Below are 72,089 nucleotides of genomic sequence, written 5' to 3'. Positions count from 1 at the left end.
CCAAAAACTTGAGAGAATTGAGGAGGGAATTGATAACAAAATCACAGTTTATATGACAGCAAGGATATCTAATTTAATCAAGAAAATTTTGGCAGTATAACAGCAAGGAAATTGGTGCAAGTTGCGATTGCAGAATTCTCGTCGAAAAATTTCAGCGAGTTATGACGAAAATTTGCAGCAACGTAAAATCATTTTTAGAGATGAATTTCGTAATAAATCAATCTTAGATGGAAGCCAAGATGATCTATGAAGTGTATAAGAAATTTCATTCAAAAAAGATTGCAAATAGATGGGTTAAGGCAACAATATGCGGTTGAAATTTTCTGCAGCATAGATTTTTAGGTATAGCAGATTGGACGTAAAAGATCAGTGGTTTATATTGAGAATTTTTTGATGAAACTAAAGGGAAATCCACTATTAGGAAGTGTCAAAGCTATCATAAAAATTTCGTAGAGATTTGGATAGAAACAACGTAGTGTCAAGATAAAAAAACAGTGCTATGCGGCTGAAATTTTACAGTGCAGATTTTCAAGTATAGCAGATTAGATGTAAAATATCAATGGTTTATATTGAGAATTTTTGACAAAACCAAAGGAAAATATGCTGTTAGGAAGTGTCAAAGATGTCATAAAAATTTCGTAGAGCTTTGGATAGAAAAAACACAGTAGCAAGATCAAACAGACGGTGCTATACGGTTGGAATTCTGCATTGTATCTTTCATCGTAGAGATGAAAACTTTATGACGAAAAGTTTATGCAGAAATATAGGAATAGTTTTTTTGGGATTTTCAAATAAGGATAACTAAATTGCAGCAGCAGTAAGGTAGAAAACCAGAACCTGTTGCAATTCACGGGGAGATCAAAGGATGATCCATGGTGGTGGCGATGATGGCGGAATTTGGCAACGATCTCTTGAGCAATTGTGGGAATTGCTTTAGGTAGTTGTGGAGGGTTGATGGATGGCTGTGGAAGGGCAGCGAGACGCCAAGAACACTGCTCTGATACCAGGTGTTAGAACCCTTGCAGATTCTAAACTTGGGGTTGATCTTTTTAGGGGATCGGCCTCTTTGGAACTCTATAGGGGTTGCTCCCTCCAAGTTGCTACTTAAAGGCTGCAGAAAAGATTCATCTATTGCTTATCAAAAGAGGAGGAATACATGACTATTTATAGGGCTTCTAAACCCTAACTCTAATAGGACTCCTACTCAAGACTCCTACTCCTAACCAACTCCTAATAGGACTCCTACTCAATACTCCTATTCCTTTACAACTCCTTATTCTTCTCTAAGAAACAACCTCCTAACCCTAGCCGGCCTCTTCACCTCTTTAATAAGGGTCGGCTTAGGTAGGTTTTACATGAATGTCTCTCTCAATTAGGACTCTCCAAGCTAGAGTCCTAACATGAAACCAATTGATAGTATTTATGATTTGATCTGCATTTTGAGTGATGCAGGATGCTTCAATCAGGGAGAGACAATTAAAGCAGGAAGAATCATGTTGGGCTGGAGGAAAATATGTCAGAAGATTAGACGTGGGGCCGGAGGATCAGTTAACGTATCGATAGAAGGCTTCGGGCCATGGATTCAGGCATCAGGCCAAGAAGAGCGGATATTGCGCCAAGGATATCGGAGTTGCGAAGATCAATTGGCCGATTAGGCAATTGGCCGCAAGATCGGACTATGCGCCGAAGAATCGGACGAAGCGTCCAATGACATGCCGGACAACATGATTCATGCATAGTAATAATTGTTTAGATCGAAGTGTGTTTTTGTGTATGCAGGATTAACTACGATAGCAAGACATAAAGCAAAATGAAGTCCCGGAGTCAACAATGCGATTTCGTGGGAGTTCGAGAGTTCGTCGGAAGTTCGGATGTTCGTCGAAAGTTCTACTGGAACCAACCGAGAAGTCCTAGAGCTTGCCAAAGAAGTTCATCGGAACTCGCCAAGAAGATTATCATGAAGTCCAGGAGCTTGCCGGGAGACCGCCGGAACATTGCCGAGAGATCGTTGTAAGTTCCCCGGAAGATCGGAGGAAGCTCGCCGGAAGAAACCGAACTTGTCTTGCTTAGATTATGTCTTAAGAATCGTAGTTAGCACATAATTGGAGTTGGGATTGGGAGGTAATCCCATCAACTCTGTTAGGGTTCAATTGGGCCCGAAGTTGGGCTGGTTTGGGCTAGATTCAAGGCCCGACAAGGGTGCTGAAACACTGGCCGGCGGTGGCACCGCTAGGGCCAGCGGTGGTATCGCCTAGGAAATAGCACCCCATGTATTCTGAGTAGTGATATCGCCTAGGCTGGGTGGTGGTACCATCGGCAATAATGCTACCAACGGTGGTACCACCCCTATCAGGCGGTGGTACTGCCTAATAGTAGATCCTGCGATGATAGTACCGCCCAGGAACGACGGTGGTACCGCCAATACCCAGGAAACTTGGGATGAGACCTTTTTAGGCTCCGAGTTTGAATCAACTTGAAGCCTATAAATACCCATCTCATCCCTGGTTAACACACATAAGCATAGAGAGTTTAAAAGTGAGAAAACGCTGTAGAAATCTCTTGAGAAATCCCCTCCTCTAGCTTAAACTTAGAATTCTGTTTAGAGAGGAGTGTGTGCTTATAATAGTTGTCTCCTAAACTTGTGAAAATGAGAAGAGGAATGTAAAAAGGAAGTTGATCTTCGCCTATTAAAGGAAGATCGATAGTGGATGCCGATAGCCTCAACGAAAGAGGAATCGGTGGAGTGGATGTAGGTCACGATAACCGAACCACTATAAAAATTTGGTTTGCTTTTCTTTTGTGCAACTTACCTTACTGCAAACCTCCTTACTTGCTTACTGCTTTCAACATGTTTATGAATACGCTTTTAAGTTGAGCAAGTTTCCGAAATCGGTTTTATGGTACGAAACGAAAGAAATTTTCAGAACCGACGTAATTTTACCGCTGCACTAATTCATCCCCCCCCCCCCCCCCCCTCTTAGTGCTGACTCGTTCCTAACAAATCTCTTGAGCATTAGTCAATTATGTGATAAAGGATACATCATTAGATTTGAATCCAATGCTTGCATCATTGAAAAACCATACAAAAATACATCCATGATTGCCCTAAAACAAAATAATATATATACTATTGACATTGATGATCTTTATAATGAAATGTGTTTTTCGATTTTGAATGACGATGCTTGGCTTTAGCATAGGAGATTAGGTCATGATAGCATGAAACTAATCTCTCAAATCTCATCTAAAGAATTTGTAAGAGGTATTCCTAACTTCGTTAAAGACAATGTGTGTAATGCATGTCAATTAGGAAAACAAATAAAAGGTAGTTTCAAACTAAAGAATCAAATAAGCACCTCTAGACCATTGCAATTGATTCATATGAATTTATTTGGACCAATTAATACATCAAGCCTAGGAGTTAACAAATACGCTTTTGTCATTGTAGACGATTATAGTAGATACACTTGGACATACTTCTCGTCACACAAAAGTGATTGCTTTAGGTATTTTTCTAAGTTTTGTAAACTTGTTCAAAATGAAAAAAGCTTTATGATTTCATCAATTCGAAGTGATCACGGTGGCAAATTTCAAAACCGTGAATTCCAAAATTTTTGTGAATCTAATGGATACAACCATAATTTATCTACTCCAAGAAATCCTCAACAAAATGGAGTAGTAGAAAGAAAAAAAAAAACTTACAAGAAATGACAAGAACCATGTTAAACGAACATAGCCTACCCAAATATTTTTGGGTTGAAGTCGTTAATATGACATGCTATGTCATGAATAGGGTTCTAGTAAGACCATCACTTTCCAAAACTCCATATGAATTATGGAATAACAAAAAATCTAATATTTCATATTTTAAAGTTTTCAGTTGTAAATGTTTTTATCTTGAATGAAAAAGATGTCTTAGGAAAGTTTGATGCAAAATATGATGAAGGAATTTTTCTTGGCTATTCTTCTATTTCTAAAGCATTTCATATTTTTAACAAAAGAACTTTGGTTATAGAAGAGTCTATTCATATTTTATTTAATGAAATTTTTGATCTTAAGAAAAATGAGCTTGATGATGATCTTAATTTTGATGCTTTGAATTTAAATGAACCGTCTCCTTCAACTAGCAATTTGGATGTATCTTATTCCGAAACATCCTTACCCAAGGAATGGAAGTACGTAGATGCTCATCTTAAGGAGCTAATAATAGGAGACACATCAAAAGGGGTTCAAACTCGTTCTTCTCTTAAAAATTTTTGTGTCGCTGCTTTTCTTTCTCAAATTGAACCTAAATGCATTAACGAGGCCTTGAAAGATGATTCATGGGTTATCGCAATGCAAGAAGAGTTGAATCAATTTGAGAGGAATGAGGTGCGGAAACTTGTTCCTAGGCCAAATGACTATTTAGCTATTAGTACTAAATGAGTCTTTAGAAACAAGCAAGATGAATTTGGTATCTTGGTTCGAAATAAGTATAGATTAGTGGCCAAGGGTTTCAACCAAGAAGAAGGTATCGATTATAAAGAAACCTTCGCTCTTGTGACACAATTAGAAGTCATAAGGATGCTCCTTACCTATGCTAGTAGTAATAATTTTAAGTTATTTCAAATGGATGTCAAAAGTATTTTTCTTAATGGCTTTATTTCCGAAGAAGTATATGTTGAACAACCTTTCGGATTTGAGAATGATAATTTCCCTAATCATGTGTTTAAATTAACTAAAGCTCTCTATGGATTGAAACAAGCCCCAAGGGCTTGGTATGAGAGACTTAGCTCATTTCTGATTCAAAATAATTTTTAAGACAAAGTCGATACCATATTATTTATTAAAAATTTTGAAAATAATTTTTTTACTGTTTAAATTTATGTTAATAATATTTTTTTTGGTTCTACGAATGAATCTTTGTGTGAATCATTTGCCAAAAGTATGAGCCAAGAGTTTGAAATGAGTTTAATGGGCGAACTAACCTTCTTTTTAGGATTATAAATCAAACAACTTAATGATAACATTTTTGACTTGCTAAAATGGTTTAAAATAGATAGTTCAAAGGCTATCAATACACTTATGAGTACCTCCACTAAGTTAGACATTGACGAAAGTGGAGAAAACTTTGATAAAAAAACTTATAGGGGTATGATAAGTAGTTTACTATACCCCACCGCAACTAGACCAGACATCATGTTTAACGTAGGACTTTGTGCTAGGTTTCAATCTAATCCTAAGCTATCTTATCTTAAAGCAGTTAAAAAAATTCTTAGATATGTTAAAGAAATCACTAATCTAGGATTATGGTATCCAAAATCTGAGAACTTTGAACTAATTACATCCACTTCTAGCTTCCTCCACCGATGAGGTCACCGACGTCCACTAGAGGCCTTCCTTCAATAGGCAAAGGCCAACCACCCTTTTACAGTTTCACTCCTTTTGATGGGTTTAGGAGACAACCCTTATAGAATTTTCTCTCCTCTCTTGAAAGATCAGAACTTGGAAGAAAAGAGGGAGAATAACTTTTGGCCTTTACAACACTTTTGAGCTCTAAAAATCACAGAATAAGATCAGAATTTCGGTGTCTTTGGGTTACCCTTTCATTGCTGAAAGGGTGGGGTATTTATACCCCCTAACCCAATTTGAATTTCGAGCTCAAAACTATCATCTTCCGGAATTCCGGGGTCTGGCGGTTGCACCGCTTAATAGAGCTCGAAGACTGAGCCTCTAGGCGGTGCCACCTCCTGTCAGGGGCGGTTGCACCTCCTGCCAGAGCTCGGAGACCGAGCTCAAGCGGTTGCACCTTTGTTAGAGGCGTTGCAACCGCCCAGCCAGAGCTCGAAGACTGAGCCCTGGGCGGTGCCACCTCTGGCCAAGAAATCTGGGTCCGAATGGGCTGATCCATTCGGCCCAATTTGGGTATGTCAAGGGCCCAATTGTCCCAAGATTAAGTTAATGGGATCACCTCCCATTTCTAACTTAATCATCGTGCTAACTATGAATTTCTTAAGACATTTACTACAGCTTGCTCCGGTGCGTCAATCGCTTCTTCCGGCGAACTTCCGACGAACCTCCGGCGATGCTCCGGCGGACTTCCGATAAGCTCCTGGACTTCTCGGATTTGTTCCCACAGAACCTCCGATGACCGTCCGGACTTCCGTTGAACTCTCGAACTCCCAATGTGATCATAGTCTTAACTCCGGCGCAACTCCTACTACATGTCTTACTTTCATCGTAGTTAATCCTGCACATGTAAAACAAAACTTCAATCGAGACAATTAATCCTAAGCAATTAACCAAGTTGTCCGGTATGTCATTGGTCCCTTGACGCTTCATCGGATTCTTCGGCGCATCGTCCTCTCTTGCGGTCTATTGCCCAATCGGTCAGTTGACTCAGCAACTCCAATATCCTTGGCACAATACCCGCTCTTCTTGGCCCGATGCCTGAGTCCATGACCCGAAGCCTTCTGTCGATACGTCGACCGATCCACCGGCCCGACATCCAATCTTCTGACATGTTCCTCCAACACAACATGATTTTTCCTGCTTTAATTGTCTCATCCTGATCGGAGCATCCTGCGTCACTCAAAACGCAAATTAAAACATAAACACATATCAAGTGGTTTCATCATCAAAATACGAGATTCAACAATCTTCCCCTTTTTAATGATGACAACTACTTGATGATGGAGTTATCCTTAACTCCCGGAGTTTAAACAAACTCCCCCTATCAATATGCCATATTGATAGAACTTTGAATTCAAACTGAATTCAAGTCATTGCAATATTCATCATGAATACTTGCAATACGTCATCATGAACTTATGCATAACATCATACTTCTCCCCCTTTGTCATCAACAAAAAGGAGAAGTCCAACTATTCTTGTGTTTGGAATATAAGTTTAACTCATTGCATGAAAAACAGAATATCAAGTTTTATCATCATGCAGTTTTGAAGCTAGAAAATTTAGCAAGTGTTACATCATGCTTAGAACATTCAAGCTATCAAGTTTTAGATATGCAAGTTGTACAACATACAAGATAGCAAATTCAAAGATATGCAAGTTGGCATATTTGCTTTTCTTTACGATATGTAAGATAACACTTTTGCTTCTAGAAATATGCAAGTTAGCAGTCTTTGCTTCTCTTTTGAGATGAGCAATTTTTTGCTTCCTTTGCAAAGTTTGAGCTAGCAATTTTACTTCCGTTGCAAAGTGCAAGTTAGCATGTTTTGCATCTTGAGATAGGCAAGATAGCACATTTTTGCATTTTCTTGAGATTTCAAGTTAGCAATTCTCAGTGATGTTCAAGATAGCAATTTCTTCTCTTTTGAGAAGTGCAATTTTTGTTTTCTTCTTGAATTGTGTAAGCTAGCTATCTCCCCCTTTGTCATTGTCAAAAAGAAGGGAAGACCCTTTATGTCAATTTCTAAATCATGACAAAGGTGAGTAATCATTCTTATTTCAAAATTTCATAATTGAGATAAACCTTGAATTCAAATTAAGACAATTTTAATCATCATTTACATCATATGCAATACATCACATACATCATAAAAAACATAAGTATTGCATGCATCATTTTAGCAACAAATCATAGCATTTCATCACATGGCAAGATATCAGCAAGTAAAATTACGATGCAAGTTATTGATATCTTAACATGATTCAAACATTTCAAGTATTTAGCAATCAGAGCATTTCATCTATTTCTCATTCAAATATAGCACTCATAGTATCAATTCATATTTTTCTCCCCCTTTGTCATCAACAAAAAGGAGAACGATATAAGCAAGTTTTAAACGTAAGTGCAGTAATGATTCATGCCATAACTAGGTTTATGTCATTTTTCAACAATGAGTAATAGGATATCAATTATACAAACACCTTAAGAAAAACATGACATGGAGATAGCTTTCATTACTTTTTCCTCTTTATTTGTTATTATCTTTTTTGCATGAAGAAGGAAAGTCATTAGTGAGCTTACTTGAATGAAGTTAAAATTGATAGGATATTAAAGCACACTTCATTTTTACAAGGATCAAGATATGTGTGTGAATCAAATCCTTGCACGTAAAACTATCTCTAAAGATATAAGAATGAATCATCAAATCCATTTCTCGAAAGATATTTTTCACAAGATAAGTCTATGAGAGATGCATTTGCTAGTTGATTCCATATGTCAAAAATCAATGATATGAATCAAACTCGATATGACATATGTTTATTAAGTCTGAAAGAGAATAATATATCGAGAAAATCCAAAAATATCAATTGTTAGGATCAAGAAAAATGAAATTTAACACTTTCATGCATTCGGACATGGTTTTGCTATAGATTTTCAAACACAATCATGAAGATAAAACATGCTCATGATCATGAAAATTTTTGTATCCAAAACACATAATTTCCAACATATTATTAAGGCATGTAATAGTGTAGAGTTCTCATTATAGCAATTTAGTGAGTGAATTAAGGACGTCCAAAAAAATTATTTTAATACGTTCATGCATTCGGACACGTTTTTGCCATATGTTTTTCAAATACATTCATGAAAATAACATATGCTTATCATTATGTATAACTTAAAATTTCATGCATAAAATTATCAATCATAGTATCAAAATATTTAATATTACATCATTATGCATTTCTTCAAGCATGGTTTTATTTAATCAAAATCAAGAAATAACAATGGAAATCAACATGATACACATTATTACTTCTTAACCACATATAGCATGATATTAAACTTCTTAATATTTTCATTAAGACATTAAGCATGGTTTTAATCAAAATCAGAAATAATCAAAAATACACATTTTTTCTTCTTAAGAAAAACATACATATGATCATTAGATTTAAATCTAACATTTTATTTCATTAACATGAAACATGTAATTTTCATTATTATTTTCAAATTATGAGCATGATCATATTCTTGCATTTTCAAATATTTTTTTTAATATGCAATTTTTAAAAATATTTATTCTAAAAAAAGAAAATGCATCATGAAAAACATCAAATAATTTCAAAATAAATTAAGGGGGTTTCGATTACCTCATCGTTGAATGCCGTTAAGGCGTAGTTTGCCACCTCGCCTTTCTTGATTTTCTCCTCGTCTTCGGAGGAGCTCGATTCATCCTACTTTGTGTTCTTCTTCTTGCGTTCAAAGCAAGTAGTTTCATTCTTTTTGCTTTTTAATTTTTGTTTCATTTGTAGTTTAAGTTCACCATCACTTGAGCTTATGCTCGAGTGGTCTTCAAATGTTCTATGTCCAAAATCCTTTCTGTTCTTTGGAAGGTTATTTTGTTCATCCTGTTCATCATGTGTATTGTGCACCATTTCATATGTCATCAATGAACCGATAAGTTCTTCAAGTGGAAAAATATTTAAATCTTTTGTTTCTTGTATTGCCGTTATTTTAGGATCCCACCTTTTTGAAAGGGATATTAAGATCTTGCTTACGAGATCAAAATTCGAAAAAGATTTACCAAGAACTCTTAGATTATTGACGACATCCGTGAAACGGGTGTACATGTCGCTTATAGTCTCGCTTGGTTGCATTCGAAAAAGCTCAAAATCATGCAATAAAATGTTAACTTTCGAGTCTTTGACTCTACTAGTTCCCTCGTGCGTGATTTCAAGTGTTCGCCAAATATCAAAAGCCGTTTCACACATAGAAATCCGATTGAACTCATTTTTGTCCAAAGTGCAAAATAAGGTATTCATAGCCTTTGCGTTTAAAGAAAAATACTTCTTCTCCAAATCCGACCATTCGTTCATCGGTTTAGAGGGAAGTTGAAAACCGTTTTCAATAATATTCCATAAATCCAAATTCATAGAAATCAAGAAAACTCTCATTCAAGTTTTCCAGTAAGTGTAGTCCAATCCGTTAAACAACGGTGGACGAACAACCGATAAGCCCTCTTGAAAGCCATGAAGAGCCATTTCTCTCGGGTGTAAATCCAAAATGAGAAATACCAGGCTTTGATACTAATTGTTAGGATCAAGAGCACTAAGAGGGGGGGGGGGGGGGGTGAATTAGTGCAGCGGAAAAACTTTCAATGATTAAAACTGCGTTCGTACGATAAAAGCGATTTCGATAGAAAACCCGATTCGTAAATCACTTTAACTTGTGATCAAGCGAGATGCAGTTAAAGCGAATATATGAAGGTAGTTTGCAGTTATGATGGAAATCAGAATGTAAGGGCAAACTGAAATATGATGTTCATACGATAAAACTGATTTACGTCTAAACACTGATTCGAAAAATACTGAACTTTGAAACATGATCGTAAATGTGCAGAAGGCAGTAAGCTATTGAGGAGGTTTGCAGTAAAGATAATATGCTCAAAGTAAATGCACACCAGAGAGCACCGTAATTTTAGAGTGATTCGGTCAATCTTGACCTACATCCACTTTTGGCTTCCTCTACTGACGAGGTCACCGACGTCCACTAGAGGCCTTCCTTCAATAGGCGAAGGCCAACCACCCTTTTACAGTTTCACTCCTTTTGACGGGTTTAGGAGACAACCCTTACAGAATTTTCTCTCCTCTCTTGAAAGATCAGAACTTGGAAGAAAAGAGGGAGAAGAACTTTTGGCCTTTACAACACTTTTGAGCTCTAAAAATCACAGAATAAGATCAGGATTTCGGTCTCTTTGGGTTACCCTTTCATTGCTGAAAAGGTGGGGTATTTATATGTTGAATCTTGTATTTTGATGATGAAACCACTTGATATATGTTTATGATTTAATTTGTGTTTTGAGTGATGCAGGATGCTTCGATCAGGATGAGACAATTAAATCAGGAAAAATCATGTTGTACCGGAGGAACATGTCAGAAGATTGGACGTCGGGCCGGTGGATCGGTCGACGTATCGATAGAAGGCTTCGGGTCGTGGACTCGGGCATCAGGCCAAGAAGAGCGGGTATTGTGCCAAGGATATCGGAGTTGTAGAGTCAACTGGCCGATTGGGCAATAGGCCGCAGGAAAGGACGATGCGCCGAAGAATCAGACGAGCGTCGAGGGACCAATAACATGCCAAACAACTTGGTTAATTGCTTAGGATTAATTATCTCGATCGAAGTTTTGTTTTACATGTACAGGATTAACTATGATGGAAGTAAGACATGCAGCAGGAGTTGCGTAGGAGTCAAGACTATGATCACGTTGGGAGTTCGAGAGTTCGACGGAAGTCCGGACGGTCTTCGGAGGTTCTGCGGGAACAAATCCGAGAAGTCTAGGAGCTTGCCAAAAGAAGCTCGTCGAAACTCGCCAAGTGGATCATCGCAAGTCCAAGAGTTTGCCGGAAGTTTGTAGGAGCATCACCGAGGGTTCATCGGATGATCGACAGAAGCTCGCCGGAAGAAGCGATTGACGCACCGGAGCAAGTTGCAGTAAATGTCTTAAGAAATTCGTAGTTAGCACGATGATTAAGTTAGAAATGGGAGGTGATCCCATTAACTTAATCTTGGAGCAATTGGGCCCTTGACAGACCCAAATTGGGCCGAATGGATCAGCCCATTCGGACCCAGATTACTTGGCCAGAGGTGGCACCGCCTGGGTCGGCGGTGGCACCGCCCAGGGCTCAGTCTCTGAGCTCTGGCTGGGCGATGCAACCGCCTATGATAGAGGTGCACCGCCTCTGACAGAGGTGCAACTGCCTGAGCTCAGTCTCCGAGCTCTGGCAAGAGGTGCAACCGCCCCTCACAGGAAGTGGCATCGCCCAGAGGCTCAGTCTTCGAGCTCTGCCAAGCGGTGCAACCACCAAACCCCAAAATTTTAGGAATTGATAGTTTTGAGCTCGGAATTCAAACTGGGTTGGGGCCTATAAATACCCCACCCTTTCAGCAATGAAAGAGTAATAAAAAACCATCGAAATCCTGATCTTACTTTGTGATTTTTAGAGCTCAAAAGTGTTGTATGAGTTAAAAGTTCTTCTCCCTCTTTTCTTCCAAGTTCTGATCTTTCAAGAGAGGAGAGAAAATTTTGTAAGGGTTGTCTCCTAAGCCCGTCAAAAGGAGTGAAATTGTAAAAGGATGGTTGGCCTTCGCCTATTGAAGGAAGGCCTCTAGTGGATGTCGGTGACCTCGTCGGTGGAGGAAGCCAGAAGTGGATGTAGGTCAAGATTGACCGAACCACTCTAAAATTGCGGTGCTCTCTGGTTTACATTTACTTTGAGCATATTATCTTTACTGCAAACCTCCTCAATAGCTTACTGCCTTCTATGCATTTACGATCGTGTTTCAAAGTTCAGTATTTTCCGAATCGGTGTTTAGATGTAAATCAGTTTTATCGTACGAACATCATATTTCAGTTTGCGCTTACATTCTGATTTCTATCGTAACTGCAAACTGCCTTTGTAGATTCGCTTTAACTGCATCTCGCTTGATCACAAGTTAAAGTGATTTACGAATCAGGTTTTCTATCGAAATCACTTTTATCGTACGAATGCAGTTTTAATCGTCGAAAGTTTTCCGCTGCACTAATTCATCCCCCCCGCCCCCCTCTTAGTGCTCCCGATCCTAACAATTGGTATCAGAGCCCGGTTTTTCTCATTTCGGATTTACATCCGAGAGAAATGACTCTTCATGGCTTTCAAGAGGGCTTTTCGGTTGTTCATCCTTCGTTGTTTAACGAATTGTACTACACTTATTGGAAAACTCGAATGAGAGTTTTCATGATTTCTATGAATTTGGATTTATGGAATATTGTTGAAAACGATTTTCAACTTCCCTCTAAACCTATGAACGAATGGTCGGATTTGGAGAAGAAGTATTTTTCTTTAAACGCAAAGGCTATGAATGCCTTATTTTGCGCTTTGGACAAAAATGAGTTCAATCGGATTTCTATGTGCGAAACGACTTTTTTATATTTGGTGAACACTTGAAATCATGCACGAGGGAACTAGCAGAGTCAAAGACTCAAAAGTTAACATTTTATTGCATGATTTTGAGCTTTTTCGAATGCAACCAAGCGAGACTATAGGCGACATGTACACCCGTTTCACGGATGTCGTCAATAATCTAAGAGTTCTTGGTAAATCTTTTTCGAATTTTGATCTTGTAAGCAAGATCTTAAGATCCCTTCCAAAAAGGTGGGATCCTAAAATAACCGCAATATAAGAAACAAAAGATTTAAATATTTTTTCACTTGAAGAACTAATTGGTTCGTTGATGACATATGAAATGGTGCACAATGCACATGATGAACATGATGAACAAAATCACATTCCAAAGAACAGGAAGGATTTGGGACATAGAACATTTGAAGACCACTCGAGCATAAGCTCAAGTGATGGTGAACAAGAAATACTCACTAAGAAATTTAAAAAATTAATGAAATGAGATTTGAAGAACAAAAGGAACGGAGCTACTTGCTTTGAACGCAAGAATAAGAACACAAAGTGGGATGAATCGAGCTCCTCCGAAGACGAGGAGAAAATCAAGAAAGGCGAGGTGACAAACTACGCCTTAACGACATTCAACGATGAGGTAATCGAAACCCCCTTAATTTATTTTGAAATTACTTGATGTTTTCCATGTTGCATTTTCTTTTTTAGAATAATTATGTTTCTTGAAAATTACATATTAAAAAAAATTGAAAATGCAAGAATATGATCACGCTCATAATTTTAAAAATAATAATAAAAATTACATGTTTTATGTTAATGGAATAAAATGTTAGATTTAAATCTAATGATCATATGTATGTTTTGCTTAAGAAGAAAAAATGTGTATCTTGATTATTTTCGATTTTGATTAAAACCATACTTGATGTCTTAATGAAAATATTAAGAAGTTTAATATCATGCTATATGTGATTAAGAAGTAATAATGTGTATTACATTGATTTCCATTGTTATTTCTCTATTTTGAATAAATAAAATCATGTTTGATTTGAAGAAATACATAATGATGTAATATTAAATATTTTGATTGATAATTTTTTGCATGAGATTTTAAGCTATACATGATGATAAGCATGTGTTATTTTCATGAGTGTATTTGAAAAACTATGGCAAAAATATGCCCGAATGCATGAACTTGTTAAGATTATTTTTCGGACCTTCTTGATTCAATGATCAAATCACTTAATTGCCTGGATGATTTTACACTACTACATGCCTTAATAACATGTTGGAAATTATGTGTTTTGGATACAAAAATTTTCATGATCATTAGCATGTTTTATCTTCATGATTGAACTTGAAAATCTATAGCAAAACCTTGTCCGAATGCATGAAAGTATTAAATTTCATTTTCGAATTTTCTTGATCATAACAATTCATTTTTGAGAATCTATTGACCTTGATGGTTTTATGACGAAATTCATTTTTCGATCCTAAACATTGATGCATGTTTTTATTTAACATAAATGAAAAAGCATGCTAACATGAAATCAATCACTTAAAATGAAATACTTAAAAAAAAAAGGAGGAAAATATATTATCAATGAAATCATGAATCTACCTGTGTTATGAATTTTGTGAACCATAAAAGTGATTTTGATGATTTGAATTTGAAATGAGTTTTATCAAAATCATGATATTGATTTCTTGGAATAACATGAGATTACCTTTGATGATCATTTTGATTTATGGAATTTTAGATTCATGACTTGGTCTTACATTTGTTTATGATATGGTTGAAATCTTTGTACCTTTGAATTATTCCCTTCTCCTTTTAATTTTTGAATTTATGCATGTTATATGTCAAACATTTGAAACAATGTTTTGGTATCATGCATATCTAAGAAATGTTGATTTGATAAATTGAATGAGTTGAAAATGAATGATGATTTTTCTCTTGAATATAACTTGTGATATTTTTTATATAAATCATCATTTTGATTTCTCGACATTCGATACATGAGATTTTATTATGAATCAAAATTTCCCATTAATCGATCTCCTACTATTCTACTTGATATTTTCATTAGAGGAGATTTTCTAAATGAAACATGATTTTTCCTTGTGAGTTCTTGGATTTATTACTTGATTTTCTTTTAAAACAAGATCTCTTCTTTGTACTCCTATGATTTTTCTTGATATTTTATTTAAAGAATATATTTACTATATGAATCATGTCTTTTGGTATTCAAATGATTTATCCTTCATGACATGATTTCTTTGTATTTATGGCTTGCATGGCTTGAAATGTTTTGGAATGATGCATGCAACACTATGATTTTTCCCTTAGATAAAAAGGCATGTAATACTTTGATTTTTTTTTGAAATAATATGAAAATCAATAATTATCATTTTTTGATAGAATGATGATTTGGAATCATGCATGTAATGATGATGTTATATTTTATATACATGATGATTTGGCATTATGCATGCAATACTTATGTCTTTTATTATGATGTATGTGATGTATTACATATGATGTGAATCATGATTAAAATTGCCTTAATTTGAATTCAAGATTTATCTCAATTATAGAATTTTGAAATAAGAATGATTACTCACCTTTGTCATGATTTAGAAATTGACGCAAAGGGTCTTCCCTTCTTTTTGACATTGACAAAGGGGGAGAAATATCGCTAGCTCATCTTGCAAAATTTAAAAACATGCACTTTGCAAAGGAAGCAAATATTTGCTAGCTTACATATTGCAAGGAAAAGAACTTGATATCTTGAACATCACAAAAATTTGCTACCTTGCATGATGTAAAATTTGCTAGAATTGCTAGCTTGTGATCTAAAGAGAACCAAAAAGTTTGCTATCTCAAAAGAGGCAAAACTAGCTAGTTTGCACAATTCAAGACGAAAGCAAAAATTGCACTTCTCAAAAGAGAAGAAATTGCTATCTTGAACATGTTGAATCTCAGATTTTGATGATGAAACTAATTGATTGTGTTTAGATGTTTAACTGCATTTTGAGTGATGCAGGTCTACTCGATCAGGATTAGACAGTTAACACAGGAGGAATTGACGTTGCGCCGGAGGAGATCACGTTACGATATTGGATGGCAGAAGGCTTCGGACGCCGGGCATCAGGCCAAGAGCGGAATTGCGCCAAGGATATCAGGGTTACGGAGGTCAACCGCTGATTGGGCAACAAGCCGCAAGAGAGGATGATGCGTTGAAGAATCGGACAAAGCGCCAACCAATGACGTGCCGGGCAACAGAATGTCAATTTGCGTTGTAATTATTGTCTAGATCGGAGTAGAGTTTTGGCTTGTGCGTGCAGGTTTAACTACGATAACGATGAAGACATAAAGCAAAACAAAGTGTCGGAGTCAAGCGCGAAGGATTTGTTGCAAGTTCGAGTGTTCGACGGAAGTCTGAAGGTTTGTCGGGAATACTGCCGGAACTAGCCGAGAATGAGTAGGGAGCTTGCCGAAGGGTTTTTCGGAAGCTCGCCAAAAGGTTCGTTGGAAGTTCGCGGAGCTCGCCGAGAAAGATCGGAGCCTACCGACGAAGCTCGTTGGAACTCGCCAAGATCAAATCATGAAGTCTAGGAGCTTGCCGGGAGTCCACAGAATGGTTTCCGAGAGTTCGTCGGAAGACCGTCGGATGTTCGCCGGAAGCTCACCGGAAAAAGTCTTGACTTGCGGACTTTGTAATAGCTTAGGAAATGTTTTTAAATTCGTAGTTAGCACGTTAATTAGGGTTAGGATTAGGTGTTAATCCTATAACCCAAGTAGGGGCCAATTGGGCCCGAGTTCGGATTGGTTTGGGCCAAGTTTGGAGCCCAACCAGTGAGCTGAAATAGTGTAGGCGGTGGCACCGCCTAGAACCCGAGAGCCAGGCGGTGGCACCGCCCAGCACCCGAGAGCCAGGCGGTGGCACCGCCAGTCCACTGTCAGTGTCAATTGGGCCCGAGTTCGGACTGGTTTGGGCCAAGTTTGGAGCCCAACCAGTGAGCTGAAATAGTGTAGACGGTGGCACCGCTTAGCTGGGCGGTGGCACCGCCCAGCACCCGAGAGCCAGACGGTGGCACCACTTGGCTAGGCGGTGGCACCGCCAGTCCACTGTCAGTGTCAGACACTGACAGGCGGTGGCACCGCCACTGACAAGCGGTGGCACCACCAGCATCAGGAACCAAAGAGAATTCAAATTTTGGAGCCCAAATTTGAATCCTCTTGAGGCCTATAAATACCCCTCAATTCTCAGCTGAGATTACAACTTTTTGTGAAGCAATTGATTGAGAGAAAGGTCTTAGAAAAGTATTAGCAAGTCTTGCTTTCAATTTGTTAGAGTGTTCACCTCCTTCTTTCTTGCTGAAAATTTGTAAGAGTGTGAATCACTTGTAAAAAGTTGTAAGAGGGGTATTTGCCCTTCCCCTTCAAGAGATTTGCTAGTGGAAGGTGGGATCCTCATCGAAGAGGGCCTCGCAAGTGGATGTAGGTCATTTGACCGAACCACTTTAAAATCAGCGTGATCTCTGGTTTGCATTTTATTATCGCTATTTACATTACTGCAAACCTTCTTACGTGCTTTATTTCCTCATTACCTTTGCTGCACACCTTTACGAACACGCGTTCAAGTTAAGCTTTTCAAGTTCGGTTTTTATTGTATGAAAGATTTGTCGAAACCAACGTTTTAATCCGCTGCACTAATTCACCCCCCCCCCCCTCTTATTGTTGCTCCGATCCTAACAATTGGTATCAGAGCCCGATATTTCTCATTTCGGATTTACACCCGAGAGAAATGGCTCTTTATGGCTTTCAAGAGGGCTTATCGGTTGTTCGTCTACTGTTGTTTAATGGATTGGACTACACTTATTGGAAAACTCGAATGAGAGTTTTCTTGATTTCTATGAATTTGGATTTATGGAATATCGTTGAAAACTGTTTTCAACTTCCCTCTAAACCGATGAACGAATGGTCAGATTTGGAGAAGAAGCATTTTTCTTTAAACGCAAAGGCTATGAATGTCTTATTTTGCACTTTGGACAAAAATGAGTTCAATCGGATTTCAACGTGCGAAACAGCTTTTGATATTTGGCGAACACTTGAAATCACGCACGAGGGAACTAGTAGAGTCAAAGACTCGAAAGTTAACATTTTATTGCATGATTTTGAACTTTTTCGAATGCAACCAAGCGAGACTATAGGCGACATGTACACCCGTTTCACGGATGTCATCAATAATCTAAGAGTTCTTGGTAAATCTTTTTCGAATTTTGATCTCGTAAGCAAGATCTTAAGATCTCTTCCAAAAAGGTGGGATCCTAAAATAACCGCAATATAAGAAACAAAAGATTTAAATATTTTTTCACTTGAAGAACTAATTAGTTCGTTAATGATATATGAAATGGTGCACAATGCACATGATGAACATGATGAACGAAATCACCTTCCAAAGAATAGGAAGGATTTGGAACTCCGAACAAATGAATACCACTTGAGCGATGACTCAAGTGATGAGGACAATGATGAACTTGAACTTCGAACATTAAATCTTAATAAGTTTATTAAACATAAATCTAAAATAAACAATGAACTTGAACGGAGGAAGAGGCCAAAGAAGAGGATGGCAACCAAGGATGAATCAAGAACTTCCAAAGGTGAAATGGCGAATTGGGCTTTGACGGGCTTCGACTACAAGGTAAGTAACTCAACTCTCTTGAATTATTTTGAAATTACTTGAAGTCTTTCATGAGTGCTTAATTTAGAATAGGAAATAAAAAATTATTTTTCAAAAATTATATCATGTTTTTCTTTTTTACATCTTTGAAAATTTTAAAATTTGTCATGAAAAGTATATTGCTAAGGTTTCATACATGTTATGTTTTGAAATGTTGAATGATGTATGCAACATTAGGGATGATAATTATACGATATGTGATAGTGCTTAGGATTAATCCATGCATGTGTATCTTGATGATTCTACACTATTACATGCCTTAATAACATGTTAGAAATTATGTGTTTTGGATATAAAAATATCCATCATCATGAGTATTTTTAACTTCATGATTGAATTTAAAAATCTATAGCAAAACCATGTCTGAATGTATGAAAGTGTTAAATTTTATTTTCGTATTTTCTTGATCCTAACAATTCATTTTTGAGAATCTATTGATCTTGATGGTTTTATGATGAAATTCATTTTTCGATCCTAAACGTTGATGCATGTTTTTATTTAACATAAATGAAAAAGCATGCTAACATGAAATCAATCACTTAAAATGAAATACCTAAAAAAGAGAAAATATATTATTAATGAAATCATGAATCTACTTAAATTACGAATTTTGTGAACCATAAAAATGAGTTTTGGTGATTTGAATTTGAATGAGTTTTATCCAAAATCATGATCTTGATTCCGTGATATTTACAAATTAAGATTTATTATGAATCAAGATTTTTTCATTAATCGATCTCCTAAGATTTTCTTTTGATTAATTATGAGTAGGTTTTTTTCAAAAAGAAATCATGTCTTTTGGTATTCACATGTTCTAATCTTTCATGATATGATTTTTATGTAATTCCTTTTATTCATTAAATATTTATCGCATCACCCAATTATTTTCTTCTTGATATTCTTTATGTGGTGATATAAAATTATGCATGAAATACTCTTGATATTATTTTGATGCATACAAATGAAAAGTTATGATTATGAATGGTATGATGAAATTTGACAAGTTAATACCATCATGATTTGAAACATTTATGATTTGAAATTATGCATGCAATTGCTTTTTATTATGATGATATATTCAATATGAAAAATGGTATCAAACATGAAAATAGTGATAAATATTTTGAAAATAAATATTTGTATCATGTTAGATGATTTTACATTTTGTGCATGATGAGTTATAGTGATGATTGAAACAATGATTGAAATGATATGAATGATGATTTGGAATCATGCATATAATGATGAGTTTATATGTTTTGAAAATATATATGATGATTTGGTATTATGCATGCAATAATGATGCACGCAGTGATGAAATATTCATGATAAAATTATTATTTTGATATTCATAACTTGAATCTTCCTTTCTTTTTGCCAATGACAAAGGGAGAGAAAGAGTTGCTAATATGCTATCTTGAATTGATGTAAAGGGTCATCTCAAAGAGAAATTAGCTACCTTGCACAAGTCAAGAAAATGCAAAAACTTGCTTACTTTCTTGCACATCTAAAGAAAAGATACAAATGTAACACTTGCCAAATTGTTTGCTTGCTCATGTAAAACATGGTTCCTTGCTAGTTTGGTATTTTGCTAAGGAAGCAAAAATGACACTTCTCAAAAGAGAAGAAGGAGCTTGCTTTCTTGAACATCTTTAATTTGCTAGCTAGCATGATGTACAATTTGCTATCTTGAACATTACAAATAAATACTATCATGCACATTGCAAAGAAAAGCAAATATGCCAACTTGCACATCTTTAAATTTGCTAGCTTCTATGTAGTAAAACTTGCATATCGTAAAAGTTGCTAGCTTGTAGAGAAGCAAAGAATTGCTATCTTGAAAGAAGCAAAAAATGCAAAACTTAGAAAAATTGTAATATAATTGCTCATGCCGTGCTTTGTATCAAAAATAGGTTGACATCCTTAAAAGCATCGCATTAAATTTTTTAGTATCGCAATGTATCACATGTTTCGCAAATTGAAATTTTTGAGACTATTATCATATCATGTTTAACAATTGATGTCTTTCATGACATGATTTCTTTACATTTTTGTCTTGTATATATCATGTGATGATTGAAATATTGATTGATGCAAATTCATAATTTATGTAAAAGTCTAAATCATTGGTTCCTCTCCTTCTTTTCGGCAATGACATAGGGGGAGAAAGATTGCTAGCTCAAGGCAAATATTGGCTAGCTTGTACTCTTCCCTTCTTTTCGACAAAAACAAAGGGGAGAAAGCTTTTGCTAGTTAGAACATGCAAAGAAAAGCAAAGTGCAATCTTGCACAAGAAGCAAGTGTTGAATTGCCATGATTGAACTTAAGAATCTTGCTATGCTTTTATGCCTATATGTTGTGATGAAAATCTAGCTTCATGTTGCAAAAACTTGCATATCTTTTAAAATAGCTAGAGCTACTTCTCCTTTTTGTTGATGACATAGGGGGAGAAGTATATTGATGACTTCATGCATTGAATTGAATATTTTATATATATCTGCATGATGGTTTAAATATATTTCATAACATGTGATGAATGTTATTTGGATTTGGGATAATCCAAGTGTTCTATCAATGACATATTGATAGGGTGAGTTTGGTTAAACTCCGGGGAGTTAAGGTTAACTCCGTTAGTCATCAATTAGTTGTCATCATAAAAAAGGGGGAGATTATTGAATCTCGGATTTTGATGATGAAACTAATTGATTGTGTTTAGATGTTTAACTACATTTTGAGTGATGCAGGTCTACTCGATTAGGATTAGACAGTTAACGCAGGAGGAATTGACGTTGCGCCGGAGGAGATCACGTTAGGATATTGGATGGCAGAAGGCTTCGGACGTCGGGCATCAGGCCAAGAGCTGAATTGCGCCAAGGATACCGGGGTTGCGGAGGTCAACCGCCGATTGGGCAACAAGCCGCAAGAGAGGACGATGCGCTGAAAAATCGGATGAAGCGCCAACCAATGACGTGCCGGGCAACAGAATGTCAATTCGCGTTGTAATAATTGTCTAGATTGGAGTAGAGTTTTGGCTTGTATGTGCAGATTTAACTACGATAACGATGAAGACATAAAGCGAAACAAAGTGTCGGAGTCAAGCGCGAAGGATTTGTTGCGAGTTTGAGAGTTCGACGGAAGTCCGAAGGTTCGTCGGGAATGCTGTCGGAACTAGCCGAGAATGAGTAGGGAGCTTGCCGAAGGGTTTTTCGGAAGCTCGCCGGAAGGTTCGTTGGAAGTTCGCGGAGCTCGCCGAGAAAGATCGGAGCTTACCGAAGAAGCTTGTTGGAACTCACCAAGATCAAATCATGAAGTCTAGGAGCTTGCCGGGAGTCCGCAGAATGGTTTCCGAGAGTTCGTCGGAAGACCGTCGGAAGTTCGCCGAAAGCTCACCGGAAAAAGTCTTGACTTGTGGACTTTGTAATAGCTTAGAAAATGTCTTTAAATTCGTAGTTAGCATGTTAATTAGGGTTAGGATTAGATGTTAATCCTATAACCCAAGTATGGGCCAATTGGGCCCGAGTTCGGACTGGTTTGGGCCAAGTTTGGAGCCCAACCAGTGAGCTGAAATAGTGTAGACGGTGGCACCGCCTGGCTGGGCGGTGGCACCGCCCAGCACCCGAGAGCCAGACGGTGGCACCGCTTGGCTAGGCAGTGGCACCGCCAGTCCACTGTCAGTGTCAAACACTGACAAGCGGTGGCACCGCCACTGACAAGCGGTGGCACCGCCACTGACAAGCGGTGGCACTGCCAGCATTGGGAACCAAAGAGAATTCAAATTTTGGAGCCCAAATTTGAATCCTCTTGAGGCCTATAAATACCCCTCAATTCTCAGCTGGGATTACAACTTTTTGTGAAGCAATTGATTGAGAGAAAGGTCTTAGAAAAGTCTTAGCAAGTCTTGTTTTCAATTTGCTAGAGTGTTCACCTCCTTCTTTCTTGCTAAAAATTTGTAAAAGTGTGAACTGCTTGTAAAAAGTTGTAAGAGGGGTATTTGCCCTTCCCCTTCAAGAGATTTGCTAGTGGAAGGTGGGAGCCTCATCGAAGAGGGCCTCGCAAGTGGATGTAGGTCATTTGACCGAACCACTTTAAAATCAGCGTGATCTCTGGTTTGCATTTTATTATCTCTATTTACATTACTGCAAACCTTCTTATGTGCTTTATTTCCTCATTACCTTTGCTATACACCTTTAATAACACGTGTTCAAGTTAAGCTTTTCAAGTTCGGTTTTTATTATATGAAAGATTTGTCGAAACCAACATTTTAATCTGCTACACTAATTCACCCCCCCCCCCTCTTAGTGCCGCTCCGATCCTAACAGAACATCACCGATAATTGCTAGCTTGAAATCTCAAGAAAATTCAAAAATGTTCTATCTTACCTATCTCAAGATGCTAAACATGCTAAACTTGCACTTTGCAATGGAAACAAAATTGCGAGCTCAAACATTGCAAAGGAAGCAAAAATTTGCTAGCTTGCAAACTTGCGTATTTCAAGAAGCAAGAGTTGCATTCTTGAACATCTCTAATTTGCTAGCTTGCATGTTCTAAAATGTTATAACTGTTAGGATCGGAGCGGCACTAAGAGGGGGGGGGTGAATTAGTGCAGCGGATTAAAACTTCGATTTAAAAAAAATCTTTCGTACGATAGGAACGGAACTTGAAAAGTTTAACTTGAAAGCGTATTCTTAAAGTTGCGCAGCAAGGGTAATAAGGAACTAAAGCAGTAAGAAGATTTGCAGTAATGTAAATGATAATAATAAAATGCAAACTAGAGATTACGCCGATTTTAGAGTGGTTCGGTCAAATGACCTACTCCACTTGCGATGCCCCTCTTCGATGAGGCTCCCACCTTCCACTAGCAAATCTCTTAAAATGGAAGGGTAAACACCCCTCTTACAACCCTTTACAAGCAGTTCAACCTCTTACAAATTTTCAATAAGAAAGGAGGAGAACTCTCTAGCAAATTGAAAACAAGACTTGCTAAGACTTTCTAAGACTTTTCTCTCAATCAAAATGCTTCTCAAAAGTTGTTATCTCAGCTGAGATTTGAGGGGTATTTATAGTGCTAGTCATAAGTGCCCAGCAAGCCAATCATGTGAGTGATGGCACGTGTGACTTGATACAGAATCTTTTTGCTTATTATATTTTTGGCGTATATCACTTTATAACTATTGCATAAATGCATATGTATAGTGATGTCCTTGGATTTGTGCAATGGGAATCGGATCGTGATGAGATCACGATAATGAGATCGATTCACCTTTAAACACATATCCTAAATAATCCCGGTCATAGGTTACTCGAGAGGGACATCGTGATAACCGGATAGACTGGTGTGCTGTATACCCGTCCATATGATGGATGCAGCTGGTCTCATAGCTGCTCGTGTAGGGACACTAGGGATACAGTACAGGTGCTCATTGGAGAATGAGTTCACTGATTGATCCGCTTACGGAATGCTGGATGGTTGATGATGCCTTATTGTCAGACAACGATTCCGTAGTCCTAGTGGTGTATCTGGTTCTTAGACTTGAGACACCAAGGATGTCCTGTATGAGTGCTCCACTCTTTGATACCAGACTTATAGGTTTGGCTGTTCCCAGATCTAGTACAGCTGGTCATTGGGAGTGGTAGTCGACCTTACGAGGGCTATTGAGTGTCGATAGAGGATCATCCACTCTCGGTATCATGAGAGGAATATCCCATGTGTTCTTGCTCAGACAAATCCCTGGCCAGGGTCATTCGGGTTGAGAGAGAAAGAGTTCTCCGGGAGAATCCGATTAGAGCGAGACTCAAGTAGAAACCGTATGGGTCTGACAGCACCATGCTCGATATACGGTCTCTGGGATATTAGATGGATGAGGGACTATAGGTACATGGTAACTGAGGACAGACAGGTCCAATGGATTGGATTCCCCTGTATCGTCTGGGGACTACGGCGTAGTGGCCTAGTACTTCCGTAGTCGATGAGTCGAGTGAATTATTACAGAGATAATAATTCACTTAGTTAGAAGGAGTTCTGACAGGTATGACTCACGGCCAGCTCGATATTGGGCCTAGAGGGTCACACACATATGGTAGGCATTGCGATGAGTAGAGGTTCGGATATGAGATATCCGACGGAGCCCTTGTCTTATTGGATGCAGATCCAATACCCACTAGGGAAAGGACCCATTAGGGTTTTGACACGGGATCTCTATAAATAGGAGGGATTCACAGCCTCATAGGCTAGAGTCTTTGCTTGCCCTTCCTATTCTCCTCTCCCTCTCCACCTCAGAGTAGGCCTGGAGTTTTGAGGAGCGTCGTCGCAACCCTGCTGTGTGGATCACCGCTAGAGAGGAGGACGCTTGACCTCCTTCACCCTCTCCTGAGGATCTGCAAGGAAATAGGGATATACGATCTCCCTAGGTAACACAATCTCTATACGCAGTTTTGTGTTTTGCGGATTTTGCGCACCAATCTTCGCACGACGACGAACATCTTTTTGGGAATCAGGGATTTTTGTTTTCTTGTTCTTCCGCTGCGCATATGATGTCGCCCCCCATGATTTCCCAACAGTGGTATCAGAGCCAGGTTGTTCGTGCGAATGATTGGGTTTTGAACTGCGTATGTTATGTTTAGGAAGAATTTTGACGTCAAAATCGTTGACGCAAAAGCGAGGAAGGGCAGCAACAGTTGCTGCCCTCGATCTGCATGCCTGCAGCCACCTGCAGCGGCAGCCGCAGCCGCAGCCAGGCAGCACAGCGCCAGCGCATGCGCAAGCGCTGTGCCTGCAGCAGCCGGCCGGCGGTCTGCTTGCAGCAGGCTTGCGGCCGGCAGGGCTGGCAGCCCGCGGGTAGAGGCGCCTGCGGCCGCTGAGCCCGCGGGTAGAGGCGCCGCGGGGCAGCAGCGCGGGCTGAGGCACTGCAGGGCAACGGCGCCTGTGGCCGCTGCTCCCACGGGCAAAAACCCCGCAGGGGCGGCCGCCAGCGAGGCAGCACCGCCTGCGGGCGCTGCCTCGCCGGCAGAATTGCCCGCGGAGGCGGCGACGCCCGCGGGGGCGCCCACCTGCAGCGGCAGCGCCGCCAGCGGGCGTGCCGCCCGCAGGCGAGGGCAGCGCCCCGCCCCTCGCCGCACAGGCCGCCGCCTGCAGGGTGGCGGCGGCAACGGCAGCAGCAAAGGGCAGTAGGAAATTAGGGTTTTCTAGGCAAAAGACAGTTTTACCCCTCGAAATTTGAGAAATTCCAGTTTCTGTCTTTTGTCCAAATTACGAAAATACCCTTAGGAATTGAGAAATTCCCTATATATCCCTGATTTCAGAAAATATTAATTAATTAAAAGATTTAGTTGATTATTATTTTTATTATCTAGTAGTCCTACATAATGACGATTATTTATACATGTGATGTATGATGAGTGGACGGATGATCATGGACCGTGTGATGTGTGTACTTGTGATTATTATTATTGAGGTATGCGAACCTCCATTATATTTCTCGTTTATTGTCGGGCCTGCGTGCCTATGATTAAGTTGTAATCACATGAGGAGGCGCAGCGGGAGCGTGGAAGCCATAGCGGGACCCACGAGACGGACGATCGTGATGCATGAAGATGCATCAAGATGTCGACGGAACCAACGAGGACGAGATGGACGATCACAAGACATGGAGATGCACCGTTGCACACATAGATCTTGATGTGAGTGATTAGGCCTACTGGCTCGGGCCTAATCATATTAGGTTGTGGTCCATGATCATCTGGTGTGATTGCTTATACACATACTAGATATGTATATATATTTGCATGCGATGTAGATATATATTAAATATGTACATGTGTGACATGTCATAATAGGAGACCAAATCATAGAAACATCTCTCGATAATATTAAGTCGGTAAACGTGAGGCAATTAGATTGACCCACGTGGCCTTCCATCGTTATGAGTAGGAACCGAATCCCGGTGTAGGTTGAGTTGGTCGAGTCCCTCGAGACTCACCTATATCGCGATTCGCTATCTTGCTTACGACATAGAGATGTCACCGGTGACCTGAGGGCATGATATGCTTGGTCGAGTCCCTCGAGGGTATATCATCAAATCAGACTCATCTTGTAACGAAGGTGTTGACTTAACCGAGCATCATGGTTGGTCGAGTCCCTCGAGGCCATGGTGATTCGGAGGCCGAACAGGACGGGAATCACAAGGAGTTGTGATCGGCAAGAGTTGTCTACCTTTTAGGCTTAGTGTGATTGGTCGAGTCCCTCGAGGTTACACTAAGACGCTGATTGGATCCTGATCCCCACTAGAAGTCTGCCGGAGACTTCCGTTTCACGTGCTGAGGGTGTCGCGTGACTCGTTAGTAAAATAGTGGGAGCATATTAAGATAGAAGTCCATATCTTGATTGTTTATTTCTTGCAAAATCTGCATGTTATTCATTTTTTCTACATCTTTATTTTCAGAAAATGTCGCTTTCAAATCCCTTACGTGGCATACTTGATGTCAACCGCCTCACTGGTCCAAATTATACGGACTGGCTCCGTAACTTGAGAATTGTTCTCACAGCGGAGAAAATCGTGTACGTCCTTGATACAGTGATGCCTACGCCCGAAGAAGGGGCAAGCGAGGATGAGATCGCTCGCTACGTGAAGTACATTGATGACTCCACTCTTGCTCAGTGCTATATGTTGGGCTCTATGACTCCAGAGTTACAGAGACAACATGAAAAGATGGATGCCAGATCCATTCTCCTACATGTCCGTAAATTGTTTGAGGAATAGGGAAGGACTCAACGATATGAGATATCCAAGAGCCTTTTCCGCGCTAGGATGATTGAGGGGACACCGGTTCAGAACCATGTCCTAAAGATGATTGAGTGGATAGAGAAACTCACAGGTCTAGGAATGGTCCTAGAGGATAACTTGTGTGTGGACATTGTGCTTCAGTCCCTACCAGATTCCTTTTCACAGTTCATAATGAACTTTAATATGAACAAGCTTGAGGTGACTCTCCCAGAGCTCCTCAATATGTTGAGGGAGGCAGAGAGTACTATTAAGAAAGAGAAGCCAGTTCTCTACACTGGTGAGACCAGAAAGAAAAGGAAAGCAGAAAGGTCCCTTAAGAAAGGGAAAGGGCAAGGGCAAACAAGGTAAAGCAAAGGTTGCTAAGAAAGACCCAACAAAGGACAAAGGCCAGTGCTTCCACTGTGGTAAAGATGGGCACTGGAAGAGAAACTGCAAAGAGTACCTTGCAGAAAGGGCGAAACAAAAGCTTGATGAAGCTTCAGGTACATTCATGATCGGTCTCCATTTGTCAGACTCTTATGATAACACATGGGTATTAGATACCGGTAGTGCTTATCATATATGTAATTCGTTGCAGGTTCTGGCAAGGCCTAGGAGACTAGAGAGAGGCGAGATGGACCTCAAGATGGGTAATGGAGCAAAAGTTGCTGTATTAGCTGTTGGCGAGGTCGCCCTACATCTGCCTAGTGGAGCTTTTATTGCATTAGATGCATGTTATTTTGTTCCTTCTATTATCAAAAACATTATCTCCATTTCATGTTTAACAGTTAGTGGATATAAATTTGTTTTTGAGAACAATGGTTGTTCGATATTATTAGATGATAAGATCATCACGAAAGGAACATTACATAATGGTTTATTTATGTTAGACACCACTCCACATATCATGAATATAAATATGTCCAAAAGGAAACGAGATGAGTTGAACAGTGCATACCTGTGGCATTGTAGGCTAGGTCACATTCATGAAAGAAGGATTCAAAAGTTGCTAAATGATGGATATCTAGATCCATTCGACTATGTGTCATATGCAACTTGTGAGCCTTGCATTCGTGGAAAACTGACCAACTCTCCATTTAGTGGAACTGGAGAGAGAGCCACTGAGTTGTTGGAACTCATACATAGTGATGTATGTGGACCCATGTCAACTCATGCCATTGGAGGTTACTCCTACTTCATTACATTTACTGATGATTTCTCAAGGTATGGATATGTGTACTTAATGAAGTACAAGTCCGAGGCCTTTGAGAAATTCAGAGAGTATAAGAATGAGGTGGAGAACCAGACTGGAAAGAGTATCAAAACTCTTCGATCAGATCGAGGATGTGAGTACTTAAGTACAGAGTTTACTCAGTTCCTCAAGGACCATGGGATATTATCCCAATGGACACCTCCTTATACACCTCAGCTCAATGGTGTCTCTGAAAGGAGAAATCGTACATTATTAGATATGGTACGGTCCATGATGAGTTTCGCTGACCTACCCATCTCATTCTGGGGATATGCCCTAGAAACCGCAGCTTACCTTCTGAACAGAGTTCCAACTAAGTCGGTGGTGTCTACACCATATGAGATATGGAAAGGGAAGAAGCCTGATCTTAAAGTAGTTAAGATTTGGGGCTGCTCTGCCCATGTTAAAAGACACAACCCCGATAAGTTAGAATCAAGGACAGGGCGATGTAAATTTGTGGGATACCCCAAGGAAACTTGTGGATATTACTTCTATCATCTCGAGGACCAAAAGGTCTTTGTAGCTAAGAGAGCAGTGTTCCTTGAGAAGGAACACATTCTTGACGGAGACAGTGGGAGAATGATAGAATTGAGCGAGGTTGGAGAACCAAGCTCAAGCACCACTCTACAGCCCGAGTCTGTTCAGGTATCTAATACACAAGTTTCAACTTTACGCAGGTCTGATAGAGTATCCCATCCTCCTGAGAGATATGTGGGACATATTAGAGCAGAGGATGTAGAGGATATTGATCCTCAGACCTACGAGGAGGCTATTATGAGTATAGACTCCGGGAAGTGGAAAGAAGCCATGAATTCTGAGATGGATTCTATGTACTCCAATAAGGTTTGGAACCTAGTTGATGCACCCGAAGGTATTGTACCCATCGGTTGCAAGTGGATCTTTAAGAAAAAGATCGGAGTAGATGGAAAGGTAGAGACCTATAAAGCAAGGCTAGTGGCTAAGGGGTATCGTCAAAGGCAAGGTGTTGACTACGACGAAACTTTCTCACCCGTAGCAATGCTAAAATCCATCAGAATTCTATTGGCTATTGCAGCACACTATGATTATGAGATCTGGCAGATGGATGTGAAAACCGCATTCCTCAACGGGAACCTCGAGGAGGAGATGTATATGATGCAACCTGAGGGATTCGTGTCCAAGAACTGCCCAGATAAGGTGTGTAGGTTGCTTAGATCCATTTATGGACTAAAGCAAGCTTCCCGAAGTTGGAACATAAGATTTGATGAGGCAATCAGATCTTATGACTTCGTTAAAAACGAAGATGAGCCTTGTGTATACAGAAAGGTAAGTGGGAGCGCTATCACCTTTTTGGTGTTATATGTGGATGACATCCTCATCATTGGGAATGATGTAGGAATGCAATCCACAGTAAAGACTTGGTTATCTAGACACTTCTCCATAAAGGACTTAGGGGAAGCATCCTATATCTTGGGGATTAGAATCTATAGAGATAGATCCAAGAGGATGCTTGGCTTGTCCCAGTCCAGGTACATAGAAACCATTGTCAAAATGTTTGGCATTGAAAATTCTAAGAAAGGGCAAACATGAATATGATACCTTATGCCTCAGCAATAGGGTCTATCATGTATGCCATGCTATGTACCAGGCTTGATATAGCGCATGCTCTGAGTGTCACGAGCAAGTATCAGGCGGATCCAGGCTTGGAGCACTGGAAAGCAGTAAAGTGTATCCTTAAGTACTTGAGAAGGACTAAGGATCTTTTACTAGTATATGGAGGTAATAGCCTTAAGGTTGAAGGCTACACTGACTCAAGTTTTCAGTCTGATGTCGATGATAGCAAGTCGAATTCAGGGTATGTGTACACCTTGAATGGAGGAGCAGTGTGCTGGAAGAGTTCCAAGCAAGATACCACTGCTAACTCGACCACAGAGGCGGAGTACATTGCTGCATCGGATGCAGCAAAGGAGGGAGTCTGGGTGAAGAAGTTCATCACAGATTTGGGAGTCGATACAGATAGCGACAAGTCGACTTCCTTATATTGCGACAACTATGGGGTGATTACTCAAATAAGGGAACCCGGGTCTCATCAGAAGTGTTCTGAGGAGGTTCCAGCTTATCAGAGAGATCGTAACCCGATGATATGTAGCAGTGGAAAGAGTTCCATCCGAAGATAACATTGCAGATCCACTAACAAAGCCATTGTCTCAGATTGTCTTTGAGCGTCACAGGGGTCTGATGGGGATCAGACACATAGGTGATTGGCTTTAGGTCAAGTGGGAGATTGCTAGTCATAAGTGCCCAGCAAGCCAATCACATGAGTGATGGCACGTGTGACTTGATACAGAATCTTTTTGCTTATTATATTTTTGGCGTATATCACTTTATAACTATTGCATAAATGCATATGTATAGTGATGTCCTTGGATTTGTGCAATGGGAATCGAATCGTGATGAGATCACGATAATGAGATCGATTCACCTTTAAACACATATCCTAAATAATCCCGGTCATAGGTTACTCGAGAGGGACATCGTGATAACCGGATAGACTGGTGTGCTGTATACCCGTCCATATGATGGATGCAGCTGGTCTCATAGCTGCTCGTGTAGGGACACTAGGGATACAGTACAAGTGCTCATTGGAGAATGAGTTCACTGATTGATCCGCTTACGGAATGCTGGATGGTTGATGATGCCTTATTGTCAGACAACGATTCCGTAGTCCTAGTGGTGTATCTGGTTCTTAGACTTGAGACACCAAGGATGTCCTGTATGAGTGCTCCACTCTTTGATACCAGACTTATAGGTTTGGCTGTTCCCAGATCTAGTACAGCTGGTCATTGGGAGTGGTAGTCGACCTTACGAGGGCTATTGAGTGTCGATAGAGGATCATCCACTCTCGGTATCATGAGAGGAATATCCCATGTGTTCTTGCTCAGACAAATCCCTGGCCAGGGTCATTCGGGTTGAGAGAGAAAGAGTTCTCCGGGAGAATCCGATTAGAGCGAGACTCAAGTAGAAACCGTATGGGTCTGACAGCACCATGCTCGATATACGGTCTCTGGGATATTAGATGGATGAGGGACTATAGGTACATGGTAACTGAGGACAGACAGGTCCAATGGATTGGATTCCCCTGTATCGTTTGGGGACTACGGCGTAGTGGCCTAGTACTTCCGTAGTCGATGAGTCGAGTGAATTATTACAGAGATAATAATTCACTTAGTTAGAAGGAGTTCTGACAGGTATGACTCACGGCCAGCTCGATATTGGGCCTAGAGGGTCACACACATATGGTAGGCATTGCGATGAGTAGAGGTTCGGATATGAGATATCCGACGGAGCCCTTGTCTTATTGGATGCAGATCCAATACCCACTAGGGAAAGGACCCATTAGGGTTTTGACACGGGATCTCTATAAATAGGAGGGATTCACAGCCTCATAAGCTAGAGTCTTTGCTTGCCCTTCCTATTCTCCTCTCCCTCTCCACCTCAGAGTAGGCCTGGAGTTTTGAGGAGCGTCGTCGCAACCCTGCTGTGTGGATCACCGCTAGAGAGGAGGACGCTTGACCTCCTTCACCCTCTCCTGAGGATCTGCAAGGAAACAGGGATATACGATCTCCCTAGGTAACACAATCTCTATACGCAGTTTTGTGTTTTGCGGATTTTGCGCACCAATCTTCGCACGACGACGAACATCTTTTTGGGAATCGGGGATTTTTGTTTTCTTGTTCTTCCACTGCGCATATGATGTCGCCCCCCATGATTTCCCAACATATAGGCCTCAAGAGGATTCAAATTTGGGCTCCAAAATTTGAATTCTCTTAGGGTTCCCGGTGCTGGAGGTTCCACCGCCCAGCCAAGCGGTGCCACCGCCCAGCGCTCGGGTGCTGGACGGTGCAACCGCCCAGCCAAGGAGGTGTCACCGCCCAGCACTCGGGTGCTGGGCGGTTTCACCGCCCAGCCAGGCGGTGCCACCGCTTGGCTCTCCGATTCATTGGTTTGGCTTAATTTTAGCCCAAACCAAATTTGACTTTGAGCCTAGTTGGCCCCTAACCAGGATATAGGATTATCTCTTAATCATAATCCTAATTACAGGTGAACTACATAACACAAAAAAAAACATCCTAAGCAAGTTTTTTTAACCGCGAACGTCGAGTCTTGTTCCAACGAGCTTTCCGACGAACTTCTTCCGACGGACTCCCTACAAGCTCCCAATCTTTGTGATGACTTTAACGAGTAGCCGAGCCTTTCTCGGTGATCTCCGCGAGCCTCCGACGATTTCTTCGGCGAACTTCCGACACGTTCCCGATTTCTTCTCGGTTGGTTCCGGCAGCATCTCCGGTGATTCTTCGGTCTCTTAAACGTCCATCGAGCTCGACTCCGGTATCCTTGCTTTATGTTTTCTGGTTATCGTAGTTAATCCTACACACTTAACTCAATAATATGGATTAGATCAATTAACCCGCCAATTGATTATATCATCAAAATCCGAGATTCAACAATCTCCCCCTTTTTGATGATGACAATCAATTGATGACGGAGTTAATCATAACTCCCCCTATCTATATGCCATATTATGAGAAGATAAAAAGCACTTGAATTCCATCCCATTGGATTCAAGCATAACCCGATAAGTTCTAATCGTAGAACTTATCGTTATCCTCATTACACAATAGTAAGTACGAAACTTCGATGAAAATCATAAGTTAAATGATAAGGGACGAATTTTGCTACGACAGAAGATAAAGATTTTCAATATAAATTTCATGATATCAATCTTGTGATATTTTCAAGGATTTGCAAGGCATATAAGACATTCATATCACACAAGTTTTTGTAATTCATATTAGTCATGCTATCGTTATGGTGTAAGTCATCACTTAGTCATCACTTCTCCCCCTTTGTCATCAACAAAAAGAGACAAGCCAGCTAATTGATGATCATAGAAAAAGGTTTAGCATTTATCAAAGTTCATCATTCAAATTTGCCAGAAATAGTTTATCCAAAAGACATCATCATTTATGCAGATTAAAACAGTGGTTATCTAAAAGGAAAGATCAGTTATCGTTCAATCGATGACAAACTTGAACTTGTTGTTAAAAGCAAACAGAATAGAATAAAAAGATACATCAATTTAATCCTTAGGAGGTAATCCACAGTGTTGATACATGATATCTATTTTTTCATTCATCTGTCGTAGTGTCTTCAAAATTTCAACTTGTTGATTCTGAATTTGTTCTTGCTGTGATTTGATCTGAGATAGCTCCGCCATAATGATATCTTCAGAGGAGGAAACAGGAGCTGAAGGTGCTGCGCCAAAGGGACTAGGAGGAGGAGATTCATTTCCCATAAGAATTGGTGTTTCGGGTTGTTCTATTGGTGGAGGAATTGGATCCGTCCTTCTAGGCTGCCTAACCCATATGCCATTGCTAAAAGTGCACATAAGTCTTTTCAGCAGGTTTTTATTTATTATGTTATATCGATCATTTTGAATAGATTCTTCATCGGGTGGAATGCAAATGTCATAGGCATGAAGAATTCTAGTGATTAACCTCCCATATGGCAATATAGTATCTTTAGTCATAATATCCTGCATGTGTTGGCGAATTAAGTACCCAAAACAATTATGCTGACCGGCCATAATCCAATACATGGTTCCTATCTCTATTTGACTTATTTCGTCAAGATGAAATTGTTTGGGGAATATGATGCTTGTGATAATGTGATGAAGAATTTTAGAGTTGAAAGACAGTAAGTGTTCACAGCTCTTGGGTAGGAAGTCAAGGTTTGGATTTGCAAAAATTGTTTTCACGGCTTCGGTATAGGTTGCTCCTATTGTTTTGACGTCCCACTTACCTTTAAAATAGCATCCCCTATCTTTTTCAGTTATGCCAATTAGCTCACAAATGGTGCTGTCAAATATTCTAATGGGTGTTCCTAGAAGGTAAGTGCTTAGGCTATCGTTGTCCTCATATAGGTTGGCATAGAACAATCTAACTAATCGCGGATAGATTGGTTCATCTATTTGTAGTAGAGGTAGAGCTTCTAGGTGTGCAAACCACCTAATGGGTTCTAAGTCCTCTAGTTCATCCAAATCAACGTATTTTCCCTTATGGACACATCGTGTTTCAAATTTTGGAAAGCTAAGGGCTACCTTTTTTTATCTAAAAATGTCATGGTTATATGAATCTCCTTCAATCCTTATTCCTTTTGATCTCTTAGGAGCCATTTTCTAGACAAGATGATGATGAAATTGTGAAAAATAAGCAAGAGAAAGAGAAAAGAAAAGAGGGATTTCAAGTGTTACCTTGTGGAGATTATGTTGAGAGATGGAAAGCTTGGACCACCAAGAATCCTTCTCCAATGTTTCTAAGAGTTAGAATGAGGGTTAGAGGGAATGGGAGAGGGTTTTTGAGAGGTTTTTCTTCGGGTTGGGGGCGGTGTCACCGCCGGCCCTAACCCCTCGGGTTAAAAGGGTTACTCGGTCGATGTCACCGCCAAACTGGTCGGTGTCACTGCCTGGCGCTCGAGCGCCAGGCGGTGCAACCGTCGGATCTGGCGGTGCCACCGCTAGCATCACGCGGAGGAAAGAAAAAAAATTTTTCTTCCTTCCTTTTGTTTAGCTTCTTCCCTCAAGATCATAAGTTATACTTTAATGGATCATTTTGAATTGAAGAAGAAGGAAGAATTCAAATTCATAAACGAAGGGAAAAGAACGAGTCCTTTTTGTGAAGTTCATTTTAGGGACAATTTAGCATGCCTAATTCCCTTCGGATGAATTCAAATTGGTCTTCATTCAAAGCTTTTGTAAATATATCTGCTAATTGATGCTTTGTGTCAATGAATTCTAGAACAACATCATTGTTAAGGACATGATCGCATATGAAATGATGCCTAACGTCGATGTGCTTAGTTCTAGAGTGCTGAATTGGATTTTTAGTAAGGCATATGGCACTAGTATTATCGCATTTTATGGGAATATTTTCAAAGTGAATTCCATAGTCTTCTAATGTATTTTTCATCCAAATTACTTGTGCACAACATGCACTTGCAGCAATGTATTCGGCTTCCGCCGTAGATAGTGCAACTGAATTTTGTTTCTTGGAAGTCCAAGAAACAAGTGCATGTCCTAAAAATTGGCATGTTCCGGATGTACTTTTTCTATCTATCCTGCATCCGCCAAAATCGGCATATGCATAAGCTATTAGATCAAATTTTTCAGATTTTGGATACCACAATCCTAAATTTGGAGTTCCTTTAAGATACCTAAATATTCTTTTAACACTCTTAAGATGAGATAATTTAGGATTAGATTGAAACCTAGCGCAAAGTCCTACACTAAACATAATATCCGGTCTAGTTGCGGTGAGGTAGAGTAGACTACCTATCATTCCCCTATATGTTTTTTGATCGAAACTTTCATCATTTTCATCCATATCTAACTTAGTCGCAGTACTCATAGGGGTGTTTATTGCTTTTGAATTATCCATGTTAAATCGTTTTAACAATTCTAATGTATATTTAGATTGGTTAAGAAATATACCATCACTAAGTTGTTTGACTTGTAATCCCAAAAAGAAAGTTAATTCACCCATTAAACTCATTTCAAATTCAAGACTCATACATTTGGCAAATGATTCACATAGTGATTCATCCGAAGAGCCAAAAATAATATCGTCAACATAAGTTTGCACAATAAGAAAATTATTTTCAAAATGTTTAATAAACAATGTAGTATCAACCTTGCCTTTAGTAAAATTATTTAAAATAAGAAAGGAACTAAGCCTTTCATATCAAGCTCTAGGAGCTTGTTTCAAGCCATAGAGGGCCTTAGTCAATTTGAATACATGATTAGGAAGAAGAGAATTTTCAAATCCGGGAGGTTGTTCAACATATACTTCTTCGGAAATAAAACCTTTCAAGAAAGCACTTTTAACATCCATTTGAAATAGTTTAAAATTATTACTACTAGCATAGGCAAGGAGCATCCTTATGGCTTCTAATCGGGCCACGGGAGTGAAGGTTTCTTCGTAATCGATACCTTCTTCTTGGTTGAAACCTTTGGACACTAATCTAGCCTTGTTTCTAACCACGATACCATTTTCGTCTTGCTTGTTTCTAAAGACCCACTTAGTACCTATGTCTAAGTGGTCACTTGGTCTAGGAACAAGCTTCCATACCTCATTCCTCTCAAATTGGTTCAATTCTTCTTGCATTGCAATGACCCAAAAATCATCTTTTAAGGCTTCGTCAATGCATTTAGGTTCAATTTGAGAAAGGAAAGCGGCGTTAGCACAGAAATTTTTGAAAGAAGAACGAGTTTGAACCCCTTTTGATGTATCTCCTATAATTTGCTCTTTTGGATGAGCATCTACATACTTCCATTCTTTTGGTAAAGAAATTTCGGAAGAAGATGCATTCTAATGGCTATTTTGAGGAGAGGGTTCATTTAAATTCAAATTATCAAAACCAAGATCATCATCAAAATCATTTTTCTTTAAATCAGAAATTTCATTAAAAACTACATGAATAGACTCTTCTATTACTAAGGTTCTTTTATTAAAAATCCGAAAAGCCTTAGAAACGGAAGAGTAGCCAAGAAAGATGCCTTCATCGGATTTAGCATCAAATTTACCTAAAGCATCCTTTTCATTTAAAATAAAGCATTTACAACCGAAAACTTTAAAATAAGAAATATTTGGTTTTTTGTTATTCCATAATTCATAAGGATTTTTTGATAGAGATTGTCTTATTAGAACCCTATTCATGATGTAGCAAGCCGTATTTATGGCTTCGGCCCAAAAATATTTGGGTAAACTATGTTCATTTAACATAGTTCTTGTCATTTCTTGTAGGTTTCTATTTTTTCTTTCAACTACACCATTTTGTTGAGGATTTCTTGGAGTTGAGAAGTTGTGATTGTATCCATTAACTTCGCAAAAATTTTGAAAGTCATGGTTTTGAAATTCACCACCGTGATCACTCCGAATTGATGAAATCATGAAGCCTTTTTCATTTTGAGTGAGTTTACAAAATTTAGAGAAACACTTGAAGCAATCACTTTTGTGAGCTAAGAAATAGGTCCACGTGTATCTAGAGTAGTCATCCACAATCACAAAAGCATATTTGCTTCCACCTAGACTTGTTGTATCAATTGGTCCAAATAAGTCCAAATGGATCAATTGTAATGGTCTAGTAGTGCTGATTTGATTTTTTGGTTTGAAGCTTGTTTTTATTTGTTTGTCTAGTTGACATGCATCGCATACTTTGTCTTTAATAAACTTTATATTTGGAATTCCTCGTACTAATTCTTGAGATGAGATCTTAGATATTGTTTTCATGCTTGCATGGCCTAATCTCCTATGCCAAAGCCAAGCATCATCATTTACGGTGGAGAAACACATTTCATTACTTAGTTCATCAAGATTGATGGTATAGACATTATTTTATTTTAAAGCAATCATAGTCATGTTATGATTTGGTTTTTCAATAATGCACATATTTGATTCAAATCTAACGATGTAACCTTTATCGCATAGTTGACTAATACTCAAGAGATTATGTTTCAATCCATCAACTAGTAAGACATCATCAATGAAAAAATTAAATTTGTTACCAATAGTTCCCTTGCCAATGATTTTGCCCTTGTTGTTGTCTCCGAAGGTAACGTACCCTTCTTCTTTGCTAGTGAGTATAGAGAAATGAGATGGATCTCCAGTCATATGTCTTGAGCATCCACTATCGAGATACCATCTCTTGCTCCTAGCTTGTGGGTTTGTCTACAAAAGAGGATGATTTTTAGGTACCCATTTGATTTTGGGTGCCTCAAAAATTGACCCACTAACTTTGTTATTTATTATTGAATTCTTTATAGTTCCTTTAGGAACCCATATTAATTTTTGTGAACTAATTTTCCTAAATGGGCATTTGTAGGCAATATGTCCGGATTTGCAACAAAAGTTGCATTTCATATAAGAGGAAACATGTAATGTAGGTCCTTTTATGAAAGTGGTAGGATTTTGATGTAATCCTTTTACAAATCCAATTCCATTTCTATTTGCGATGTGACCCTTGTGTGCAAGGATCATATCTAATCCTTTGCTACCAACCTTAAACTTGTTTAAGGTTTCCTTAAGAAGCAAATTTTCATTTTTTATTGCTTCTAAGTGCTCACACTTAGAGCATGGAGGAGTTTGAAAACTATCAAACTTATCTTGTAGCAAAGCATGCTCTTTCTTTAAGATACTTAACTTCTTGCTAACAGTTCTACATTCATCAAATAATTCATGAAAAGCGATAGATAGTTCTTCAAAAGATAAATCTTCATTAAATAAATCACATACCTCTTCTCCTAACGCCATTAGCACGTAATAAGCAACTTGCTCGGTGTTGGACTCCTCTTCTTCGGATGCGCTTGAATCATCCCACGTTGCCTTGAACGCCTTCTTCTTTGATGTTCTCTTTTTGGCTTGAGGACAATCGTTCTTATAGTGTCCCGGTTTTTTGCATTCATAGCAAATCACTTGGTCCTTCTTTTGTTCAAATTTATTTTTTATATTATTTTTAAATTTGTTCTTTCTTAAATATTTTTTAAATTTTTGAGTCAAAAGTGCAATGTCATTGTCACTGTCCTCATCACTTGATGTTCCTTTCAAGTGGTCTTCTTGTGATTTGAGTGTCATATCCTTCCTGTTCTTTGGAAGGGGGTTCTCGAGCTCGTCATGAGCTTGACATGTCATTTCGTAGGTCATTAGAGACCCAATGAGTTCTTCAAGAGGGAATGCTTTAAGGTCTTTGGCCTCTTGAATGGCCGTAACTTTTGGATCCCAACTTTTAGGGAGGGATCTTAAGATTTTAGTTACTAGTTCAAAGTTAGTAAAATCTTTACCAAGAGCTTTGAGTCCATTGATGACATCCGTAAACCGGGTGTACATGTCTCCGATGGACTCACTTGGTTTCATTCGGAAAAGTTCGTAAGAGTGCACAAGGATGTTGATTTTGGACTCTTTCACTCGGCTAGTGCCTTCATGAGTGACCTCAAGAGTTCTCCAAATATCAAAAGCCGAATCACACATTGAAACACGATTAAATTTGTTTTTGTCTAGTGCACAAAACAAGGCATTCATAGCCTTTGCATTTAAAGCAAAAACCTTCTTCTCCGATTCATCCCATTCGCTCATCGGAAGAGAAGATTTTTGAAATCCATTCTCGACAATAGACCAAAGCTCAAAGTCCATAGAAATGAGGAAGATCCTCATGCGAGTCTTCCAATATGTGTAATCCGACCCATTAAACAAAGGTGGTCGTGCAATAGAATGGCCCTCTTGCATGCCGGAGTAAGTCATCTCTCTTGGGTATTAAACCAAATATGAGAGATAACCTTGCTCTGATACCACTTGTTAGGATCGGAGCGGCACTAAGAGGGGGGGGGTGAATTAGTGCAGCAGATTAAAACTTCGATTTAAAAAAAATCTTTCGTACGATAGGAACGGAACTTGAAAAGTTTAACTTGAAAGTGTATTCTTAAAGTTGCGCAGCAAGGGTAATAAGGAACTAAAGCAGTAAGAAGATTTGCAGTAATGTAAATGACAATAATAAAATGCAAACCAGAGATTACACCGATTTTAGAGTGGTTCGGTCAAATGACCTACTCCACTTGCGATGCCCCTCTTCGATGAGGCTCCCACCTTCCACTAGCAAATCTCTTGAAATGGAAGGGTAAACACCCCTCTTACAACCCTTTACAAGCAGTTCAACCTCTTACAAATTTTCAATAAGAAAGGAGGAGAACTCTCTAGCAAATTGAAAACAAGACTTGCTAAGACTTTCTAAGACTTTTCTCTCAATCAAAATGCTTCTCAAAAGTTGTTATCTCAGCTGAGATTTGAGGGGTATTTATAGGCCTCAAGAGGATTCAAATTTGGGCTCCAAAATTTGAATTCTCTTAGGGTTCCCGGTGCTGGAGGTGCCACTGCCCAGCCAAGCGGTGCCACCGCCCAGCGCTCGGGTGCTGGATGGTGCAACCGCCCAGCCAAGGAGGTGTCACCGCCCAGCACTCGGGTGCTGGGCGGTTTCACCACCCAGCCAGGCGGTGCCACCGCCTGGCTCTCCGATTCATTGGTTTGGCTTAATTTTAGCCCAAACCAAATCTGACTTTGAGCCCAGTTGGCCCCTAACCAGGATATAGGATTATCTCTTAATCCTAATCCTAATTACAGGTGAACTACATAACACAAAAAAAAACATCCTAAGCAAGTTTTTTTAACCGCGAACGTCGAGTCTTGTTCCGGCGAGCTTTCCGACGAACTTCTTCCGACGGACTCCCTGCAAGCTCCCAATCTTTGTGATGACTTTAACGAGTAGCCGAGCCTTCTCGGTGATCTCCGCGAGCCTCCAATGATTTCTTCAGCGAACTTCCGACACGTTCCCGATTTCTTCTCGATTAGTTCCGGCAGCATCTCCGGTGATTCTTCGGTCTTTTAAACGTCCATCGAGCTCGACTCCGGTATCCTTACTTTATGTTTTCTGGTTATCGTAGTTAATCCTGCATACTTAACTCAATAATATGGATTAGATCAATTAACTCACCAATTGATTATATCATCAAAATCCGAGATTCAACAATAACATTGCTAGCTTGCATGATGTAGAACTTGCTATCTTGAACATTACCAAAAGTGCTATCTTGTATGCTGTAAAACTTGTATATCTAAAACTTGATAGCTTGAATGTTCTAAGCATGATGTAACACCTGCTAAATTTTCTAGCTTCAAAACTATATGATGATAAAACTTGATATTATGTTTTTCATGTAATGAGTTGAACTTATATCACAAACACAAGAATAGTTGTACTTCTCCTTTTTGTTGATGACAAAGGGGGAGAAGTATGTTGATGACTTGACATGTTATGCATAAGTTTATGATGACATGTTGCTTGGATTTTTGAATCCAAGAGTTTCTATCAATATGGCATATTGATAGGGGGAGTTTGTTTAAACTCTGGGAGTTAAGGTTAACTCCATCATCAAGTGGTTGTCATCATAAAAAAGGGGGAGATTGCTGAATCTCGTATTTTGATGATAAAACCACTTGATATATGTTTATAATTTAATCTGTGTTTTGAGTGACGCAGGATGCTTCGATCAGGATGAGACAATTAAAGCAGGAAAAATCATGTTGTACCGGAGGAACATGTCAGAAGATTGGACGTCGGGCCGGTGGATCGGTCGACGTATCGACAGAAGGCTTAGGGCCATGGACTCGGGCATCGGGCCAAGAAGAGCGGGTATTGTGCCAAGGATATCGGAGTTGTGGAGCCAACTGGCCGATTTGGTAATAGGTCGCAAGAGAGGACGATGCGTCGAAGAATCAGACGAAGCGTCGAGGGACCAATGATATGCCAGACAACTTGGTTAATTGCTTAGGATTAATTATCTTGATAGAAGTTTTGTTTTACATGTGCAGGATTAACTACGATGGGAGTAAGACATGCAGCAGGAGTTGTGCCGGAGTCAAGACTATGATCACGTTGGGAGTTCGAGAGTTCGACGGAAGTCCGGACGGTCGTCGGAGGTTCTACGGGAACAAATCCGAGAAGTCCAGGAGCTTGCCAAAAGAAGCTCGTCGAAACTCGCCAAGTGGATCGTCGCAAGTCCAGGAGTTTACCGGAAGTCTGTAGGAGCATCACCGAGGGTTCATCGGATGATCGACGGAAGCTCGCCGGAAGAAGCGATTGACGCACCGGAGCAAGTTGCAGTAAATGTCTTAAGAAATTCGTAGTTAGTATGATAATTAAGTTAGAAATGGGGGGTGATCCCATTAACTTAATCTTGGGGCAATTGGGCCCTTGATAAACCTAAATTGGGCCAAATGGATCAGCCCATTCGGACTCAGATTACTTGGCCAGAGGTGGCACCGCCTGGGTCAGTAGTGGCACCACCCAGGGCTCAGTCTCCGAGCTCTGGCTGGGCAGTGCAACCGCCTCTGACAGAGGTGCAACCGCCCTAGTCAAGCGGTGGCACCGCTTGAGCTCGGTCTCCGAGCTCGGGCAGGAGGTGCAACCGCCCCTGACAGGAGGTGGCACCGCCCAGAGGCTCTGTCTTCGAGCTCTGCCAGGCGGTGCAACCACCCCAGTCAGGCAGTGCAACCGTTAGACCCCGAAATTTCGGGAATTGACAGTTTTGAGCTCGGAATTCAAACTAGGTTGGGGCCTATAAATACCCCACCATTTCAGTAATGAAAGAGTAACCAAAAACCACCAAAATCCTGATCTTACTCTGTGATTTTTAGAGCTCAAAAGTGTTGTATGAGTTAAAAGTTCTTCTCCCTCTTTTCTTCCAAGTTCTGATCTTTTAAGAGAGGAGAAAAAATTCTGTAAGGGTTGTCTCCTAAGCTCGTCAAAAGGAGTGAAACTATAAAAGGGTGGTTGGCCTTCGCCTATTGAAGGAAGGCCTCTAGTGGACGTCGGTGACCTCGTCGGTGGAGGAAGCCAGAAGTGGATGTAGGTCAAGATTGACCGAACTACTCTAAAATTGCGGTGCTCTCTGGTTTGCATTTACTTTGAGCATATTATATTTACTGCAAACCTCCTCAATAGCTCACTGCCTTCTGCGCATTTACGATCGTGTTTCAAAGTTCAGTTTTTTCCGAATCGGTGTTTAGACGTAAATCAGTTTTATCGTACGAACATCATATTTCAGTTTGCGCTTACATTTTGATTTCCATCATAACTGCAAACTACCTTTGTAGATTCGCTTTAACTGCATTTCACTTGATCACAAGTTAAAGTGATTTACGAATCAGGTTTTCTATCGAAATCGCTTTTATCGTACGAATGCAGTTTTAATCGTCGAAAGTTTTCCGCTGCACTAATTCACCCCCCCCCCCCCCCCCCCCCCCCTCTTAGTGCTCCTGATCCTAACATTATAGGCCCCAACCCAATTTGAATTTCGAGCTCAAAACTGTCATCTCCCGGAATTCTGGGGTCTAGCGATTGCACCACCTGACTGGGGCAGTTGCACCGCCTGACAGAGCTCGAAGACTGAGCCTCTAGGCGGTACCACCTCCTGTCAGGGGTGGTTGCACCTCCTGCCAGAGCTCGAAGACCGAGCTCAGGCGGTTGCACCGCCCAGCCAGAGCTCGGAGACTGAGCCCTGGGCGGTGCCACCGACCACCGCCACCACCGACTCAGGCGGTGCCACCTCTGGCCAAGAAATTTGGGTCCGAATGGGCTAATCCATTCGGCCCAATTTGGGTCTGTCAAGGGCCCAATTGCTCCATGATTAAGTTAATGGGATCACCTCCCATTTCTAACTTAATCATCGTGCTAACTACGAATTTCTTAAGACATTTACGATAGCTTGCTCCGGTGTGTCAATTGCTTCTTCCGGCGAGCTTCCGGCGAACTTCCGGCGAACATCCGACGAACCTCCGGCAATGCTCCGGCGGACTTCCGGCAAGCTCCTGGACGTCTCGTATTTGTTCCCGCAGAACCTCCGACAACCGTCCGGACTTCCGTCGAACTCTCGAACTCCCAATGTGATCATAGTCTTGACTCCGGTGCAACTCCTACCGCATGTCTTACTTTCATCGTAGTTAATCCTGCACATGTAAAATAAAACTTCGATCGACATAATTAATCCTAAGCAATTAACCAAGTTGTCTGGCATGTCATTGGTCCCTCGACGCTTCGTCCGATTCTTCGGCGCATCGTCCTCTCCTGCGGCCTATTGCCCAATCGGCTAGTTGACTCTGCAACTCCGATATCCTTAGCACAATACCCGCTCTTCTTGGCCCGAAGCCCGAGTCCACGACCCGAAGCCTTCTATCGATACGTCGACCGATCCATCAGCCCGACGTCCAATCTTCTGACATGTTCCTCCGGCACAACATGATTTTTCCTGCTTTAATTGTCTCATCCTGATCGGAGCATCCTGCGTCACTCAAAACGTAGATTAAAACATAAACACATATCAAGTGGTTTCATCATCAAAATACGAGATTCAACATCTGGAACATGTCAATTCTTAGGTCATGCACTTATCTCTTGGTCTTTCAAGAAACAAAACTCGGTTGCACTATCTACAACCAAAGACGAATGCATAGCTGCAAGTGCATGTTGTGCACAAGTTGTGTGGATGAAAAATACTTTAGAGGATTATAAGATTCACCTTAAGAACATTTAAAAAAAATGTGATAACACAAGTGCAATATGTTTAACAGAAAATCTCATTCAACACTCTAGAACTAAATATATTGACATTAGACATCATTTCATAAGAGATCATATTAATAACCATAACATATATTTAGAGTTTATTGATACGAAACATCAATTAGCCGATATCTTTACAAAACCTTTAAATGAAGAGAGTTAGGGATGTTAAATTGTCCGAATGCATGATCGTTGATGTATATCTTTTTTGAACTTTCTCGTTTTCTTTTTGGGCTTTCATGAAATCCGAAATATAAAAAAACTTAATGATGTTTGATACATGGAATTCATTGACAAATGCATCCTTCACGGATTTAACTTTTGTGAATTTTTAATGAGAAACGATTTTGAATTATGAAGTTGTATTCGTAAATTTCTTTTGATACTCCTATCCCATAAATTCTTTCTTAATCTTCTTATGAAAGATGAATTTTATGAATTCCGATGAATATCTTGATCCTTGAAAGATGAATATTAGTGTGTGGTGATTACTTGCAAGAATGACGATTTGATTTCATATGATATTTTGAATCAAATCATTTCACAAATTCAATTCTTAATGAATTCCCTCCTTACCTTCCTTCCTCTTCTTCATGCAAAGTCTTGATGACAAGGAGGAGAATCTATCTCTTTAATGTTGATAATTGTTGATGTTGCTGTGATCGCTTTAACGTTGATAACTTTTGATGTTAAGAACTTTTGAATGTTACCATGCAACGATGCAATATTGATTGGATAAATTAGTGTGAAACTTGCTTGAATTTTTATCATTGCATTTTTGAATTGTTCTCCTTTTTGTTGATGACAAAGGGGGAGAAATGATACTAAAATATGGAAAAATTGATGACTAATTGGCATTGGCATTGTAAATATATGCAATGTATCTTATCGTAAATATGCTTGTATCTTATCATAAATGCTTGAAATATGATTGATATCGTCAAATACAAATATTTGAAAAATATCAAATATATTGTAATGTGGCATAATTACTTATGTGGCATGATTACTTTTAAATGTTTCATTCCTAGTATCATGCTTGATTTCATATCAAATTGTTATGATGAGGTATCATGAGCTTAACTTGCTATTTACAATTGATATCATGATGAATTGTCATTAGTATCATCTTTTAAAATTTGAAATGGATACGTGGTATCATATTTTGAATCGGTGAATTATGATAAGTATCATGTTGTGCATGATTGAATAATAACTAATCAGTTTGATGCTTGAATTCAAAATCCTTGAATTTAAAAATATTTTTTCTCAAAATATAATATATAGATAGGGGGGGAGTTAAGGTTAACTCCTTCACCAATTGGTTGTCATCATCAAAAAAAGAGAGATTGTTAAATCTTATATTTTGATGATGAAATCAATTGGTCAATTATTTGACCTAATCTATATGTTGAGATAAGTGTGTAGGATTAATTACGATAGTAGTAAGGCATAAAGCAGATGATGGCTAGAGTCGAAGATTCAGATGATGTGCCGGAAGTGTGTTGGGAGCTCGCCGAGAGTTCGTCGGAAGTTCGCTGGATGCTCGTCGGAAGATCGTCGAGAGTTCGTTGGAGATCGCCGAGAGTTCGCTGGAAGTTTCGCCGAAAGAAAAATCGACATACCGGACTAATTGCTTGCCTTAATCATAGTTAGAAAATTAGTTGAGTTAGGATCGAGAGGTAATCCCACTAACTCGGTCAGGGGCCAACAGGGTCCTTAATAGGACTGAATTGGGTCGGATTAAACAGCTCATTCAGCACCTGAAATCATGGCCAGCGGTGGCACGGCTAGGGCCGGTGGTGGCTGTTGAATCTCGGATTTTGATGATAAAATCAATTGATAGGTTAATTGATCTAATACATATTATTAAGTTAAGTGTGCAGGATTAACTACGATAACCAAAAAACATAAAGCAAGAATATCGGAGTCAAGTTCGATGGACGTTTAAGAGTCCGAAGAATCATCGGAGATGTTATCGGAACCAACCGAGAAGAAATCAGGAACTTGTCGGAATTTTTGGAAGTTCGCTGAAGAGATCGTCGGAGGTTCGCGGAGATCATCGAGAAGGCTCGGCTACTCATTGAAGTCGTCACAAGATCGGGAGCCTGCTGGGAGTCCGTCGGAAGAAATCCGAGGGCATATCGGAAGTCCGCCGGAAGTTCGTCAGAAAGCTCGCCGGAACAAGACTCGACGTTCGCGGTTGAAAACTTGCTTGGGATGTTTTTAGTTATGTAGTTCACATGTAATTAGGATTAGGATTAAAAGAAAATCCTATATCCTGGTTAGGGGCCAACTGGGCCCAAAATTAGACTTGGTTTGGGCTGAACTTAAAGCCCAACCAGTGAACCGAAGGATCTGGCGGTGGCACCACCCAGCACCCGAGAGCCAGGCGATGGCACCGCTTGGCTGGGCGGTGGCACCACCAGTACACTGTCAGTGTCAGACACTAATAGGCGGTGGCACCGCCAGCATCGGGAACCAAAGAGAATTCAAATTTTGGAGCCCAAATTTGAATCCTCTTGAGGCCTATAAATACCCCTCAATTCTCAGCTGAGATTACAACTTTTTGAGAAGCAATTGATTGAGAGAAAGGTCTTAGAAAATTCTTAGCAAGTCTTGTTTTCAATTTGCTAGAGTGTTCACCTCCTTCTTTCTTGCTAAAAATTTGTAAGAGTGTGAACCGCTTGTAAAAGGTTGTAAGAGGGGTATTTGTCCTTCCCCTTCAAAAGATTTGCTAGTGGAAGGTGGGAGCCTCATCGAAGAGGGCCTCGTAAGTGGATGTAGGTCATTTGACCGAACCACTTTAAAATTGGCGTGATCTCTGGTTTGCATTTTCTTATTGCTATTTATATTACTGCAAACCTTCTTACGTGCTTTATTTCCTCATTATCTTTGTTGCACACCTTTATGAATACGCGTTCAAGTTAAGCTTTTCAAGTTCGGTTTTTATCGTATCAAAAGATTTGTCGAAACCAAAATTTTAATCTGCTGCACTAATTCACCCCCCCCCTCTTAGTGCCGCTCCGATCCTAACAATGGCATATCCTGGCAGACCCGGTCTCCCAAGTGTTCTGGGCGATGGTACCATCGGCAATTAATGCTACCAGTGGTGGTACCGCCCCTGTCAAGCAATGGTACCATTAGAGCTCGGTCTCCAAGCTCTGCCAAGCGGTCGTACCTCCCAGACTGGACGGTATTACTGCCCAGTAATGGCGGTGGTACCGCCAGTACCTTGGAAAACCGGGATGAGACACTTTTTGGCTCCAATTTTGAAGCCATTGGGGCCTATAAATACCCCACCCTTTTCTACATGAAAGGGCACGAAAGTCTTGGCATAATCTTGAATCTTTGAAGTGTTAAAGTGTTGTAAAAGTACTATAGTCCTCCTCCTCCCTTTCTAAGTGTTGAGATCATTCAAAAGAGGTGTGAGACTTGTAAGGGTTATCTCCTAAACTCGTGAAAAGGAGAAAGCACTGTAAAGAGGTGGTTGGTCTTCGCCTATTGAAGGAAGACCATTAGTGGACGCTGGTGACCTCGACGGAGGAGGAATCGGAAATGGATGTAGGTCACAACGATCGAACCACTCTAAATTCCGATTTGCTTTTCTATTTGTGTAATTTACATTACTGCAAACTTCCTTAGCATTCTCTTTGCACTTTTACGAAAGCTTTCAAGTTCAATTTTTTTCTGAAACGGATTGAATCGAAACGAATATTTTTCAGAATCAACGCTTTTTTCGCTGCACTTATTCACCCTCCTCCCCCCCCCCCCTCTCAGTGACACTCTTGATCCTAACAATCGAAACAATCCACCAAGCATACTCAATTCTTTACCATTTTTAATATTAAAAATAAATAAATAAATAAATAATTAAAAACTTATAAAATAATTAAAAGTCATCTTGGGATTTTAACCGATGATAAGAATTTATTTTTCCAATATTGGGAAAGCTGATTGCGTAGAAAATTGAAGTCATAATATATTTTTGATCTCTAAAACATATCTCATAATTCAAGTCATAAAATTAATGTGAAATAAGTATTAAAAGTCTGATTTATTAAAAAACTAAGAAAATGACTATTTTGACTTCTTTTTATTCAGTGTTCGGAGACTCGTCATCAATAATAAAAAATTCATGATAAAAATTCAGCTAATATGATCAAACATTATGAATTAAACAACATAATTTACAATTAAGTGGCTTAAATATATTTGGCGCACCGAAAGTAAGATATTTGTTTGTGTATTAAATGGTTAATTAGAAGGAAAATTAAATAATAATAAAAATAAGGCAGTTGGACTTGCACCAGCAGGGCTGTCATCGTCCCACCGGATTGATGAGATGAGAGAACACTGCACTATTGGTTATATCATCCGAGTCCTCGCTCCCTACGCCGGTACTTCTGGACTGGTGGGCTGCCACCACCATTCACCCCTGACGCAGCTCTGTCACTAACCTCCTCTGAGACCGGTTTCCCACTTTCGAAGTTGTCTTGCAGTTGCAGTGCGAACTCGAGGTTCCACAACACATCCCCCATGGAAGGCCTATCGACTCCATGATCCAACAGGCACTTCTCAGCCGTCTCTGCAAACTTCTTCAAGCACTCGGGGCTACTTTTTCCTTCCAGGTGAGGGTCGATGATGTCCGCCAGCACTCCCTTCTTCTAGCAGTGTAATGCCCAGTCGGCGAGGCTGACCTGCTCCTTTGGAAGATTTGGGCTCAGTGCTGCTCTTGCACACAACACCTCGAAAAGAACCACCCCGAACGAGTAGACATCGGACTTATCGGTCAACTGCTGCCGCCTGAAGTACTCCGGATCCAAGTAGCCGAAGCTTCCTTCGACTCGTCGAAGCTCTTAGTTGCCTTCTTTATCTCCGCAAACGAGAAATGCCTGCACATAGCCGTTAAATTCGACAGGTGGCTGCTCGCGCAACTCTTGCCGGAGATGGTTGAGCTGCTGGCCGAGGTATGAGAGTTCCCATCGTAGATAGGCAACCAAACCGAGACACCGGTGGACTCGTTTCCGACCATCCTCTTCTTACGCTGATACATCACAATGCAGAGGACGAAGGCTACGTTGGCAGCTACAACGCCACCTGCTGCGCTGCCGATAAGTGTTGGGTCCAGCCCATACGTGAGCTTGGACAATTGGGCCTATTGAGTCCAAATCAGCAAATGAAAGAAATTAAAAAGAGGAAAGAGAACTTAAGAAAAAGAGAGCAGATTGCAGCGTTCAGTGCAGCGGCGTGCATAGGAAAGATGAGAGAGAAATAGAGAGAGAAATATTAGCTTTCTGAGTTTTCTACTTGTCGATCGGTGGTCAAACGTTGTCAGTTTCGACCCAAATTTTATGTGGAGAATCTTTACAGCAAACTCTACAATCCTAATGGTGTTGATCTGCAGTTTACCCTCTCTAAGGTACTTTCCTACGATATCCACTCTGTGAGATCTAGAATTCTCTTTTGAGGACATCCATCCTACATGATGAAGATATGCTGTTGTTGAGCCAAGTTCTATATTCTTGATGTTATTCTAATCCTCTACTTATTCTAGAAAAGACCTATTGTAAACCTGTTATCATTATTATTGATAGTGGAAGTTTGAGATGGACTACGGTCCCGTGGTTTTTCCCACATTGAGTTTTTCACGTTAAAAAGATTTGGTCTCACCGTGTGATTGATTTTTGCTCTATTGTTTATGCTATGTTGATTGATATTTTCATTTGGATATCAAATTGGTATTTTGATGAGGAACCTATTTTGATACACAAAGAGGGAAAGAATTATTCCGCTTTAATAGATTTTTCCCAACAAGTGGTATTAGAGCATCAGGTTGTTTGGTGCTAGTTTTTCTTGTGTGATTGAAATGGAGTAGTCAGATTGAATGATTAAATTGAACTCATCAAATTATTCCACTTAGAGGCGTCTGATGGAAGATTTGTTATATTGCAAAGATTTGTATAAGCCTATCAAGGTTAAAAATAAACCTTCTACTATTGGACGATGAAGAATGGGAAGTTCAACATAGAAAAGTCATTGCCTATATTAGAAGATGGATAGATATAAACTTGCATGAACATATTTCTGATGAAACCAGAGCTGATGTTGTTTGGCAAAGGTTAGAAAACCTCTTTGCGAAAAAGATAGTGGGAAATAGAATTTCTCTCCTCAAAAGGCTTGTAAATTTGAAGTATAAAGATAGCAGTAACATTATTGAGCACATAAGCCTATTTTAGAGTCTTGCAAACAAGTTGGTTGCTATCAAAATGAATATAGATGATGAGATGCAGGAATTGTTACTTCTCAGCTCTTTACCAGAAAGTTGGGAAACGTATGTGGTGACTATTTGTAACTCCACGCCAGAGGGGACTCTAACTATTGATATGGTTAAAGACAGTTTGCTAAATGAAGATACCAAAAGGAAAGAACAGGGTGAATCTTCTTCTGGTGCATTTGTTACTGAAAAACAAGAAAGACGTGGAAGAAGTTATAGCAGAAATCCACATGGATATAGAGGAAGATCTAAGTCTAGAAGAGATATCAAATGTTTTCACTGTAATAGGCCAGGTCACATGAAGAAAGAGTGTAGGTTTTGTAAGCGAGAACAGAATGAAATGAAGAAAAATGAGATAGAGACCAATACAGTTGCTGCTGAAGGTAATACCACTATTGTTTGTGATGAAGGTTGTGTTAGTCTTATAGCTCAGGACAGTAATTGGGCAATTGACTCTAGTGCTTCATTTCATGTTACTTCTCATGATGATTTCTTTAGATCTTACACTGTTGGTGATTTTGGTAATGTTAGAATGGGAAACAGTGGTACATCTAAGATTGTGGGTATTGGAGATATTTGCTTGGAGACCAGTATTGGGAGCAAATTAATACTCAAAGATGCAAGGCATGTTCCAGATATTCGTCTTAACTTGATATCTACAGGTAGACTTGACGATGAGGGCTTTGCACATTATTTTGGTGAAAGCAAATGGAAACTCACTAAAGGTTCTCTGATTGTGGCAAAAGGAAAAAAGATTAACTCTTTTTATGTCATGGAAGCTAAGCTACACAAAGGAGAGATTAATGCAATTCAAAAAGGTGAAAGTATAAATCTTTGGCATAAGAGGCTTGGACATATCAGCGAGAAGGGACTTCAAACTCTTGGTAGAAAGCAGTTTTTACCTAAGTTGCAAGGTACATCTCTTAAATCTTATGATCATTGCTTAGTTGGAAAAACACATAGAGTTGCATTTCAGACATATCCATCATCTAGAAGATCAGATGTTATTGATTTAGTTCATATTGATGTTTGTACTTGCAAACTAGAACTCTTGGAGGTGCTCTTTATTTTGTTACTTTTATTGATGACCATTCTAGAAAAGTGTGGGCTTTTGCTTTGAAATCTAAAGACCAGGTACTCGATGTTTTCAAGGAGTTTCATGTTAGTGTTGAAAGAGAAACTGACAGAAAACTAAAGTGTATTCGATCAGATAATGGTGGTGAGTACAGGGGTCTTTTTGAGAATTATTGCAGATTTCATGGAATCAGGCTTAAGAAAACAATTCCTAAAACTCCTCAGCAGAACGGTGTGGCAGAAAGGATGAACAGAACTATTGAAGAATGGATTAGGTGTATGCTTTCCCACGCCAAGTTACCGAAGTCATTTTGGGGGGAGGCTATGAGAACTACAGTTGACCTGATAAATCTTTCTCCATCAGTTCTCTGAAAGATGATGTTCCAGAGAGAGTATGGAGAGGAAAAGATATATCTTATAATCACTTAAAAGTCTTTGGGTGTATAGAATTTGTTCATATTCCCAAAGATGAGAGGTCCAAGCTTGATAGTAAAGCCAAAGCATGTATCTTCTTGGGATATGGTCATGAAGAGTTTGGTTACAGATTATGGGATCCAGTGAACAAGAAGATTATTAGAAGCAGAGATGTTTGTTTCTTGAAGATCAATTGTTTGATGATGGTGATAATGTTGAGAAGCCAGAAACCTCTGTTTATATTCCTTAGAGTTTGGGTCTAGTTCCTTCACTTGTAGTTCATGATGATCATGGGGGAGATGAACAAGAAGATTGTGGTGAGAATACCAGTGATGATACACCTAAGACCAATTGTTTGATGATGGTGATAATGTTGAGAAGCCAGAAACCTCTGTTTATATTCCTTGGAGTTTAGGTCCAGTTCCTTCACCTATAGTTCATGATGATCATGGGGGAGATGAACAAGAAGATTGTGGTGAGAATACCAGTGATGATACACCTATAGTTGATGATGCTGAACCAACTGAACAGCTACCTCCACCACCAGTTGAGATTCCATTGAGAAGATCCACTTGAGAGCGACAACCCTCTACTAGATATCCTCCACATGAGTATGTTATGCTTACTGACGGGGGAGAGCCAGAAACTTACCAAGAAGCTGTTCTACATGAGAATAAGAATGAGTGGGTTAAAGCCATGCAAGAAGAGATGAGATCCTTACTTGAGAATCACACCTATAACTTGGTAAAGTTGCCTAAAGAGAAGAAAGCTCTCAAGAATAAGTGGGTTTATAAATTTAAGACTGAAAATAATAGCTCACAACAAAGATACAAGGCACGACAAGTTGTGAAAGGATTCAATCAAAAGAAAGGTATTGACTTTGAAGAAATATTTTCTCCAGTTGTGAAAATGTCCTCTATCCGAGTTGGTTTGGCTGCCCGCTTGAATTTAGAAGTTGAGCAACTTGATGTAAAAACAGCATTTCTTCATGGTGACTTAGAATAAGAAATTTACATGGAGCAACCAGAAGGTTTCAAAGTCAAAGGAAAAGAAAATCTGATATGTAAGCTTAAGAAAAGCTTATATGGACTCAAACAGGCACCTAGACAGTGGTATAAGAAGTTTGATTCCTTTATGATGTGCCAAGGGTATGATAGAACCACATCTGATTATTGTGTGTTTATGAAGAAATTTTCAGATGATGATTTTATTATTTTACTGCTATATGTTGATGATATGCTGATTGTTGGCCATGATATTGAAAAAAAAATTGGAAAGCTTAAAAGAGAGCTAAGTAAGTCTTTTGCCATGAAAGACTTGGGATCGGTGAAACAAATATTTGGCATGAAGATTCTTCGTGATAGGAAGAAAAGGAAGATTTGACTATCTCAGGAGACTTACATTGAAAAGGTTCTTGAAAGATTCAACATGAGTAAAGCCAAAACAGTTTGTTCCCCACTTGTAGGTCATTTTAAGCTTAATTCGAAACAATGTCCTACAAGTGAGAAAGAAAAAGAAGAAATGTCTAGAGTACCTTACTCATCTGCAGTAGGCAGTTTGATGTATGCTATGGTTTGTAGTAGGCCAGATATAGCTCATGCAGTTGGAGTTGTCAGCCGATTTCTCTCTAATCCTGGAAAGAAACATTGGGCAGTAGTGAAATGAATATTAAGATATCTAAGAGGTACTTTCATGTTGTGTTTATGTTTTGGCAGTGATGAACCTGTGTTAGAAGGCTACACAGATGCAGACATGGCAGGTGATACTGATTCCAAGAAGTCCACTTCAGGATTCTTGATGACATTTGCAAGAGGAGCAGTCTCTTGGCAGTCTAAGTTACAGAAGTGTGTTGCTCTATCAACCATAAAAGCATAATACATAGCAATTACTGAAGCCTGTAAGGAAACTTTATTGATGAAAAAGTTTCTACAGGAATTGGGCGTGAAACAGGAAGTATATACTGTTTACTGTGATAGTCAGAGCATCATTCGCCTCTCCAAGAATTCAACATACCATTCTAGATCCAAGCATATTGATGTGAGATATCACTGGATTTGTGAAGTGCTTGAGATGAAAGAATTATAGTTAGAAAAAGTGCATACCAATGAGAATGGTTCAGATATGTTAATAAAGTCTTTGCCTAAGGAGAAGCTTGAAGCATGTAGGCAAAGAGCGGGCTTGGTACAGCCCATCATATGAGCTGGAGGGGGAGAATTATTGGATCCAGCCCATATGTGGGCTTGGACAATTAGGCCTATTGAGCTAAGCAAATGAAAGAAATTAAAAAGAGGAGAGAGAATGTGAGAAAAAGAGAGCAGATTGCAGTGTGCATGTGCAGCGTGCAGCGTGCGACGTGCATAGGAAAGAGGAGAGAGAAATAGAGAGAGAAAGATTAGGTTTTTGAGTTTTCTGGTTGACGATCGGTGGCCAAAGATTGTCAGTTTCGGCCCAAATTTTATGTGGAGAATCCTTACAGCAAACTCTACAATCCTAATGGTGTTGATCTGCAGTTTACCCTTTTTAAGCTACTTTCCTACGATATCCACTCTGTGAGATCTAGAATTCTCTTTTGAGGACATTCATCCTACATGATGAAGATATGCTATTGTTGAGTCAAGATCTATGTTTTTGATGTTATTCTAATCCTCTAGTTATTCTAGAAAAGACCTATTATAAACCTGTTATCATTATTATTGATAGTAGAAGTTTGAGGTGGACTACGGTCCCGTGGTTTTTCCCACATTGGGTTTTCCACGTTAAAAAGATTTGATCTCACTGTGTGATTAATTTTTGCTTTATTTTTATGCTGTGCTGGTTGATATTTTCATTTGGATATCAAGTTGGTATTTTGATGAGGAACCTATTTTAATATACAAAGAGGGAAAGAATTATTCCGTTTTAACATATTTTTCCCAACAATATGATGCACCTTGCTTTTGGATTCCGACGAGAAGCTAGGCTGCGTCGCGTCCCGTTCGGCTTCGGCAAGCATCGATTAAGGCTCGGGATTGGGTTCTGCCAGGTTCCCGGCAGTGTCATTCAGCTTAAAGATCTCCATACCATTAAGAACAGAGTCGTAATATTCGGGCTTTGCGGCTGCCGAAGGATGCAGTGCCACAAACAGCTGCTCATCACCAGGGCCATCAGTCACATACACGGCGTAGTCCTTGTAGACTGGCACGGCTTTGGAAGAAGTCCACGCGATGACATCTGCTTGAGTTTGCGCAGTTTGGTTGTTGACAAAGATGTCGAAGACCCTCTGGTTGACCTTGGTAAGCTGGAGCTCGCAGAAATGGAGCCTGACAACGTAGGTGAAATTGGCATCGACTTGGAATATCCAGGTGAGATTGTAGTTCATGTTGACCTTCGGATCAGGGCCCATCGACCTCGTCGTTCGATAGACGTCGGTGGGTGCAATGTACTCCGGCGTCTCCTCCGGATAGTTGATCTTGAGCTTCCTGCTCGCCGAGAAGGTGACGCCGAACCCAGCGCCGTAGAGGTAGGGGGAGTCATCGTATCACGACCTGGTAAGGCCGGAATCGTTGCTCGGCGGCAAGTACTGCCCTCCAACGTTGACCCTATACATCGTCAGCGACGCGGAGCTACCAACCTCAACGTTCTGGTCGGGGAAGCCGACCAGCAGTGCGGGCTCGCTGAAGATGTCGGGCATCGATATGATCTCGATACCATTGACAAAAGCGAAAGAACCGTTGTACTTATCTGACGGCGTGAAGGTGAGGCTTATACTTCCGCCGGAGGTGGGCAGGACCGAGAACTCTTTGACGATGTAGGCTTGTGTGAGGGCCTTGGCGGTGATGTAGGCGCCGAAGTTGCTGAGGAGGGTGATGCCGTCGGAAGTGGAGACGGAGAAATAAGAGGTATCCGGGGCGAGGCCGTTGTAGGTGGAGGGATAGAAGTGGAGGCGGACCCAGTGGCGTTCGCTCTTGTTGACGGCGAACTTGAAGGTAGATTCCGACGTGAAGACCCGCGCCGTCATGTAGGGGACAGCCGAGGGGAGAGACGGGTCCTGATACAGGGCGGTCGCAGGGGCCGAGTTCCTGGAGGAGAGGCTGGACTTTGAGGTCGTGTCCGCCAGCCATTTCCGGCCATCGGAGTTAGTAGCATCCGAGGAAGATCCGCAGTTCAGGAGGATCGAATCGGAGGGGACATAAGCGGCCTCCGAGGCGACGGAGGAGGAACAGCCAAGGATAAGAAGGGAGATGAGAAGAGATAGCAAACAGTGGCGACGGGAATTCATGGTGTCGAAGCTGCTTCAAACTGCTGTCGGATTGGGCAAATCTCCATGGAGATGCGAAGAGTGTTACGGAGATAACAGAGAGCAATTCCTTACTTCCTCAGCTTTCTCTCTGTTGGCATTCTTTGCCTTCTCTTCCTCCAATGTTTTCTTTGCCTGGGACAGGAATGAAAGGCGGAGGAATTCAGTTACTGGTTTGTGGCGGGAGACAATGCTAATGTTGGAAAATGATGTCGTGTCAGTACATGCCAATGTTTGTACGTAGAATATGATAGCAGGAGTAATTAATACAGCTCATGGACAAAGTAGAATAGCAAATTGTAGAATACTGTTGCGTTGTTAATTGATGTAACGATCGAATCCATTTGAAGAATCTCTTGTCTTCGGTTTAGTGTAATTGAAAAACATTAATTAGAAATAAAGTTTATATATGGCTTATATTTTTAATATAAAAATGGAGGTCTCCAACAGTTCCCATTGGAACGTTCATACAGGATATGAATCGTAACTAAAATAATGGCATAAATTTTAATATGCTTGAGCTTGAACTTAATAAATTACTTAAAACATAAATCCTGTTAGTTTTATATTTCTATATTAAAATTCATCCAAAGTCCAATTAAAAGTCATCCACACTTAAATTAAACAGATCAAATTAACACTAATATCTATAAATAGGTGATTTTTTTTCAATATTATTCACAAGTCATCTACTTCAAGTAGATTAATTTTATATTTAGAAAAAGAATGATAAAATTGCACATATGTAGTATATATAATACGTAAATAAAATATATATGTTACTAAGATTAATTTTAATAAATTCATTAGATGACACAACAATATGGAATCAACATCATAATTTCCTTGTTCCTAAAAACACTCCATAGAGGATTAAGAATTCGAATTTTTTCAACTCTCATCCCTGTTTCAAGTAGGGGTAATGTAAAAGTAAAAAACAATCATTTCTAGGGCTAGAAATCCATACATTCATCACTATACAGCTAGTTCAGCTATGGTTAAAAGAAATAATCTTTACAGTAGGATGATGGGATGGGATGGGATTGTCATTATCAAACAGCAGCCGTGAAGGTTTTTTTAAGCTCTTTGCTCACCCTTCAAGAAGTGATTAGTCTTATTAAAAATTTTATTAGTTAAAGTCGAAATATAAATATACCTGTTTGCATTCAAACGAACCAAAATATCAAGACTCGAAGGTTCAAAAATCAGTAATATGAGAGACTTAAAAATCAGTAAAAGATAAATATTAATCTCTCAATACTCCAAATCATATATAAATTTTTCTCGTGGTCTGATATGTTTAGGGACTCTGTGTTTATTTGATTTGCATCTATATTATTTTTCTTGAGGAGGAATTGGTTATTCTTCCTAAGTCACCCTCGCACTCGTCGTTAAAGGCACGGGAATATGTACTACCCACGAGGTGCCCTTGTTCTCAGTCGCTTCTCGCCTCCTATCGTAAGGGTCGCCTCCCTACCTCTTCTCTATATTATTCTTCCTAAGAAGAAACTATTAATTCTTTAAGGATATAATGCTTGTGTTTTTCTCACTCACTGCTATCCCTCTAATGTTGTTTTTTATATTTACCCCCCTCTAAATCTGAGTCGAGCATTTATATCCTTATAGATATTCTCTTGTAGCTTAAAAATCCTTGACTGTTAGCACAATGACATCAAAGCTATATAGTTGATTTTAATTAATTAATATTCATCAAAATGATTTAGCTCCTCTGAGGACTGCCATATTCTTTTGTGATTGATGACGATCAAATTTAAACTCAAATTTAAACCTTCAATCCTTTTCAATTATTCAATGTGGTATGTTGCTATAAATTTAAGTTTATTCCTTCCTATCCTCTGCAGAACAGCTTCAAGCTTGCAATTGTCCAACCAAAACCACAAATTCCCATATATTGTCCTCCAAAATTGAGGGAAAAGTTCATCCGTCACCGGACAATGTTCAAGTAATCTTTGGCTTGCATAAGAAAGCAGTATTGGCTACGAAAGAAGAAGATTAACCCCACCATGACCTATTACATTGATCAATCATTTCTTTGCATGTAATAATAACATATTTTGCTTAAGAAATTGCATATGCCTGCTAACATTAACTCACCACTTAGGGTTGGCGTACCCCTGGCACACAATAAATGCTACTGTGAGAAGAAAGTAACCTTGCATATTTATAGAAATATTGCATCTGCATAGGTCATATACTTCCTCATAATAGTAGTTTCTACAGAGATAAGTATTGATTAAGACTATCTAGAAATAAAATTCCTAATGAATGCTATGCCTTGCTAATTTAATTTCCTTATCAGAACAACTGGGCGCCTTCTTTTCTGTATATTAAACTAGTCTGAGCAACGTTTCAGAACCAAAGTTATAATAGTTGATGCCGTCCAAAATGCCTACACGAGCAACAGTGGTTACGAGAAGAGTATATGTTGTATGTGTCAGAGAGACCTTAACAGAAACGAAACAGGAAGAGAAGATGAATAAAAGCTAGGCGTGGCGAACCGAATCGGACGGTTATGATCGCATCAGCGCTACCCTTTTGCTTTTCTTCCACTTCTATAGGCAGAAGAAGCGGCGTTCACGTGGTCGACGGATACGGCTATTCCGACTGCGGGGATGGAGGCGGAGGGATAGACGTCCATGTGGACGGTGACGCCCCGACTGCACCCGAGGCGGCTGTGGTGGAGGAGGTCGGGCTGATGGCGTTGATGGAGATGTGCTTCCGCTTGGACCTCGGCCGCCCGCCCAAGATCTCGAAGTCAGCGGCCGGCGCGCTCCTCCCGCGCCTCTGATGGCGCTCTCTGCGTGGCGCGACGGATGGAAGGACGGCCGCTGGCGAGAAGCCACCGATTCCGTCGGCTGGGACCTCGAGCTCGTGCACGACCACGGCACCGGACCGAGGATCGAGAGTGAGGAGTGATCGGACATGGCACTCCTCCCAGCCGATGTCGGTGAGGTCGGCGACGACCTCGTCGGCCAACAAGAAGGCACGGGACGTGACGCTCTTCTCGAGGGTCTTCCTGGCCGGCGACATCGTTTCGATGGACTCCAAGCATTCGATGATATGCCTCTGCTCACACAACAACATATTTGCACCCAAACTCCTCATCCCAAGAAAGAGATGAAACACCGGGAGATTAAGAAAGACTACAACAAACATTATCATTATAAAGCTTGTGTCATCAAAGCCAAACAGAGAAGGAGATGCAGAGAGAAGTTTACCTTGGGACAGTTATGGAGCTGGTTCAAACCGTGCATGGTGACGATCTGGGAAGGTGGAGAGTAATGAGAGAGAGAGAGAGAGAGAGAGAGAGAGAGATGAGGATAGAAGGGAAGAGGGTTCTTGAGCGGGACGGAGTACGAGCAGGGAAGAGGAAGAGGGGACACGCACCTGCTTGAGATGGGCGAGAGAGGCGTAGGAACGGCCTGGATCCAAGTAGAAGTGGACATATTGCTCCAGGTCTATCTTCCCTGCCTTCGCCTTCATCTTTTTCTTGGAGAGAGTGAGTGGTTTTGTTCCCACTCGTTCTACTTCTTATACAGACAACTGCCGCGTTCCCTTCTGTGCGACGATATCATCCTCATTTCGTCCGAGAACTAACTGCACTTGTCCTCATTTCCTGTTACCACATCGTTTATGTAGAAGGTAAAGAGGTTGAGTAGTTAATTCACGGAGAAACTTAGATGTTTATTCCCTTTAAAACTTTTTAAGACAATATTAAATATCACAATAAATAATAAGGTATGATTTCAGTAATAAGATCAATGGTAGTCTTTTGGTATGTATTAAAAAAAAAAAGGGATCTATTCGGACTGTTCAAAGCATTGGCTTCCAACGAAATCTTTAACTTTATGTGCAAATCAGTGTCAAGCATCCCAAAATTTTTCGTTTCTTCAACAAATATTTTGTAAATGAATTAATAGTATATTGCGCAAATTCTTTAAAACGCTTTTAAGTTTGAAAAATTTTCAAATAGCACCTCAAATTTAAAAATTATTCGTAAAGCGCTTTTAATCATATAAAAAAATTTATTTTATCCCTGGTAAATTTAAAAAATTATTTTTTTCTCGAAACTGTCATTGTCTTTGTCTTGCATCGCCACACGCAACTCTTGTTGTGTCGCATGTAGCCCTCACATGAGGGAGGGTTGCCGTCACTTATAACCCTAGCTACCCCTCTCTGTCTCATGACTGGTTGTCCCCCTCCACCCACAGCCCTCGTCAGAGGGCCCACTTCCATCTGTTGGGTCCAGCCTATATGTGGGCTTGGATAATTAGACTTATTGAGCCCAAATCAGCAAATGAAAGAAATTAAAAAGAGAAGAGAGAAGGTGAGGAAAAAGAGATTAGACATTGCAGCATGCAGCGTGCGGCGTGCGGCGTGCGGCGTGCGGCGTGCGGCGTGCGGCGTGCGGCGTGCGGTGTGCGGCGTGCGGCGTGCGGCGTGCGGCGTGCGGCGTGCAGAGGAGAGAGAAATAGAGATAGAAAGATTAGGTTTCTGAGTTTTTTGCTTGACGATCGGTGGCCAAACGTTGTCAGTTTCAGCCTAAATTTTATGTAGAGAATCCTTGCAGCAAACTCTACAATCCTAACGGTGTTGATCTGCAGTTTACCCTCTCTAAGGCACTTTCCTATGATATCCACTCCGTGAGACCTAGAATTCTCTTTTGAGGAGATCCATCCTACGTGATGAAGATATGCTATTGTTGAGCCAAGATCTATATCCTCTAGTTATTCTAGAGAAGACCTATTGTAAACCTGTTATCATTATTATTGATAGTGGAAGTTTGAGGTGGACTACGGTCCCGTGGTTTTTCCCACATTGGGTTTTCCACGTTAAAAGATTTGGTCTCACTGTGTGATTGAAGTTTTGCTCTATTGTTTATGCTATGCTAGTTGATATTTGCATTTGGATATCAAGTTGGTATTTTGATGAGGAACCTATTTTGATACACAAAGAGGGAAAGAATTATTCCGCTTTAACAGGTTTTTCCAACAAGTGGTATCAAAGCAACAAGTTGGTTGGTGTTAGTTTTTCTTGTGTGATTGAAATGGAGTCAGATGGTATGATTAAATTGAACTCATCAAATTATTCCACTTGGAGGCGTCTAATGGAAGATTTGCTCTATTGCAAAGATTTGTATAAGCCTATCAAGGTTAAAGATAAACCTTCTACTATGGACGATGAAGAATAGGAAGTTCAATATAGAAAAGCTATTACCTATATTAGAAGATGGATGGATATAAACTTGCATGAGCATATTTTAGATGAAACCAAAGCTGATGTTGTTTGGCAAAGATTAGAAAACCTCTTTGCGAAAAAGACAATGGGAAATAGAATTTCTCTCCTCATAAGGCTTGTAAATTTGAAGTATAAAGATGGTGGTAACATTGTTGAGCACATAAGCCTATTTCAGAGTCTTGCAAACAAGTTGGTTGCTATGAAAATGAATATAGATGATGAGATGCAGGGATTGTTACTTCTCAGTTCTTTACCAGAAAGTTGGGAAACGTATGTGGTGACTATTTGTAACTCCACGCCAGAGGGGACTCTAACCATAGATATGGTTAAAGACAGTTTGCTAAATGAAGATGCCAGAAGGAAAGAACAGGGTGAATCTTCTTCTGGGGCATTTGTTACTGAAAAACAAGAAAGGCGTGGAAGAAGTCATAGCAGAAATCCACATGGTTATAGAGGAAGATCTAAGTTTAGAAGAGATATCAAATGTTTTCACTGTAATAGGCCAGGTCATATGAAGAAAGAGTGTAGGTTTTGGAAGCGAGAACATAATGAAATGAAGAAAAATGAGAAAGAGACCAATACAATTACTGCTAAAGGTAATATCACTATTATCTGTGATGAAGGTTGTGTTTGCCTTGTAGCTTAGGACAGTAATTGGGTAATTGACTCTGGTGCTTCATTTCATGTTACTTCTCATGGAGATTTCTTTTGATCTTACATTGCTGGTGAATTTGGTAATGTTAGAATGGAAAATAGTGGTACATCTAAGATTGTGGGTATTGGAGATATTTTCTTGGAGACCAGTATTGGGAGCAAATTGATACTCAAAGATGTAAGGCATGTTCCATATATTTGTCTTAACTTGATATCTATAGGTAGACTTGATGATGAGGGCTTTGCACATTATTTTGGTGAAAGTAAATGGAAACTCACTAAAGGTTCTCTGATTGTGGCAAAAGGAAAGAAGATTAACTCTTTTTATGTCATGGAAGCTAAGCTACACAAAGGAGAGATTAATGCAATTCGAAAAGGTGAAAGTATAGATCTTTGGCATAAGAGGTTTGGACATATCAGCGAGAAGGGACTTCAAACTCTTGCTAGAAAGCAGTTCTTACTAGAGTTGCAAGGTACATCTCTTAAATCTTGTGATTATTGCTTAGTTGGAAAAACACATAGAGTTGCATTTCAGACATATCCATTATCTAGAAGATCAGATGTTATTGATTTAGTTCATACTGATGTTTGTACTATGCAAACTAGAACTCTTGGAGGTGCTCTTTATTTTGTTACTTTTATTGATGACCATTCTAGAAAAGTGTGGGCTTTTGTTTTGAAATCTAAAGACCAGGTACTCGATGCTTTCAAAGAGTTTCATGTCAGTGTTGAAAGAGAAACTGGCAGAAAACTAAAGTTATTCGATCAGATAATGGTGGCGAGTACAGGGGTCCTTTTGAGAATTATTGCATGTTCCATGGTATCAGGCTTGAGAAAACAGTTCCTAAAACTCCTCAGCAGAACGGTGTGGCAGAAAGGATGAATAGAACCATTGAAGAAAGGATTAGGTGTATGTTTTCCCACGCCAAGTTACCAAAGTCATTTTGGGGGGAGGCTATGAGAACTACAGTTGACCTGATAAATCTTTCTCCATCAATTCCTCTGAAAGATGATGTTCCAGAGAGAGTATGGAGAGGAAAAGATATATCTTATAATCATTTGAGAGTCTTTGGGTGTAAAGCATTTGTTCGTATTCCCAAAGATAGAGGTCTAAGCTTGATAATAAGGCAAAAGAATGTATCTTCTTGGGATACGATCATGAAGAGTTTGGGTACAAATTATTGGATCCAGTGAACAAGAAGATTATTAGAAGCAGAGATGTTGTGTTTCTTGAAGACCAATTGTTTGATGATGGTGATAATATTGAGAAGCCAGAAACCTCTGTTTATATTCCTTAGAGTTTGGGTCCAGTTCCTTCACCTATAGTTCATGATGATCATGGGAGAGATGAAGAAGAAGATCATAGTGAGAATGTAAGTGATGATACTCTTACAATTGATGATGCTAAACCAACTGAACAAGTACCTCCACCACCCGTTGAGATTCCATTGAGAAGATCCACTAGAGAGCAACAACCATCTACCAGATATCCTCCACATGAGTATGTTATGCTTACTGACGGGGGAGAGCTAGAAACTTACCAAGAAGCTATTATACATAAGAATAAGAATGAGTGGATTAAAGCCATATAAGAAGATATGAGATCCTTGCTTGAGAACCACACCTATGACTTAGTAAAGTTGCCTAAAGAGAAGAAAGCTCTCAAGAATAAGTGGGTTTATAAATTGAAGACTGAAAACAAAAGCTCACAACAGAGATATAAGTCACGACTAGTTATGAAAGGATTCAGTCAGAAGAAAGGTATTGACTTTGAAGAAATATTTTCTCCAGTTATAAAAATGTCCTCTATCCGAGTTGTTCTTGGTTTGGCTGCCCGCTTGAATTTAGAAGTTGAGTAACTTGATGTAAAAACAGCATTTCTTCATGGTGATTTAGAAAAAGAAATTTATATGGAGCAACCAGAAGGTTTCAAAGTCAAAGGAAAAGAAAATCTGGTATGTAAGCTTAAGAAAAGCTTATTTGGACTCAAACAGGCACCTAGACAGTGGTACAAGAAGTTTGATTCCTTTATGATGAGCCAAGGGTATGATAGAACCACATCTGATCATTGTGTGTTTATGAAGAAATTTTCAGATGATGATTTTATTATTTTACTGCTATATGTTGATGATATGTTGATTGTTGGCCATGATATTAAAAAAAATTTGGAAAGCTTAAAAGAGAGCTAAGTAAGTCTTTTGCCATGAAAGACTTGGGATCGGTGAAACAAATACTTGGTATGAAGATTCTTCGTGATAGGAAGAAAAGGAAGATTTGGCTATCTTAGGAGACTTACATTGAAAAGGTTCTTGAAAGATTTAACATGAGTAAAGCCAAAGCAGTTGGTTCCCCACTTGCAGGTCATTTCAAGCTTAGTTCGAAACAATGTCCTACAAGTGAGAAAGAAAAAGAAGAAATTTCTAAAGTGCCTTACTCATCTGCAGTAGGCAGTTTGATGTATGCTATGGTTTGTACTAGGCCAGATATAGCTCATGCAGTTGGAGTTGTCAGCCGATTTCTCTCTGATCCTGGAAAGGAACATTGGGCAGTAGTGAAATGTATATTAAGATATCTAAAAGGTACTTCCAGGTTGTGTTTATGTTTTGGCAATGATGAACCTGTGTTAGAAGGCTACACAGATGTAGACATGGTAGGTGATACTAATTCCAGGAAGTCCACTTCGGGATTCTTGATGACATTTGTAGGAGGAGTAGTCTCTTGGCAGTCTAAGTTACAGAAATATGTTGCTCTATCAACCATAGAAGCAGAATACATAGTAATTACTGAAGCCTGCAAGGAAGCTTTATGGATGAAAAAGTTTCTACAGGAATTGGGCTTGAAATAGGAAGTATATACTGTTTACTGTGACAGTCAGAGTGCCATTCACCTCTCCAAGAATTCAACGTACCATTCTAGATCCAAGCATATTGATGTGAGATATCACCGGATTCGTGATGTGCTTGAGATGAAAGAATTACAGTTGGAAAAAGTGCATACCAATGAGAATGGATCAGATATGTTGACAAAGTCTTTGCCTAAGGAGAAGCTTGAAGCATATAGGCAAAGAGCGGGCTTGGTATAATCCACCATATGAGCTGGAGGGGGAGAATTGTTGGGTCCAACCCATATGTGGGCTTGGACAATTGGGCCTATTGAGCCCAAATCAGAAAATGAAAGAAATTAAAAAGGGAAGAGAGAAGGTGAGGAAAAAGAGATCAGATTGCAACGTGCAGCGTGCGACGTGCAGAGGAAAGAGGAGAGAGAAATAGAGAAAGAAAGATTAGGTTTCTGAGTTTTCTGCTTGACGATCGGTGGCCAAACGTTGTCAGTTTCGGCCCAAATTTTATGTGGAGAATCCTTGCAGCAAACTCTACAATTCTAATGGTGTTGATCTATAGTTTGCCCTCTCTAAGATACTTTCCTATGATATCTACTCTGTGAGACCTAGAATTCTCTTTTGAGGAGATCCATCCTACATAATGAAGATATGCTATTGTTGAGCCAAGATCTATGTTCTTGATGTTATTCTGATCCTCTAGTTATTCTAGAGAAGACCTATTGCAAACCTGTTATCATTATTATTGATAGTGGAAGTTTGAGGTGGACTACGGTCCCGTGGTTTTTCCCACATTGGGTTTTTCATGTTAAAAGATTTGGTCTCATTGTGTGATTGAAGTTTTGCTCTATTGTTTATACTGTGCTAGTTGATATTTGCATTTGGATATTAAATTAGTATTTTGATGAGGAACCTATTTTGATACACAAAGAGGGAAAGAATTATTCCGCTTTAACATGTTTTTCCCAATACTATCGTTATTAACCCGTCACTCCTCTTTGCTCGTAGCTCTTGCTTAACGGCTTGTTGTCACACCTTCATTGTTGGCCGCAAAAGGGGCCGTGCAACCTCCTTACACCCTTTCCTCGTTGACATGATATCATCGCATCCCCTTCTTATTATCGACCAAGGAGGGGGGTCGGTTCACTCTTACCCATAGCCTCCATCGTTGGTTGTGGAGGGGTCGTGGAGGTTATACCTCCAACGTTTCTTTTTAAGTGATAAGGCAGACATTTCCTTGATTGCTACTGCAAGCTTTGTCATTAGTGGCATATAGCGGATGGGAGAAAGTAATTGACAGAATAAGGGAGTTGCCGGGTAGCTGGATGGCTTATTCAAGTGGCTTTTCCGATTTATTTTATACTTTGTACAGTTTATTTTCCATCTGGATGGTTCATTTATTTATTATATTATTTATCAGTTTATTTTATACTTTGCACAGTTTATTTTCCATCTGGATGGTTCATTTATTTATAATATTATTTATCAGTTTATTTTATACTTTGCACAGTTTATTTTCCATCTGGATGGTTCATTTATTCATTATATTATTTACCAGTTTAATTTCCATCGGGATGGCTCATTTATTCATTATATCATTTACCTTTTTATTTATTTTATACGCTTTTCCGGTTCCCGGGCAGCTGGATGGCTTATTCAGAGTTTATTTACCCGTGAACGAGACGCTATACAATGGTTTATTCATTATATTAAGTTCATGCAGACTATGAGACTAAACATCGAGAGAAACTCTGAAATCAACATGTTAGATCCAGCACACCACACACACACGCGCGCGCTCTCTCTCTCTCTCTCTCTCTCTCTCTCTCTCTCTTCATCGAGGTCAATTCAACTTCATGAGATTTGACTGAATTACCCATCGTTTGCTTCAAACAAAATCCTTCGGCATTCTATCGTCTATCATGATGCAGATGGAACACAAACCTTGCTTGCTCACAGATCAAGGCACAAGCATGAGCTGCAGAAGTCATTCAAGGATCAGGTCGAGTGCCGTAGAAGCGGAGCGGTCATCTAGTGACATGGACGGAAGGAGCCTTCACTCTGATACTCTTATCAATTAAGTGAAATGAATGAGCCTGCATGAGTTCAAGTCAGCACTCCATAGCGGTCACAACACCAAGTGCAAACAAATCTGCAGAGGGGAATTAGTCGTTCAGAACAATTGCTCAGAAGACTGCTTTAAGCATCATTCCTAGTCATTCCTGATGAAGCAAAGGATCATTCTGACCCATCTAAGATGATTTCAGCCTCTTTCATTTTCATCTCCGCAGCATCTATGTCATTTATGTCATTCAACAAGGCACAGCTGTTCATCAAGATTTCGTACGTAAATTTATCAGGTGAGTGTTGGGCTGATAGCCCATATTCAGCCCATGTGGGCTAGGGCAGCCCACAACCCATACCCCCTCTTAATCTAACCCTAATTAAGATTAGAGGGTGTGGTGGCTATAAAAAGACAGCAACGAGGCAGATCTTTAGGGCCACGGGATTCCAAAGAGAAGAAGGAGAATAAGGCAGAAAAGGAAGAGAAAGAAAGGGAAGAAGACAAGGACAATGCAGAGAGATTGTTCTCAATCATGTAACAGTGTTCTCATTTCAGATTAGATCAAATCTATAGTAGACTCTTGCTGTGATTACTTGGGGAGGTTTTAGATATTGTGGGCAGTGACGTGATCCTTGTATCCAAGTTATTCTCTTGTGGTTGTTGCTAGGGTTTAGGGCAAGAGATTGAGATTTGTATATTCATTATTCTCATAGTGGATTATTTCTAGTTTTCCCCGTAGTTTTTACCCTTCACATTGAAGGGGTTTTCCACGTATATCTTGGTGTTCTGTTTGACAGTGTTTCTATTTAATTCCACTGCGTATTATGGTCTTCTAGTATTTGTTCATATACAAAGGTTATTCCTCTTTATATCCCCATCAACTAGTATCAGATTGGGGTTTTGGTGATTTAATTTTTGTATTTGAACATGGAGGCCAGTAATATTTCTCGCATGATTAGTTTGAATGGAAATAATTGGATGATATGGAAACCAAGAATGGAAGATTTCTTGCATTGCAAAGATTTGTATGGACCTTTGCAGGGGGATAGTGCAAAACCTACAACTATGACAGACGATGAGTGGAAGAGGTTAGATCGAAAAACAATTGGGTTTATTAGACAGTGGCTTGATGATAGTGTCTTTCACCATATTTCTACTGAAATTTCTGCATATTCTCTTTGGAAAAAATTGGAAAGTCTCTATGAAAGAAAAACAGCTGGCAACAAAGCTTTTTTGATCAGAAAACTTATGAACCTAAAATATAAAGAGGGTGCTTCTATTGCTGAGCATTTGAATGAAATGCATAGTATTACTAACCAGTTATCCTCTATGAAAATGTCTCTTGATAATGAGTTACAGGCATTGTTACTTCTTAGTTCATTACCAGAAAGTTGGGAGACACTGGTGGTTTCCCTTAGTAATTCTGCGCCAGATGGTATTGTCACTATGAGTCAAGTAACAAGCAGTTTGTTGAATGAGGAGTTAAGAAGAAAGAGTTCAGCAACATCTCAGAATGATTCACAGGCACTTATCTTAGAGAACAGAGGAAGGTCAAAGTCTAGAAGCAGTTCACGTATGGGTAGGAGCAAGTCAAGATCAAGAAAAGATATTGTTTGCTATAACTGTGGTGAGAAAGGACATTACAAGAACCAATGTAAGCAACCTAAGAAGAACAAGAAAAAGGGAAAAGAAGTGGAGTCTATAGAGTCAAAGGATAATACTACAGCTATAGTGCAGGGTGGTGATTATTTGATTTTGTCTCCTTCTGATGATATTTTTTCTTGTGTGTGTCAGGATCTTGAGTGGGTGATTGACACAGGTGTTTTTTATCATGCTACACCACGAAGGGAGTTTTTTGCTACATATAGGTCTGGAAACTTTGGTGTTGTCAATATGGGCAACTATGGCACAGCAGACATCATTGGCATGGGTGATATCCATTTAAAGACCAACCTTGGCTGCAAGTTGGTGCTTAAGGATGTGAGGCATGTGATTAACTTGAGGCTGAATTTAATTTCAGTTGGAAGACTAGATGATGAAGACTATGAAAGCATATTTCACAGAGGGCAATGGAAGCTCAGTAAGGGTTCTCTTGTTATAGCTAGTGGAAAGAAATGTCATACTTTGTACAAGTTGCAGGCTAAAGCTTATGGTGAGCAGTTAAATGCTACAGAGAAAGACTTCAGTATGGAGTTGTGGCATAGGTGATTGGGACACATGAACGAAAAGGGGCTGCAAGCTCTTTCCAAGAGAGATGTATTACCAGATCTCAGAGGTATACATCTGAACTCTTGTATTGATTGTTTGGCTGGTAAACAACATAGAGTTTCATTTGCTAGTGCTGCTTTGTCTAGAAAAATGCATGCCTTAGACCGTGTTTATACATATGTATGTGGTCCTTTGAGGACAAAAACTCTTGGTGGATTTATTGATGTTCTTGGTATAAGTGGTGCACTTTATTTTGTCACTTTTATAGATGATTTTTCCAAGAAAGTTTGGGCCTATACTTTGAAGACTAAAGATCAGGTTATTAATGTCTTCAAAGAGTTTCATTCCAGGGTTGAAAGGAAGACAGAAAGGAAATTGAAATGCATAAGATCAGATAATAATGGTGAGTATACAGGATTGTTTAATGACTATTGTAGGTCACATGGGATCCAACATGAGATGACAGTTCCTGGTACACCTTAGCATAATGCAATTATAGAGAGGATGAACCGCACCATCATAGAAAAAATTAGATGTATGCTTTCACAGGCCAAGCTACCCAAAAGGTTTTGGGATGAGGCTTTGAGGACTGCAGTTGATGTGATCAACTTATCACCATGTATAGCCCTAGATGGTGATGTTGCAGAGCATGTATGGTCAGATAAAGATGTTTCCTACAAGCATTTGAGAGTATTTGGTTGTCGCACATTTGCACATATTCCAGACAATGAGAGGTCCAAGTTGGATGGTAAGTCTAAAGAATGTATTTTTCTTGGTTACTCACATGATCATTTTGGTTACAGGCTTTGGGATCCAAAAAAGCAGAAGGTATTCAGAAGCAGAGATGTAGTCTTCTTTGAGGATCAAACCTTTGAAGATTTGAAGAAGAAGACACAGGCCAAGACTTCTGCAGAAGGATTAGCAGATTATGACCCAGTTATTCCTACAGTATATTATGGTGATGGGGGAGATGTGCAGGAAGATAGTGTAGAGCCTGATGTTGATCTACCTGCAGGACATGTTGAGCAAGAAGAAGTAGGAGAGCAAGTTTCAACAGAACCTCAGTTGAGAAGATCTTCTAGACAACGTCAACCTTCCAAAAGATACTCTATAGATGAGTATGTGATGCTTACTGATGCAGGTGAACCAAAGAGTTACCAGGAAGCAGTTGAAAGTGAGCAGAAAGAGAAGTGGTTAGTTGCTATGCAGGAAGAGATGGATGCTCTTCAAAAGAACCACACTTATAATTTGGTGCTACTACCAAATGGAATAAAGGCTTTGAAGAACAAGTGGGTTTTTATGTTGAAGACTCAAGAATATTATTCTCAACCAAAGTACAAAGCTAGATTGGTTGTGAAAGGCTTTGGTCAAAAGAAAGGTATTGACTTTGAAGAGATTTTCTCTCCTGTTGTTAAAATGTCTTCTATTCGTGTTGCTCTTGGTATTGCTGCTAGCCAGGACTTGGAGGTTGAGCAGTTAGATGTGAAGACAGCTTTCTTTCATGGTGATTTGGAGGAGAAAATTTATATGGAGCAACCAGAAGGCTTCAAAGTCAAAGGTAAAGATAATTTTGTCTGCAAGTTGAAGAAGAGCTTGTATTGACTTTGAAGAGATTTTCTCTCCTGTTGGTTGTGAAAGGCTTTGGTCAAAAGAAAGGTATTGACTTTGAAGAGATTTTCTCTCCTATTGTTAAAATATCTTCTATTCGTGTTGCTCTTGGTATTGCTACTAGCCAGGACTTGGAGGTTGAGCAGTTAGATGTGAAGACAACTTTCTTTCATGGTGATTTGGAGGAGAAAATTTATATGGAGCAACCAGAAGGCTTCAAAGTCAAAGGTAAAGATAATTTTGTCTGTAACTTGAAGAAGAGCTTGTATGGGCTAAAGCAAGCTCCAAGACACTGGTACAGAAAGTTTGATTCATTTATGATAGAAAATGGATACAAAAGAACGACTTCAGATCATTGTGTGTACATCAAATGGTTTAGTGAGGATTTTATTATTCTCTTACTTTATGTTGATGACATGCTTATTCTTGGGAAAGATATGTCTAAAATTGATAGGTTGAAGAAGGAACTGAGTGAGTCTTTTGCAATGAAGGACATGGGGCCAGCAAACCAAATAGTAGGCATGTAGATTTCCCGTGATAGGAAAAGCAAGAAGATTTGATTGTCATAGGAGAAATACATCGAGAAGGTAATGGAAAGATTCAGTATGAGCAACGC

The 72,089-nt window shown here is 39.7% G+C and overlaps 1 protein-coding gene and 1 pseudogene across 1 annotated transcript; both read right to left on the bottom strand.

Moving 5' to 3' along the window:
- Positions 1 to 49,123: 49,123 nt before the first annotated feature.
- LOC135631467 (receptor-like protein kinase ANXUR2) lies at positions 49,124 to 56,825 on the bottom strand (annotated as a pseudogene).
- Positions 56,826 to 59,459: 2,634 nt separating this feature from the next.
- On the bottom strand, positions 59,460 to 60,347 carry LOC135630716 (uncharacterized). The gene is made up of 3 exons (XM_065137871.1): positions 60,252 to 60,347; positions 60,055 to 60,127; positions 59,460 to 60,007 (listed from the first exon to the last, which is right to left on the bottom strand). The coding sequence occupies exons 1-3, from the start codon at positions 60,345 to 60,347 to the stop codon at positions 59,460 to 59,462; spliced, it is 717 nt and encodes a 238-aa protein (XP_064993943.1).
- Between the last annotated feature and the right edge of the window lie 11,742 nt (positions 60,348 to 72,089).

This window comes from Musa acuminata, chromosome BXJ3-2 (genome assembly GCF_036884655.1).
Source record: "Musa acuminata AAA Group cultivar baxijiao chromosome BXJ3-2, Cavendish_Baxijiao_AAA, whole genome shotgun sequence".
NCBI classification, from domain to species: domain Eukaryota; kingdom Viridiplantae; phylum Streptophyta; class Magnoliopsida; order Zingiberales; family Musaceae; genus Musa; species Musa acuminata.
This window is presented reverse-complemented; position numbering and strand designations above follow the sequence as displayed.

Bases quoted from the DNA above. Each gene is read 5' to 3' on its own strand.
- LOC135630716 (XM_065137871.1), bottom strand. From the start codon at position 60,347: ATGAAGGCGAAGGCAGGGAAGATAGACCTGGAGCAATATGTCCACTTC. The intron at 60,128-60,251 runs GTGCGTGTCCCC...CCACCTTCCCAG, and splicing joins CTCTCGCCCATCTCAAGCAG to ATCGTCACCATGCACGGTTT. The intron at 60,008-60,054 runs GTTTGGCTTTGA...TGTTTGTTGTAG, and splicing joins CTCTCTGCATCTCCTTCTCT to TCTTTCTTAATCTCCCGGTG.